The sequence below is a fragment of the Malania oleifera genome, chromosome 7 (assembly GCF_029873635.1).
Source record: "Malania oleifera isolate guangnan ecotype guangnan chromosome 7, ASM2987363v1, whole genome shotgun sequence".
In the NCBI taxonomy this organism is placed as follows: Eukaryota; Viridiplantae; Streptophyta; class Magnoliopsida; order Santalales; family Ximeniaceae; genus Malania; species Malania oleifera.
The window spans coordinates 110,657,792-110,729,880 of NC_080423.1; the positions used below are offsets into that span (position 1 = coordinate 110,657,792).

The window sequence follows — 72,089 nt, forward strand, 5'->3', positions numbered from 1 at the left end:
TCGTTTGCCTCTAATCTCCCCTATCACGGCCTCCTCTCCATGGCCTCTGATTGAACCTTGCCTGAAAACTCTGAGGCGTGGGCCTCTTTCTCCGACTATGAGGCGCAATACCTCTCTCTATGCCACTCTCACTAATCGCAGCCCTATCTACAACCTCCGCAAATGTTTGAGCCCAAAAACCAATCACCTGCTCAAACAAGTTCTGCCTCAAACCTTCTTTAAACTTCCTTGCCTTTTTCTTTTCGTCTGGTGCCAAATGCGGGGCAAATCATGACAACTCAATAAATTGAGCTGCGTACTGAGATACTGTCATCTGCCCCTGAACGAGGTGCATAAACTTTGCTGCCTTTGTGCTCCGAACGATAGCAGGGAAGAATCGTTCGAAGAACATCTCCTTAAATCAATCTCACGTCACTGGCACTAGATTCAGCCTCTACTCTTCAATCAGTTGCGTTGATCTCTACCAGCATTTTGCCTCTCCTGTCAGTTCAAACTCCGTAAATACCACCTTCTCTTCGTACGTACATGGAATCACTGCCAGCGTCTCCTCAATCTCCTGGACCCAATTTTCAGCCATAATCGGATCAGCTCCTCCAGCAAAAGATGGAGGCTTCATTCGCGTAAATTGCTCGATCGTGCAGCTACGCTCCCTTGAGCTCTTGACCATCTCAGTCATCACCTGTTGGGTAACGCTGCGCAATACATCATCAGTATCTCCACCACCCATACTGGAGGGTCTTGGTCTGTAGTGACCCGAAGAATAATAGCATTTTAATAATAAAGAGGGAGAGAAAAATAGATATAGAAACAGAAGGAGGCCGTAGACTTGCGTTCGTCGACGACATTGCATTTTGGGAATAATGGAAATTCTAGAAAACTGCCAAGCTTTGTCGACGAAGGTCTTCAAAATTTCGTCGATGAATACAGGGCTTCGTCGACGAGAAAATACCGAGAGACGGTTCGAGCTTCTCTGAATTTCGTCGATGAATTTACTAAAGGATTCGTCGACGAAGTGACGTGTCTCGTCGACAAACCTAGCCCTATAAATGGTGTAAACCCGGGATTTTTATCATTTTCACCGCGTCTCTCTCTCTCTCTCTACATAACTCTCTCCCTTCTCTCTTCGATTCCGGCCCCGCTAGATGCCAGATTGACGATCCAAAGCCACCATGACATTCCTGGCGAAGTTCTCTTCAAGTTTGCTAGGACAGATCATCGGTGGGATCGAGTTGGATTTCATCCCAAATTCAAGGTAAGGCCTTTTAGCCTATTTTTGGCCTTATGATAGTTATAGAAAATGATGTAGGCGGAGAAATACTGATATTATGTTCTGGCATATATTGTTTTTAGGGTGTTTTGTAGGAGGCCCTACGGGTGTTAGACTAGTATTCCCTAGGTGCTTTCCAGTAGTTAGGTAAGGGAAATATGCTATGCTAGGTATTTCTTAAAATATGATACAATTTATTTAATTATGAAAATTATGTATTTAGTATGGTGTGACTTGTGAATATATATATGGTACGGGGATATGTTTTATGAATTTAGTTTCATGATTTTACGAATTTCAGTATTATGATTATGTGAATTTTAGTACCATGATTATACAAATCTCAGTACCATGATTACACGAATATCAGTATTTTGATTATGCAGATTCAGTGTTATGATTATTCGGTTCTCAGTATTACGACATATGAATTACAGTACAGTTATGCAGCATCCTGGTTATTACGATTACTTTAGAATCATGGTAAATAAGATAGATATGTATAGAAATATATTATATGATATCAGAACCTTTTGGACTTGCAACTATAGAGCACGGTGCCGTTGCTACAGATATTATGTTACTTTATGAGTGCAACCACCTATTCAGATAATACGTGGTAAGGTCGATCACCTAGGCCCTTGAAGAGGTTAGGCTCCCCATCTAGATATGGGTTGAGGTGGGCAGATCGATTGACGGAGTACAATGATTTATTCCTGGTTGGCCAGCTAGGGTAAATCCAGCCTATGGGCCGTACAATCCTGTCATGAGGGGGCAAGTCATGACACACAGATAGCCATAGGGAACAGTTTCAGTTACTATTATATACGTACGAAATTACAAAAACAGGGTTCATACTTATGTACACTAGAAGTACTTTGAATTATAACCTATAATATTGCTATGTTAAGCAACATGGAAAGGGGTGGTGTATTTTATTATTTGTACTGTACTTTTGCATTCAGTTATTCATGTTTATATGAAAACAGATTTCATGATATATAGTAGCTAATCTGCCACACACTAGTAATAGCATATTTCTTCTTACTAAGCGTTGGCTCATCCCAGTGTTGAAACATTTTTCAGGTGATCCAAGTAGGTGAGCAGACCAGGCTCGAAAATAGAGGGGCTTCTGTACTGCCCTGCCAGTGGATAGTGAGTTCATTTTGGGAGTATTTTTGTATACCTTAGCTAGTTAAGGGTATTTTGGGGAACAAACGTATGTATATATTTTGGAAAACATGTAGTACTCTGGTATTGTGTGGTGTGGTATTGTATGTATTTACATATGGATATGTTTATTCAGTTCTGCTTCTTATTGCTTAGGTTTATGGTTGGGTTATCCCAGTATGATATCAGAGCATGTAGAATGTTATAGTATAAAAAAAAATTAATTTATTTAGTAGGTCGTTACAGTTTGGTATCAGAGCCTAGGTTTGCTAGGTTTTGTAGACTTTAGAGTGCAGCAGAAGCAATAGCAGAGTATAGGAAAAGGATTGGAGTTTGTTCTGTGTTTGGGTACAGGATTTCCGTAGTCGTTTCTGTACTTTTCCTAGGGTGACGATTTCAGGAAAACCATAGTGAACTATTGTTGGGTCGTGTGTCTAGATGACAGGACTGGATATTAGGTAGAGACAGGGAAGGTAGTTAATTATGAGTTGGTACAAGATAGGTTCGTATAGGAGATAAGTTATTTAAGTTTGTTTTCTGTTTCAGGATGGACCTAGGAAGCACTGGCACGAATGCTGGGGAGGATAGGCCAGGGCCTTTCAGCATAGGTGGAGGAGATACAGATGTTGTACTGTGTAGTGTCACTCACCAGGTGATAGCTGAGATGGCCAGGAGTTCTGGGGAGCGTGGCTGTTCGATTGAGTAGTTTACGCGCATGAAGCCCCCATCCTTTGCTGGAGGAGATGACCCGGTTGTAGCTGAGAATTGGGTCCAAGACATTGAAGAGACATTGGTAGTGCTTCTGTGTACAGATGACCAGAAGGTAGCATTTGCCACATTTAAGCTAATAGGGGAGGCGAAGCGCTGGTGGAGAGCAGCGCGACTGATAGAGGAGCAGAGGCCGGTTCCAGTTCCAGTGACATGGGACCGATTCAAGGATATGTTCTTCCAGCGGTACTTTCCTGCTATCGTTCGGAGTGCAAAGGCAGCAGAGTTCCTGTATTTGGTATAAGGGCAGATGATTGTATCTCAGTACGTAGCTCGGTTTGTCGAGTTGTCGTGTTTTCCTCCACATCTAGCACCTGATGAAGAGAAGAAGACAAGGAAGTTTGAAGAGGGACTAAGGCAAAATCTGTTTGAGCAGGTGATTGGTTTTAGGGCTCAGACATTCACAGAGGTTGTAGATAGAGCTACGATTATCGAGAGTGGTATTCAGAGGGGTGTGGCAGCTCAGAGTCAGAGGAAGAGGCCTGCGCCTCAGGGTTTTCAGGCTGGTTCCAGTAGGGGTCCATGGAGAGGAGGTTGTGATAGGGGTGACCAGAGGCAGATGGTAGGACCTTGCGGGAACCAGGGTGCGCAAACTTACCTGGTATGTCAGACGTGCAAGAGACATCATTTAGGGGAATGTCGGGTAGGCAAGGGCGTATGTTATTGTTGTGGGAGACCCGATCACGTGATACGTGAGTGCCCAGGTCAGTAGGACCAGGTCCCAGGCCCTATCAAGGAGGACAACAGGCAGCTTAGGGAGGATACCGGGTGCCTCAAGGTGGCCAACATAGGAATGTGGCTCCAGCACGAGTTTATGCTCTGATGCCAGGAGATGCAGAGGTTGCTACGGATGTGGTGACAGATACATTTACTATTTCATCATATCCAGTTATTGTTCTTTTTGACTCGGGTGCTACTCATTCATTCATTTCTACATCTTATGTTAAACTATCTAAGAGTGAGACCCAGTCATTAGATATAGCACTATTGGTAGCTACACCATCAGGGTCAGTAATCAGATGTCAGAGGGTACTTAGAGGCTATCCGATAAAAATTCAGGGAAAATTATTACCAGAAGATCTTATTGTGTTTGATATGTGCGGGTTCGATATAATACTGGGTATGGACTGGTTGACTGCCAATCATGCTAGCATTGATTGTTTCCAGAAAGAAGTAATTTTCAAACCTCCTAGAGAGCAGGAATTCAGATTCGTTGGTTCACAGGTACGTGCTCTAATACAGCTAGTATCCGCCGTGCAGGCAGGCAAATTACTCTTGGATGGAGGTAAGGGGTTTATAGCATTTGTAAAAGAACCATATGAAAATGAGTTGAAGATTGACAGCACCCCAGTAGTACGAGAATTTCTAGATGTATTTCCAGAAAAGCTACCAGGGTTGCCTCCTGTGCGCGAGGTAGATTTTCCTATAGATTTACCTATAACGACTGCGCCGATCTCTAAGGTCCCGTATCGTATGACTCCAGTTAAATTGGGAGAATTAAAGGAGCAGTTGCAGGATTTGATGAACAAGGGGTTTATACGACCCAATGTATCGCCATGGGGAGCTCCAGTGTTGTTTGTAAAGAAGAAAGACGGGTCCATGAGGATGTGCATTGATTATAGCGAAATTAACAAAGTTACTATCAAGAATAAATATCCTCTACCCCGTATAGACGATTGTTTTTTATCAGCTCCAGGGTACACGGGTATATTCCAAGATTGACCTCAGATCTGGGTATCATCAACTGAGAGTAAAGGCGGATGACGTTGCGAAGATAGCCTTTAGGACCAGGTACGGGCACTATGAATTTCTCGTTATGCCATTTGGTTTGACGAATGCCCCAACTGTGTTTATAGACTTGATGAACAGAGTTTTTCACCAGTGTCTAGATCAGTTTGTAGTAGTTTTCATCGATGATATACTGGTATACTCAAGGAGTTTTGAGGAGCATGAGGTACATTTAAGACAGGTGTTGCAGACTCCCAAGGAGGAGCAGCTTTATGCTAAGCTTAGCAAGTGTGAGTTCTAGCTCGAGAAGGTGGCATTTTTAGGCCACGTGATCTCAGGGGATGGCATTTCAGTGGATCCCAGCAAGATTGATGTAGTGGTAAATTGGGCTATGCCGAGGAATGTGCAGGATGTCAGGAGTTTCTTAGGACTAGAAGGTTATTACCGTCATTTTGTTGAGGGGTTTTCAGCCTTGTCAGGACCTCTCACGTGGTTGACTAGGAAAAATGCCAGATTTGTGTGGGATGAAGAGTGCGAGAAGAGCTTCTAGGAATTAAAGCAACGACTCGTCATTGCCCCGATTCTGACGATTCCATCAGGAGGCAATGGTTATGTTATTTATAGTGACGCGTCCTTAAAAGGGCTCGGTTGTGTGCTGATGTAGTATGGTAGGGTGGTGGCGTATGCATCTAGACAGTTGAAAGAGTATGAAAAGAGCTACCCTACTCATGATCTGGAATTTGCTGCGGTTGTACATGCATTGAAGATCTGGAGGCATTATCTTTATGCTGAGAGGTGTGAGATATTTTTAGATCATAAGAGCCTAAAATACATATTTGCGCAGAAAGAATTGAATATGCGGCAGAGGAGGTGGTTGGAACTCATTAAGGATTACGACTGCACCATCAGTTACCACCCAGATAAAGCAAATGTAGTAGCTGATGCGCTGAGCCGTAAGTCAGGAGATGCACAGTTAGCAGCAGTAATTTAGCATCTGATTCAGTTGGACTTAGAAAGATTCGGTGTGGAGTTAGTGGATGATGATTCTTAGGTGCTTATTGCCAGTTTAGTTATACAACCCACATTATATGAGAAGATTAAAGTTGCTCAAAAAGATGATCCAGAGTTAGTGGAGGTGATAGCCAGAGTATAGGATGGTCAGGGGGAGGAGTTCAGTATTTCTGATGATGGGACTTTGAGATTTCACACCAGATTGTGTGTGCCTGCAAATGACAACATCAGGAGAACGATTCTGGAGGAGGCACACAGATCTTTATACACTGTTCATCCTAGAAGTACAAAAATGTATAGGGATCTGCGAGATTCTTTCTAGTGGAGTGGCATGAAGAGGGAGATAGCAGAATTTGTGCGACAGTGTTTGACGTGCCAGTAGGTTAAAGCTGAGCACCAGAGGCCGGCTGGTCAGTTGTAGCCACTTTTCATTCCTGAGTGGAAGTGGGACCATGTATCCATGGATTTTGTTATTGGACTGCCGCCAGCGTTGCATGGTCAGAATGTCATCTGGGTAATAGTTGATAGATTGACAAAGACAACACATTTTCTACCTATTAAGATCAGCTACCCTATGAACCGATCAGCAGAGATATACATACAGGAGATTGTTCGATCCCATGGAGTGGTAGTATCCTTAGTCTCGGACCGTGATCCACATTTTACATCACGGTTCTGGAGGAGTTTACAGGAGGTACTAGGGACTCAGTTAGCATTCAGCACAACTTTCCACCCTCAGACCGATGGTCATACTGAGAGAACCATCCAGGTATTAGAAGATATGCTTCGTGCCTATGTGCTAGACTTTGGAGGTAGCTGGATTCAGTTTTTTCCGCTAGTTGAATTTGCTTGTAATAACAGTTATCAGTCTAGCATCGGCATGGCACCCTATGAGGCATTGTATGGTAGGAGATGTAGATCTCCTCTTTTTTGGGATGAAGTAGGCGAAAGGCGAGTTTTGGGTCCAGAGATTATTCAGAAGGCGTGTGATAAAGTCCGACTTATTCGAGATAGGATCAGTGTAGCGTAGAGTTGGCAGAAAAGCTACGCCGATACTCGCTACTGAGAACTGGAATTTGAAGTGGGTGACCATGTGTTTCTGAGAATAAATCCACTGAAGGGGATCTTGAGATTTGGGAAGAAGGGTAAGTTGAGCCCTAGGTTTATTGGCCCTTTTAAGATACTTGAGAAGATTGGGTCAGTAGCCTATCGGCTAGCTCTACCACCATCTTTATTTCGAGTTCATGACGTATTTTATGTTTCTATGTTGAGGAAATACGTCCCAGATCCTTCCCATATCATTAGCCATGTAGAATTAGAAGTTAGTGAGACTTTAGCATATGAAGAAGCTCCAGTACAGATCCTAGATAGGAAGGAACAAGAATTACACAGCAAAAGGATACCACTAGTGAAAGTCTTATGGAGAAATCACGCTATAGAAGAAGCTTCGTGGGAGCTTGAAAGTGAGATTAGACAGAAATACCCATAGTTATTCCAAAAGGTATAGAAGTACTCAAGTAAAGTATAATAGTTAGATAAGTTTTTCTTGCAGGTACATGTATTGATTATAATTAGTAGATAGTTTTAGTTTATATATGTAATCTCCCAGGATGTAAATGTAACCACGGTATTCCTCCGCCATAAGTGAGGGCAGGTAATAAAATAAGTAGACCCTTTTCTTTATGGGATGATGGAGAGTGTTGATAGATATATATATAGTAAATTTCAAGGACGAAATTTAATAAGGAGGGGAGAATGTAGTGACCCGAAGAATAATAACATTTTAATAATAAAGAGGGAGAGAAAAATAGATATAGAAACAGAAGGAGGTCGTAGACTTCGCGTTCGTCGACGACATTGCATTTTGGGAATAATGGAAATTTTAGAAAACTACCAAGCTTCGTCGACGAACACAGGGTTTTGTCGATGAAGCTCTTCAGAATTTCATCGACGAATACAGGACTTTGTTGACGAGAAAATACTGAGAGACGGTTCGGACTTCTCTGAATTTCGTCGACAAACCTGACCCTATAAATGGTGGAAACCCGGGGTTTTTATCATTTTCACCGCGCCTCTCTATTTTTCTCTCTACGTCACTCTCTCCCTTCTCTCTTCGATTTCGGCCTTGCCAGACGCCGGATTGACGATCCGAAGCCACCACGACGTTCCTGGCGAAGTTCTCTTCAAGTTTGCTAAGACGGATCGTCGGTGGGATCGAGTTGGATTTCATCCCAAATTCAGGGTAAAGCCTTTTAGCCTATTTTTGGCCTTATGATAGTTATAGAAAATGATGTAGGTGAAGAAATACTGATGTTATGTTCTGGCATATATTGTTTTCAGGGTGTTTTGTAGGAGGTCCTGCGGGTGTTAGGCTAGTATTCCCTAGGGGCTTTCCAGTAGTCAAGTAAGGGAAATATGCTATGCTAGGTATTTCTTAAAATATGATACAATTTATTTAATTATGAAAATTATGTATTTAGTATAGTGTGGCTTGTGAATATGTATATGGTACGGGGATAAGTTTTATGAATTTAGTTTCATGATTTTACGAATTTCAGTATTATGATTATGTGAATTTTAGTACCATGATTTTATGGATTTTAGTACCATGATTATACAGATCTCAGTTCCATGATTACACGAATATCAGTATTTTGATTATGCAGATTCAGTGTTATGATTATTCAGTTCTCAGTATTACGACATATGAATTACAATATAGTTATGCAGCATCCTGGTTATTACGATTACTTCAGAATCATGGTAAATCAGATAGATATGTATAGAAATATATTATATGATATTAGACCCTTTTGGACTTGTAGCTACAGAGCACGGTACCGTTGCTACAATTATTATGTTACTTTATGAGTGCAACCACTTGGGAGGAGATAGTGAGTAAGGATTTAATATCTTTGAATCTATCAAAAGAAATGGTCCATGATCGCATAAATTGGCGGAAAAGGATTCATATAGCCAACCCCACTTAGTGGGACTAAGGCTTGGTTTTGTTGTTGTTTGTTGTGTTATAAGTGCAACCACCTATTCAGATAATACGTGGTAAGGTCGATCACCTAGGCCTTTGAAGAGGTTAGGCTCCCCATCTAGATATGGGTTGAGGTTGGCAGATCGACTAACGGAGTACAGTGATTTATTCTTGGTTGGCCAGCTAGGGTAAATCCAGCCTACGGGCCGCACAACCCTGTCATGAGGGGGCAAGTCATGACACACAGATAGCCACAAGGAACAGTTTCAATTACTATTACATACGTACGAAATAACAGAAACATGGTTCATACTTATGTACACTAGAAGTACTTTGAATTATAACCTATAATACTGCTATGTTAAGCAACATGGAAAGGGGTGGTGTATTTTATTATTTGTACTGTACTTTTGTATTCATTTATTCATGTTTATATAAAAATAGATTTCATGATATATAGTAGCTAATCTGCCACACACTAATAATAACATATTTCTTCTTACTGAGCGTTGGCTCATCCCAGTGTTGAAACATTTTTCAGGTGATCCAGGTAGGTGAGCATACCAGGCTCGCAGATAGAGGGGCTTCTGTACTACCCTGCCAGTGGAGAGTGAGTTCATTTTGGGAGTATTTTTGTATACCTTAGCTAGTTAAGGGTATTTTGGGGAACAGACGTATGTATATATTTTGGAAAACATGTAGTACTCTGGTATTGTGTGGTGTGGTATTGTATATACTTACATATGGATATGTTTATTCAGTTCTTTTTCTTGCTGCTTAGGTTTATAGTTAGGTTATCCCAGTATAGTATCAGAGCATGTAGAATGTTATAGTATATATAAAAAAAAATTAGTTTATTTAGCAGGTTGTTACATGGTCTGTCTTCCCCAGTGTTCGTACCACTGCTTCTTGGGTTCATCCTAAAAAAACAAAGAACACACTTTAAAGACCTCATCCCCTGTGCAAAACTATTCTATCTCATTCAACTAAAGTTCCATATTCACACTTAACTCTCTCCCCTTGTTCTAAATTCAAAATCAGATCCTGTAACCCAGACACACAACTCAAAAATAGTTTATTATGGCTTTCCTGAAATTGTCACCCCAGGAAAGACACAGAAATTATTACGAAAATCTTGTTCCCAAATCACATAACAAAACCTCAATCCTTTCCTATACTCTGGTATTGCTTTTGTAGCGCTCTAAAGTCTACAGAACCTAGCAACCTAGGCTCTGATACCAAACTGTAACGACCTGATTTAATATACAATAAACATGTGTCTTGGTTTTCTGATATAAAATACAATATATATGAAATTGTTTAGTCAATTATAATCAGTGATTGGACATTGTCTGGCAGTATAAATCTTGTGTGAGATGGACTAGGAAAGAAAATGTGATATTCATTTGAGCTAAAGAGTTGCTAATGGTAGGAGGAAGAATTCCATTACAGAGTTGGAGTTAGATTCTGAAGATGGCTTTAAAAGCCACAATCAATTGCAGACAACAACAGAAGATTTCACATTAAGCTATATATAAATCAAATCCCAACCAAGCCAATGCCTAAGCGGTTAAATTGGTGTCCCATTGCCAAGCAAGATTTGCACAGGTTAGAGCGAAAAGATAAAGCTCTAGGTTCTAGCATGTATGGTTTTCCTTTTGGATAGCAAATTGCTAAAGGTCCGAGTATCATTATGATTTTTCTTCTAGGTAAGTTGCTAAAGATGATTCAGTTAGGTGTTATTTGGTTCACATGATCCTTCTGGATACTTGGCCATGTGATGCTCATGACATCCTATTCTCATGTTTGTTTTCAGGTTATGATGATAACATCACTTCCCAAGGAATAAAGAATTTTCACAAAACATAGGAGTCCAATTGTTGTCCACTTAGTATCTTATATTCTTCTGGGCATATTGGTTTTGGGATTAAACTATCCCCACTATTTTGGCTGACTTATGGAAATATGAAAAAATTGAATATTTCCCTTAAGCACTAGAAACACGAGAGAGAATAACATACATCAAAGTACTATAACTTTTCATAAAGCCTTAGGATAACCAATATCCGCAAGGACTTCACCATTTAAGAATCCCTAAAATTTCTAAACATCTAAATCCAAAAGCAACCACTAACATTCTTCCAATTGCTCTCAGATCCACGCACACTAAACCATAAATGAACCATAAAGAGCTAGGAGTATATTCTAATGTGCAAAGGGGCGCATATTCCAAAAGTGCACAAAAATTTATTTCAAATATTCCAGTATTGCAAATGGTAGCTCATTCCTTACAGTGACTATTTGCACAAAACAAGATCATAGTGCAACATTCCGGGAGAAAAACGTTAATGGTTTGTCGTGACTTTTTCGGAGTTGCCAGCTGTTCTAGAAAAATCATCGAAAACCCTCGATAGATTTCTATTTTTGGCTGCGAGACAAACTCCAAAATTCCAATTTTCTTATTGTACTTTACTCCGCTATGCATCCTATATCCGATTGCTCCTACAACACCCAGCCTACCCATTCCTATCCTCATCCTACTTTGTACCTATACTCTAATAATAATCAATCCTAAAGTCTACAGAATCTATATCCTAATCTCTGATACCAATTGTAACACCTTAGTATTTTTTTTTTTCAATCAAATACCTTTGATACCATAATAAATATAAGGTCAACCAAATCAACCTGGACCCAAGGTGGGGTACCAAGGGTACACTTGTCCACATTCATATATTGTCTACACAACGGAAAACATAACACATCCAAGTTTTAGGTACAATACTAGAGTACTATATTCTCCCAAAAATATACAGACCAACTCCCTAAAGTCATCAGACCCCCAAAGTTTATACAAACATATATCCAGTCCCAAAATAAAAACATACCCTGACTAATGGAAATCTACTCCTCCTCTATCATGGAGTTCGGTCCGCCTAACGCCCTAAATTTCTTAAAATGTTTAAGATCTATGGGGTGAGACACCTCTCAGTAAGTGGGAATAAATTATTATCAGTGTGTGACAATGAGTTTCAGTGTATCATATCATGTTTATAAAAATATTAATTTAACTAAGGTATCATAGGAATCTGTACTCATATCCACAAACATATATGTATATTTGTAATCATATACTTTTCTCAAAAATATAATCATGCTCAATAAATATTTCTATATACAAAGTATCATATTTGTTAAAGTACAATCATATGAGTGTATCACGTCTGTAATGAGGAAACCCATTCATATTATCGTCATGTAATAACCCCACATGACTGGGTTGTGAAACCCAAAGGCGGGACTTCATCCTGGTTGGTCTACCAGGCTAAGTCAAAATACCTCGTCTGTAGTACGATTGGCCCACCGCAGCCTGGTCCGGACCCAGGGGCAGTCAACATCTCTCCAAAGGTCCAATCAACTTCCAATACCTAGACGCTCCCCGAGCTGTGTGGTTGCACTAATTCAATCTCTAGCAAAGGTACCATGCTCTCATATTATTAATCAATCAGGTTCTCATTTCCATCACTCATTTTACATAAAAATCTATTTTCCCAAAAGCTTTCATTTCTTATAAACATGCCCAAGCACATGAGTATCCATGTGTAACACATCTCGTTTGTAACTCATGGCGCTTAAGCTTATTAGTATCCATGTACACGCAACACATCTCGTCTGTAACTCGTGGCTGTTCATCATATTTATCAGTATAAAACTATCTTGATTCTGTATATCACATATTATCATATCATGTCTGATAAAAACATGTTTGTATAAATCCCATTTCAACATATATATCTGTCTCAAACATATCAGTATATTACTCATATCATCATATCTGTTTATATCCCCACATAAACCCCATTCCCTCATATAAAATATTCATAGATTTATTTTTCAATAATCAAAATTATTTCTCACGCCACACATATTTCCAATAATATTTAACCATTTAATAATTATCCAGTAACACATTGGATATTTCCAAAACTACCATTTCACATATATATACCCGATAAGTTAGAAAATTCACATATATATTTTTTTCATATCATACTTTAATTTAATCCTTTAATTTTGAGAAACTTCTCACATAATTTAGTTCTCCTTACCTAAGTTACTGAGAGACCTGCTAAAATTCCTAATTCCACGCCCACAGCATTCAAAGTTCAAAACCCTGAAATCATTTTTCCCTAGTTCAATCAATTCAATCTCAGAATAATAATTATTTTAATATTTCCTAAGCATACACACTCCCAATAGCTAATTAAATTTTAAGAATAATTAAAGGATATAAATTCATTATCCTCATCCTAACCTTGGAGTGATGCATAGGAAACTCAAATTAAAAATCTGCTTCGATTAAAATGACGAGGATTGGCGCTAGGACCTCGTGGTGTTGTCTGATCGTCGATTTGGCTAAAGATTTGAGAAAAATTAAGGAGAGAGAGAGAGAGAGAGAGAGAGAGAGAGAGAGAGAGAGAGAGAGAGAGAGAGAGAGAGAGAGTTTATTTTATCCTATGAGTAGTGCCTATGACGCCCTAATCATGAATCCACTCCGATTAAAATGTTGGTAGCTGAGAATGAAACCCAGTGATATTTTCCATTATTCAATCGACGCACGTTTGACCGAGGAAATTGAGGAGAGAGAGAAAGAGAGAGAGAGAGAGAGAGAGAGAGGCTGAGGGGAGAGAGAGAGAGAGAGAGAGTGACAGCTTGAGGGGGGGTTCTCTCTGTTTAATTTCTAATTGAAATCATCTTGAAGAATTAGGATGATTCTTTCTCTTTATATATCTATATATATATATATATATATAAAATATTATATTATATTATAAAATTTAATAATTATCTAATTATATAATTTTTAATTAATTTATTATTATTATTATTATTTTTTTTTTTACACTTCCATACATATTATTTTCTGGGATGTTACATAATGTTTCATTTTCATACACATTTTTTTTTTTTCCAATTAGAAAATTCAGAGTTAGAGATAATTTTTTTTTTCCTTTTTTCAGAAATGACAACCCCCTATTTACCAAAATGATTAGCTACGAGTGGATTCAAAATGCAAAATTAAACCATTCCATTCCTTGGGAAAGCAAAAAGGCTTTGGCTTGGTGGTAGGATGGGAATTTTGCAAATACTCCTCATGATACTGTCACATTTTTCTCATAAACATAAAAATGAGGGAATTTTTTTTCCCCTCGGGTGACATTGTAACACTGGTCATTTTCACACATTTTCCGGGACAAGAAAAAAAAAGGTCTATGTAAAGCATCTTTTTATGGAACATATATTAAATTCAAAAAGCATACTAGGTATAATTGATGGTTGATTTTTATCTTCTGATAAATCTGCAAAGGAGGAGTTGGCAAAGACGAACTCATTCTAGTCATTGAGTCTCTCACATATCTTTCAACACCATTTTCAGGCCTGCGAGCAAAAAGCAAAGATTGTAATGATAATAAAAATCCAAGACCAGAGCCATTTATTAGTGCCCCACTCCCCAACTTCCAATGCCCTCCATTGAGCTCCCCCAAGCACTTCTTTCTCTCTGGGTGCTTTGTCCTAACCACATCTGCTTCTTCATTGCTGCAAATCATGTATTCTCAGAAATGGGAAGCCATGGCAATGGCAGCAATAGTGCTTCACTTAAATTTCTTCATGGAGGTTAAGTCCTCCTCACTTTCTCAGTGTGATAAGATTACTGAGTTGCCTGGGCAACCCCATGTGGGATTTCAACAGTTCTCAGGTTATGTCACTGTGGGTGCTAAGAATGAAAGAGCTCTTTTCTACTACTTTGTTGAAGCAGAAGAGGACTCAGCTTCAAAGCCCCTGGTCCTCTGGCTGAATGGAGGTTTGCATCTTTTCACTTCGATTGCTTTGAAAGTTCATTGGGAAGAGAAAAGTGTACAATGCAGGAATGGCTGCTTTTCCAATGTGGGTTGGTCATTACTTGAAACAAACTGTTTGAAAACATTTTAAAGATGTTTTGCCATTTTGGCATGTTTCTTGTAGGACCTGGTTGTTCATCGGTGGGAGTCGGCGCATTCTCAGAGAATGGACCTTTCAGGCCAAAGGGGGAGGTTCTTATCACAAATGAGTATAGCTGGAACAGAGGTATGAACATCATAATTTTTCTCTGTTTTATGGATAGCATGGAAGCATTCTAAATATTCGTGTTTTTGCATTCACCGGATATTGCAGAGGCGAATATGTTGTATTTAGAGACACCAATAGGTGTGGGATTTTCTTATTCAACTAAAATTTCTTCATATGAAGCAGTGAATGATAAGGTGACAGGTGTGTTCCAGTATCACTAACTTCTGCACTTCTTGTAATAAAAGATAGTAATCCAAGTTCTGCATCCGGTTACAGTCTTTCGATGTCTGCATAATAAGCGTAAATGGATATTTTCACATGAAGATCAAGCCAGGGAACAATTCACCGAGTCTAGGCTTCTTTTTACTCATTCACTGCATACATAAGCTTTCTCTTTTAACATTTATGTCCTTAAAAATTTGTCGTTGAAGGGTTTATTTGACTATCTCATGGATATTTTAACATAGAAAAAATTTGTCTGCTGAAGTTTTTTCCTTTAGAACACAGAAAATTAAGTTTATGGACAGCCTAATTTACTTTTAGATCAGTTTCTCTCTAAAGCTGTCTTCACATTTATTTTCTTTAGCCAGGGACAATCTAGCTTTCTTGCAACAATGGCTCCTCAAGTTCCCCCAGTACAGGCACAGGGATCTGTTTATTACAGGAGAAAGTTATGCTGGTAATTTGATTGTATAAACTCTACTTAAATATGGTGTAACTCAGCTTTATATGAGTGGTGATATGATTTTATTTTATGGTTATTCATACTAGGCCATTATGTTCCTCAACTTGCAAAGCTCATGATTCAACTCAACAAGAAGGAGAAGCTGTTTAACTTGAAAGGAATTGCTGTGAGTACTGCTAATGAAAAACCATACTTTGTGGCAATAAGGTTCCATGGTACTCGAAATTTGAAAGAATTTCTTCTGTTGCAGCTAGGTAATCCAGTTCTAGAATTTGCAACTGATTTCAACTCGAGGGCAGAGTTCTTCTGGTCCCATGGGTTAATATCGGATTCTACATATAAAATGTTCACTTCTGCATGTAACTACTCTCAGTATGTTGGCGAATACTACAGAGGCTCAGTATCATCTGTTTGTTCAAGAGTGATGAACCAAGTGAGTAGAGAAACTAGCAGATTTGTGGACAACTATGATGTTACTTTGGATGTATGTATTTCGTCAGTGGACTCACAATCCTTAGTCCTTAGCCCTAAGGTAACTCCCCCTCACGCCAAAAAAAAAAAAAAAATGTTTTTCCATTTGGGTTATTGCCTTTTTTAGATATGTAATTACCTAGTTTTCCTGGCAGAAAGTTACTGAGAAAATAGATGTATGTGTGGAGGATGAAACCGTGAATTATCTAAACCGGAAAGATGTGCAGAAGGCTCTTCATGCCCGTCTTGTCAGAGTCCATAGATGGGTTGTCTGCAGCAAGTAATTCTCTACACTTGTATGAAGAAGAAACACAAAATGAGGGGGAAAAAAAAAAGAAATTATGATCTGAGTCAAGAATTAAATAACTAAAACATGATTTCCAATATATGAGAAAGATTCTTAAGGTATGAACAATTTTCTATTGAGCAGCACGTTAATACTATGTTTCTGCTTCGTGAATCACAGTATTCTTGACTATGAGCTACTTAACATGGAGATACCAACTATCTCTATCTTGGGATCACTTACCAGGGCTGGAATTCCTGTCTTAGTTTATAGGTAAAAGAGAATTCAAAGCCTATAGCTGAAAATCTTAGTGAAATTCCCATAACCAGTTGAAATGAAAATACCCATCAATTCCTTTTTGCAGTGGAGATCAAGATTCTGTTATTCCATTGACAGGGAGCCGAACCTTGATCCATAGATTGGCAAGGAAGTTGGGACTAAACACAACTGTGCCTTATAGAGTTTGGTTTGCAGGGAAGCAGGTAAAGTAGAATTTCATATGTTTACTGAAAAAAATTACCTACAAAGGATAATTGCAGAACAAGAAAACGCTTTTCAACTTTAAAGTAGTTTTATTATGGGGGTCATCGTTTTGTTTTGTTTTGTTCCAGGTTGGTGGTTGGACTCAAGTTTACGGTAATACACTGTCTTTTGCCACCATCAGAGGTGCTTCTCATGAAGCTCCATTCTCACAACCAGAGAGATCACTTGTGCTTTTCAAGTCATTTCTGGAAGGCAAGCCTCTACCTGAAGAATTCCGGTAGACTAGTTGTGTCTGTTGTTGTAGTTCATTAAGGCTATCTTTCATTCTTCTGGAAGGGAAAATGAAAAGAAGAAAGTTTTGAGTGCATTTGTTTTCTTAGATATGCCAGAGTTTTGGGATCACTTGTGCTTTTCAAGTCATTTCTGGAAGGCAAGCCTCTACCCAAAGAATTCCGGCAGACCAATTGGCTCTGTTGTTGTAGTCCATTAAGGCTATCTTTGATTCTTCTAGAAAGGAAAGTGAAAAGAAGAAAGTTTTGAGTGCATTTGTTTTCTTAGATATGCCAGTGTTTTGGCATACTGAGGTGAGAAATATGGGGAAAGGTTAGCAATGTTCATGGCTTGGGATGTAAGAAAATGCTGCATAGAAGAAGTCTGTGATGAACATTTTCTTAACCTATTGAGAGGAGAAAACTGCCAACAGTAGTAGAGCAATCCAAGACAAGATTTTACCTATGGACAATAAATAAATAACCAATATGATCATAGGTCATGAACTCTTAAAATTGTTGGACAATAATAATAAAGAGATGCAAAGAATAGAGGGAATTGGAAGATAGATTTCATCCCTTATCACAATACAAAAGGCATGCAGAGAACATTCTTGAGACAACCCTTCACATTTCATGTTACTAATGCATTTGCTAATGAGGAAGCTGGTTGACGCACTTCCAAATTGTGGGTTGCCTTGAAATGAATAGGCCGTGCCTCGCCTCATGCGCAGGTAGGAGACTATTAATGCTTGTTAAGCCACTAGGCCAAGTAGTGTTTGTTGGAGAAACTAATTTGGTTGTATTGGGCACAATGACTGTAGGACAAAGGGAAATTACAACTAAGTAAATAAATGTACACGAAAGAAAATTACCGAAGAAGATCAGCAGTTTGAAGCACAGAGCGATATGTCATCCTAAAATCAAATTCACCACCACTACACTGCAGAAGATGCTCGGTATTTGGTCTCTAAGACTCGACAGCCTTAGGCAGTTAGCTGCACACTTAACTAGTGTCTTATGAACAGAACCCAACCTTAGCTTTAAGAGAAAATGTAACAGAAGTTTTTGACAGTAGAAGGAAAAGCACACGTTGCGTTGCTTGTGTCTCAAATGGTACAAAAGGAACCCCTACAATGGTCGAAAAAAATGCAGCAACTGCTTTAGAATTAAAATGATTTCTAAGTCTGAAAATAATTTCTTGTAAACTGCCAATTAAATTCAAACTGATGTTGCAGCATAGCTGGCAAATTAAAAGGTTATTTAAGTTCAAAAACCAATATTGCAAACACAAAGATAATTCAAATCTGTATAATTGGAACTTAACATGTTTGAATGTGCAAAACTGAAGAGCAAATGTTGCTGCAACAACTTTGGCATACTTAAATAAGCTTAATAGTATTTGACTGTAGTCTCTGTTAAAAATTCTGAGTGTTACTAGAGTAGACGTTCAAAATAGGAAAAAGAGACCTAAAGTTTGGAATAAATTTGGGCTCAAGATCCATGTGAGTGGAGCGGTGCCGGGTCGGGTGGTGCGCACAAAATGGGTCAACCCAAAGCCCACTCTATAGCCCAGCTTTCAAAAATAACAAATTAGAACTTTGATAAATTATGAGTAATACATTCAAATTCCAACAAAAATTTAGTTTGAAAAGATATGAGCAAGTACATTCATATTTATGAAGACACGTTTGTTTACATGAATAGTTTTCTATTTTTGTTGTTCTGTTTTTAGTTATTTTTTAAAAGATTAACCAAATTTTATGGTTGTCAGTTTTGGAAACATGTCACTAAAATAATTTAATACCCATAATTGGATTTTGCATATTCAATCATTCAATTTACACATAACTATTAATAAAATCAAAATAAAGCCATGCGAATTAAAAATAAATTAAAATAAAAAATCCAAAAAATTTCTAAATTTAAGAAAAAAAACAGTGAAATCCATTTAAATGTATTTTTATTGTTTCTACCTTCTCCATTGTCATGTCCAATAATATTGTTCTTGTAAAGTAAATTTTAAAATATAACAATTAAGTAAATTAGCTATAGTAATTTCTATTGTTGCCTTTCAATTTTATTTTCATAATTTTTTATAATAATACCAAACATTCCCTTATGAATGCAATTTGATTTGAAGATGCACTAAGACTTTCTACTATTGGATGTCACCAGAATCTATTTAATTTTATGTTAAAATGATTCATAAATATAATAAATCAATATTTTTTATTTCTTAGATTATTTAAAATCATGAAATAAAGCCAAATATGATTTTTGTTTAATAAAAAAAAGAGATGTGATATCTTAAATTTTTATTAAAAATGACCAATTTAATTTTTGTGTTTATTTTGATTGTTTAAATGTCAATAAATTTTTGCATTCTTTAGTCAAAATTTTTCAATCAAATTTGGGATTTAAATTTTCAAAATACGAATCTAGTTATTTTATATTAAAATTACTCTAAAAATTTAAAATAAGTTTATTTAAATTTTTTAAAATTAAAAAAAAATGAAAGGTGATATATTTTTTTTTTCAAAAAAGAAAGTGTGAAAATTTTTTATTTTCTTTAAATTTATATATTTTTTATACTTATTTTCAAATTTTAAAAACCACTGAATATGTTATATTAGAAATTATATCTAATTTTTTAAAACTTTAAATGAAAACTTTTTCATTAAGTGCTCTCATATTATGTGTGACTCTAATTAAATAGATCAATTAATTTTTAACTTATGATATTCTATGTTATATTGACCCTTAGTTTAAAAATGACTTTATTTCTTGACCTTTTTTCTTTATTTGATGTACAAAGGTTCACAAAAAACTTATGTAAATTGCATGATTTTATGCAAGTTGAAGATATGCTATTCTCTTTCAATTTCATTTTATACTGATAAATTTAAAATATTAAGTTGATATATTCTATTTTAACTATCATTAAAGTAATTTAAAATAATCAATGAATTTATAAATACTTGAAATGCCGATTGTTGAAGGTAAAAACTATTTTTTATTATATAAATTAAAACTAAATATTTTAATACTACTTAAAAAATAAAATATCAAAAGAATAGAATTCCTATTTTCTTAAATTTAATCTTTCAATAAGATATTTAAAATTTTTTATTTGGCATAATTTTTATGCTTATTATTAAGTGTAAAAGATAAATTTCTTAATTAAATGAGGGGGTTTGTGTATTCAAAATTGTGCTCAATTCAAACAAAATTTAAATTTTTACAATTTGTTATCAGAAAAAGACGAAAAATCCATGGAGTTATTACTTGTTAGCCAAGAACTTTTGCAAAATACAATATTATAATAATGTATTCAATATATATTTTTTTAAAAGGTACTTTTAATGTATATAAGAAATGAGTTTTAAAAAATTTACTAAGCTATACAAAAATTATTACTAAAAGGTTAGTCTCTAATGACTAAATAACTTTCAAATCATCTTTTTGAAGACGTCCTCAATTTACAAAAACAGTTATTTGTATCTAATCTATAATTATAAAAAATAAGTATTAATAATTAATATTGTTGATGTCGAACGATAGCTTGCTACTCTGACGACTCTTCTTATGTGCGAATGGTAGAACTTTGTGGTAATTTATGATACTTGTAAAATAAGGATAAATTCTTGAAAGCTCTTGATGGCAACCTAGAGGTTTCTCCCATACTTATTTAGAAGATTTCTTAAATGAGAGAGAGAGAGAGAGAGAGAGAGAGAGAGATTGTAATTTCTGATGGCATGCTTATCTTTTTTAGGGAATGAACCCCTCTTATATACTTACCTCCATGTGTGAGTGACTATATGCTAGCTTTTGTTAGGGGCACTTGAACCTACAACTATAGACAATTCCCATCTCTTATATGGATAGCTAACTTAAACAAACGATTTCTAGTTGTGTCATGCGAGTGGGGTGATTTTATTAGCCTTTTTAGTGTAGTCATAAATTTTGCATGTAACAAACTTGACTTGGCCCTCACAAGGGGGGCTACTCCCATGATAAAATTGACTTGTTCTCCACGTGGGGAGGCCTTTGTAGTCACACGGGCCAAATGTGGTCAACCTAACCAAACCCCACCTAGGAAGGTTTTTGTAGACCTTGTGGTTTGCACGTGACTAACCTAACTTACTCCTAGTTACCTAGAAAGGTCTTAATCTAACCTCCACTTAGGGAGGTCCTTACGGGTTATGTGGTTTGCATGTGGTAGACTTGTCTCTTAGATGAGAAATCCCTTATGATCATGTGAGGTTGTAAACTTGACTAGCCCCCGCCTTGGAGAAATCTTCATGATCATGTGAGCTGCACATGATCCCACTTAGGGAGATATTCACTGTAATACAATTCCCCACCCCCCTTCTATTTGGGGAAACTCATATTATGATGTGGTTTTGTGCGTCACAGAGTTGGCTTAAGGAGACTCTCGTTATCACATGCATTACGATCCCCTTATCTTGCCACACACACTTGAGAGGTTTAGTTTTATGATCAACACATAGCATGTGTCTTGAACTTTGAAAAATTCATTAGTCATGTGACTTAGAAATTTAGTCCTAACAAATATGACAATAAAAGTGGACCGGTAATCAAATAAATCAATTAGACACATTTAAACATATAACAAAAGTTTTATTAAATTAAATTAATTTAGTATATTTTGATAATCTTAACCTTGTGAAATTATTTGGCATAGTAATAATATAAAGAAGTTTTAAAATTAATGTAGTTTTTTTTTTTTTTTTTTTGGGTCATAATTTCGTGAACATGATCCTTTCCCTAAATAGCTGCAAAAAAAAAAAAAAAAACCGCCAGAGCCTGCTCATGTGCTGCATTGCTTCGCGGTATGAAAGCTGAAGGGTGTCTTCCATCTCGTTCAATTTACTTCTGCTTCTTCCTCCATCACCGGCCCCCCACAACTTCCACCACCGGCGGCGGCTATTGTCTCCCCGAGTAACGAGGAAGAGATCAGCATTCTCTTTCCCCATTCTATTTTTTTTCCTTTCTTTTTTGGCAATCTGAATCAGCGGGTGTTTCAAATTTCAAATTTCAGTTTTCAACATCATTCAACTGTAAATACAAAGAAAATTAGAAAAAGGAACAAAGCAAAGGGGGTTTATGGCCAAACTACAAAAGCAAGAGGAGCCTGCAAATGCAATCATCCACCCCCTCCAAGCCCAGGTCCACCAGGTGGCCATGCCCAGCTTCTCTCTCATTTTCTTTAATTTCCACCTCGAAAACGCATACCAAATCATTACATCGCTCTCTCTCTCTCTCTCTCTCTCTCTCTCTCTCTCTCTCTCTCTCTCTCTCTCTCTCTCTCTCATTTGGGTGTTCTGTAAAGTTCTGTGAACTGGGTTTTTATAGTTTGAGACATTGATTCATATGGTCTGCTCCCTAATTGCCTGTATTCGGAAGTTGCAGGAAAAGGTGGAAGAAGATCACAAAGAGTCTGACCTTGGATCTGAGGAACCAGACGCCCCTTTGCCTCTTACCGTCACTTCTCGGGTCAGTGTCTTTCTTAATCAGATACACATATCATTTTCTTAATGTCATAGTTAATGGGCTGGGTTGGTTCTTTTTGACGTTGCACATGTTTTTTTTGATCATTTTGATGAGTATGGATTTGGATTGGGATTTTCAGGTGTTGTGCATGTTTCATTTTCTCAGTTTGATCAATTATGGGTTTGGGTTGGATGGATTGGATTGTTTTTTTGCAGTTTTTTTTTATAAAATGTTTCATTTTCTTAATTTGATGAATTATGAGTTTGGGTTAGATTTTTTTTTGGCAGGCGTTGTACGCGGTTCATTTTCTTAATTTGATGAATTATAGGGTTGGATTTTTTTTTTTCTGCTGCTCATTTTCTTAACTTGATGAGTAATGAGTTTGGGTTGGGTTCTTGCTGGTATTGTACATATTTCATTTTCCTAATTTGATGAATTATAGGTTTGGCTTGGATTGGTTTTTTGCTGGTGTTGTGCTTTCTGCATTTTCTTAATCTGGTGAATTGTGGGATTGGGTTGTTTTTACTTTTATTTTATTTTATTTTAATTTTTTTTTGCAGGTGTTGTGCATGTTGGGGGACATCACAGCGGGTCCTGCATATCGGTTCACTCAATGGTTGGAATTGGTTCGTAGACGCAATGGGAGACACCGCTCCTTTTGCTTCCCAAACCGCCCCCCAATGAAATTGTCCAATAACACTATGCCTCTGAGGTTCTTAATTTTTCCCTTCCCTTTCCTAGCTTGTTTATGATCTCACATCTCCAAAGCTGCTCTAACTAATTCAGCTCCGGTGTAAGATCACCATTATCTTCTTTAAGTGATGTTTTTGTCATTGTGATTAGTTAATAATTATTCTTCTTTTTAGAGATATGGGTGGTGTAGAGAATGACATGATTCCTTGTTCTTTATGTAACTGGCTAATATGCTGTTCCATATATATTATTTGAGTTGATGAAAGTCACACATGTTATGAATTATAGCAGTTGGCATGCTGGAAACTCATTTTATTTTATTTTTGGTTCTAGGGTTGATCAAATTCTGTTGTTTAAAAATTAATATTTTTAAGTTTGGAAGTTATGTTATTACCCATTGACTTGTGCATATATTTTTGTACAGAAAAGGCAAGGAACTGTAGTGCGATTTCTCAAGTTAAAAAATATTGGGTCTTGATAGTTTTGTAATTCGGTTTTATGGTGCCGTAGGATTTCATTGAAGTAGGACTTCTTTGATGGTGATTTGATTTATGACACAGTACATCGCCATTATTAAACACGAAGCATGTGGGGCTATCTTTATTTTTCAGGCCACCAGTTTTATCCTAACTGTTTCAAGATCGTTTCCAAGTTATGGTGAATGGGCTGAAAGTATTTGCGTTCCTTATCCCCTTTTATTTTGCATTATGTTCCTTCAGTTGGCATCTGTTGAGAGATTCTGAATCCAGATTGCATGCTCATAGATGATGAAATGATTTATTCTAGGCACGATGAATGCTAGGAGCAAAAGTTCCATGCTAGGAGCAAAAGCTCCATGCAGTGTCCTCATACACTAGCTGTATGATTGGGCCACTTGGCCATTGTTTTTGAAACATAATATGCAGTAACCACTTGGGACAGTTTTGGATTTTCAATGGTACCTTTGCTTTTGGATATATTTCATAATGTTGAGATTGTAGGTGTGGAGTCGTTGACAGCCGCACCAGCCTAGTCGCTAACTTGGACATTGAAGACCGGCGGCCACCTACTCTGCAGATTTTGCTGAAACTGCAGCCACCGTCTTTGAATTTGTCCCCTCCCTGTGTATATATATATATATGTGAGTGGTGTGTAGTGTGAGTGCTGTGAGTGTAGAGAGGTTGTACGCAGAGAGAATTGCAGTAAGAGAGAGAGAAAGAGAGAGACTGAGAGAGTTGAGCAGTGTGGCTCCTCCTCCTTATAATATTTCTCCCAGTATAGTGCAGTGGTGTGTGCTCCGTGGACATAGGTCGATTCCACTGAACCACGTTATATCTGGTGTTCCATTGTGTTTGTTTGTTTCTTCGTGTGTGATTGTTACTCCAGGATCCATTCTGCCCAACAATTGGTATCAGAGCTTGGTTGGAGTAGAATGTCAGATCGGAGAAAAATTCCCAGATTTTGAGCCTCTGTCCAATAGCTCAAAATTTAATTTTGAGGCCACCATCGAACTTCTCTCGTCGAGACGAAGCAAACGGTGTTAATTGGAGCTCCAAACAACTTTAGACAACCTCGCACACGCCTACACGCGCCGCCAACGTCCAAGGACGTCTCCATGCGCTCCTACGCGCCATCACACGCCGGCAGGTAGTTGGCGGCACCATCCACGTGCGTCCACGCGCAGGCGATTGACCGGCGAGTCAGCAGGAGGAAGAAGGCGGTCCACGTCAGTGGGACCTGCGCCCAATCAGCGCCACGTGGCGCCAAGTAAGCACCTAGTTAGCTGGCATGCCACCGCCACATCAGCCCGGGCCCATGCCACGTCAGCGCCACGTATGTAGGTGGACCCCATTGCCACGTCAGTCTGACACGTCATCATTGCCACGTCAGCATATTTGACCATTTTGACCGAGTGTTTGATCGGGCTTTTCGAAGCCATTTCGGGTCCGGTTTTTGAGCGACTTAAGTCATTTCTACAGTTTTCGACTGTTTCGGATCCAATCGTGCTATTCGTTTGAACTTATTCCATCTCTAGATCAACAAATCGAGATGTCGAACGAAAAGAGCTCTCAGATCGAGATGTTTGACGGCACAAACTTCGGTTTCTGGAAAATGCACATAGAGGATTATTTATTTGGTAAAGAGTTACACTTACCACTGATAGAGAAGTCAGAATCCATGAAGGAGAGCGAGTGGGAGTTGCTTGACCGAAAAGCCCTCGGAGCCATTAGAATGACGTTGTCGAAATATGTGGCGTTCAATATCAAGCTTATATCATCCACCAAGTCTCTGAGTTGTGGAGTTTGAGTTTGACACCACTTACACACACTCATGCACACCTTAGTCTTTACACACACTCATGTACACATTTTCACTCACAGCCATACACACGTTCACATACCTACATGCATATATACATACATCCATGCATGCACACATACATCATCATCCATTACATTATTCATTCATGCATGCCCATTCATGTACCATACATGCATGTTCATTCGTATCCATGCATACATATATTCATGCATGACATCATCTCATTATATGCATGCATGCCCATTCACGTACCATACATGCATGTTCATTCTTATCCATGTATACATATATTCATGCATTACATCATTATCTATATCGTTATTCATTCATGCATGCATGCATGCATATGCATGCCCATTCACGTGCCATACATGCATGTTCATTCTTATCTATGCATATATATATTCATGCATTTCATCATTTCATTATTCATTCATGCATGCATGCATGCATATGCATGCCCATTCACGCACCATACATACATGTTCATTCTTATCCATGCGTACACATAGTCATGCATTCATGCTTATACATGCCACACGCACCATGACACCACACACAACCCACGCGGAAGGCAATGTGTGTTGACTTGATGGTCTTGATTAGACCTTAAACAGGTTGACCCTTCCCCTTTGATCAGTTTTCTCCCCGAACCGATTGGGTCTGAACCGCAACTGAATCGGTTTAGTTTGTATTATTATTATTTTAATAATTCCAAAATTCGCGAAAAATCCACAAAAATCATAAAAAATGTCAAAAAAATCACAAAAAATCAGGAGAAAAGTCTAAAAATATTTTTGACTTGATTTTTATTGTTTTTGCTTAATTGTCTTTGTGTTATTTCAATTAAAAATAAAAAAATCACAAATCAAATCTTTGAAATCAAAATTGTTTTTATACTTGGAAAAATCACATAAAAATTTAGAAAAATAATGGAAAAATTCATAAATCCTTTGAGGTCAGAAAAATGTTTTTACTCACTTTTTCCCAAATGAATCCCAAAAACCTCCCGGAATATTATTTTTCATTCTTAGAAAATTCTTTAGAGATTTCAAAAATCCGGGAGAGTATTTTGTACTCTATTTTCTCGATTTTCCCTTTCCGATGATTTAAAAGGGAGGTATGAGCTCTTCGGAGTACAATATGCCCCAATTCTGTGGGAATATTTATATAGTATTTTATTTTGTGCATTTTCTTTGATTTTTTTGAAAGGGAGTAAAATAAGAAGGCCTATTAAATTTATTTTGGGATAATTTTCGATTAGTTAGGTACCGTTCATAAGAATGGGCGCGTAGGCGGTGCTAATACCTTCCCCTCGCGTAACCAAACTCTTGAGCCCGACTCTGGTAGCGTAGACCGATTCTATTCTTAACCAGGTAGTAAGTGTTCTAACCACACTTCAAAAGGTTAGTGGGGACTCTATACACTTTTTTTTTCCACAAAAATCACATTTTTAAAACCACACACTTCATTATCATTTTTGGGTCGTCCTAAGTTCGCGTCCGGGAATGTTGTGACATACTTCACACAGTGAGTCGTACAAAAGAAAGAGTCAAGAGCATACATCTTTACCAAAGAATGAGGACAGAATGTAGAAATTGACTGAGCCTACCCAAAGAAAGCTTTCAAGTGGATGACGAAATGAGAAAATCAAGGGAGAAGACCGTTGCACTTCAACATGGATGACTTGGTGCTTGTTAAGCGTAGGCGTGAACAAATCAGGTCACTACGAGGTCGAAATAGGAGACTACCTCGCAAATATAAAGGACCAGTCCCCATCTTGGCAAAATTCGGGAAGGCTTCTTACATGGTTGATCCTCTGACTTGGATAAAAGTGTATTCAATGTTTCAACTTTCAAGTAAGCTGCCTTAAGCCATTTGACGTTGATATTGAAGATCCAAGCAGAAATTAGTCAATTAAAGCACCAATGAAGACAATGCAACTAGACAAAAGAGAAGTTGAAGTTATCCTTGCTGACACATAGTTCACTTCATCAAGGTAGAAGCGGCACAAGTTCTTAGTGAAGTGGAAAGGCCTTGGAGACGAAAAAATTAACTGGATTTCAGCAAAGAGAAGCAACTGTTTGTAGACCAAGTTAAATAATATCTATCTTCAAAGTCTATGAGGACCTTGACTACATAAGTGGGGGAGTGTCACGAGTCAAGTTTGTTCAAGGCATTATGCTTGCCTGTGACCACTTACCTTGTGTGCATGGGATGGTTTACCATTATGTAAATACTATTATAGGTTTTTTGCTTTGATTGTGTTTATGTCCTAGTGTAAAATGGGAGTATGACTCTTTCGATAGTTTGATGTTTCCTAGTGATAAAGCTAAAATAGCATATAAAGCTCTTTAAAGGGAGGGTGTGTGTTCATCAATCTTGTAAAAAAAAGGGTAGCCCAGTGCACAAAGCTCCCGCGTATGCGGAGTCTGGGAAAGGGGCGGTCTTGCTACCCTCTCTAAACATACGTTGCTTACGGAGGTGTTTGTTAATGAATTGTGTTGCTTCAATGTTTACCGCTTGCTTTTCATTTGCTTTCATGAATTTCTTTCTGTTTATGGTTACTTTACATTCAAATGCAGCGAATGTGTGATCCCAGTAAACCGCACTCTTTGGCTGACTAGTTAAACAAGAGCGCTTTAGCTCATGCTGCATGTCCCTTCACAAGGTGTGAAGTACTCGGTCTGTGGCACCTAGGGCTATTATTGAGGTTTGTAGATTTCATGGCCTAGCTAATTTTTATGGGTGATTCATGCATTTTGGCACCATCATGGCTCTTTTCACTTAGTGTTTTAAGGAAGGGGAGTTGTTAGACCCCTTTAGCTGCTAGAGCTTTTAGAGAGGTCAAGAAGAATATGAGTGAAGCACATTTACTTAGGCATCCACACTTCAATAAAGTCTTTGAGGTGGCTTTTGATGCCTCTGGGATAGGCATAGGTGGGGTTTTGAGTCAAGATGAACACCCTATAGCATTTTTCAATGGAAAAAATCTTATATGCTTAATAGAGCACATGTGATAATGAGTTTTTTTCTATGGTGAGATCCCTTCAACATTGGAGGTATTACTTGTTACCCAAGAGTTTGTACTCTTTCTTGACCACCTTGCTTTGCGATATTTGAGCTCATAGAAGAAATTGAGTGCGTGCGAAACATGCTGGTAAGGTAGAGTTCATTAACGAGTGCACTTTTGTTTTTTAGTATTGTTCCAATGTTGAGAATAAGGTGGCTTAGACATCTTTAGAGAGCTCTTATTTCAGAAATTGTATGTTGGGGTGGGGGGTTAGTTGGTCATTTAGGAAGGGAAAAAACCATTGCCTTGGTCAAGGATAGGTTTTATTGGCCTTCTTCTGAAGATGGATGTTGCTAGGATAGTGTCTTAGTGTCATACTAGTTACTTAGCCAAATATAGGAGACACAATGTTGGTCTTTATGCTCCTCCTCTATTGCCATATATACTTGGGAGACACCTAAGTATGGTGTTCTTAGACTCCCCAAAATAGCCTGGGGACATTATTCCATATTTTTTTGTTGTTGATAGATTTTCCAAGATGGTACATGTTATCCCGTGTGATAAGACTTCTCATGCATTTAATAATGTGGCTAAATTATTCTTTAAAAAGGTCATCAAATTCCATCGTTTTCCAACTTTCATAGTGTTTGATAGGGATATCAAGTTTTCTAGTTATAGAAAATACTTTGGAAAATGTCCTGGACTTGCTTAATGTTTTCTTCTACTTGCCACTGCCAAACTGGTGTAAGAGGTTGTGAATCATAATCTTGGCAACCTACTTAGATGAGTAGTAGGAGAACAACAGGGCAACCTATTGCTAAGTTTGGTTATAATAATTCCGTGAATAATTGTGTGGGTATGTATCCTTTGAATGTGTATTCCGTTTCAAACCACATGCTCCCATTGAATTTGTTCCTTTGCCACTAGATGTCCGTATTTTAGAGTGTGCTAAGTCTTTTGTTCAGCACATTCATAAGTTGCATGTTGAGGTTAGGCAAAAACCTGCCATAAGTATATGGATTACAAACTTGTTGTAGAAGTGCATTGTAGAGCTAGAGACTTTAATGCAGGTGATAGTGTCATGATTCACTTTAGACATAAATGCTACGCTATAAATTCATTTTAAAAGATCCATACCCATGCCATTGGCCCCTTCTCCATCCTTAAGAAACTTGGACCTAAGGCATATTTATTTGATTTGCTTACTCATATGACCATTAATCCAGTTTTATGTGGAGGATTTGACACCCTATTGAGGCACCTTCGAGCCTTTTGATTTGCCATCTAGTGCTCCTGCAGGGTCATCCACTCCCCACTCCCTAGCATCCTTCTATTTCTAAGCTGTAGGGGATGGTGAAGTCTATCTTCGATGATGAGTTTGTGATGTCTCCTCTGGGTAGTGTTCGACAATACTTGGTGCGGTGGGGAGATCGTCTCGGTCAGATGCTACGTGGCTTACTGAGGATGCTGTTCATGAGAGTGCTCTTGAGTTGTTAAGACTCATATTTACAGTCACACTCTCTGGAGCAGAGATGTTTTCAGTCGAGGAGTATGCTAGAGGACTACCTACATCTTTTAGGCTGCCCACCCATCACACTTATTTTAGGCGGGATTTAGGAAATTCTATTTGTATCAGATGTTCCTATGAATTGTGTAATTTCTTGTTTTATTGAGAGGTTTTAGATAAATATTTGTTTTTAGTAGTGAGTATAAACACTAGTTTGTAAGTTACTTGGGCAATTGTTGTTTTAAATAAGATAGCAACTGCAGTTTCCCTCTCTCTCGTGCAGCCTCCATTTCTTATCGTTCTCTGTTCTGTTGATAATTCTCTCTCTCTCTCTCTCTGTTCTTCATTCTCTTGCTGTCCTCTATTCTGTCCCTGCCTCCTGCCTGCCGCATTTTATTTCCCTATCCTTTCATAATTCTTCTTCTTTTCTTCTTTCTACTCTCCCATAATTCTCTCAAGTCTCCCTCTATTTCTGATTTCAGTTGCTGTTAGATATCAGGGAGGCTTTCGCTTTGTTTGGCAAACTAGTTATCTGGTGGCTTTTTGTTGTTTCTTGGAAGTTCGTGAGAGGGTTTTTCAAAGTTTTTGGGCTGTCTGTGTGACTTATTGGATGGAAATTTGTGTGATGAGGGTAGGGGAAGTTTTTGGAGTAAGGGTTTGACTGGAGAGGTAAGAGGTTTTTGTCTTTGTTCCTGGAGTTTCCAAAGGTGGTGGTTACCTTCGAATTGGGAAGAACTTAGCACAATGTGAAAGTTTTTCTTCTTGTTGATGGTCAAGGTAGCAATAGATTAGCAATGATCATTCTTGGAGTCAAGTAGTTCTAGGGAAAAACGAAGATGCAGGAGATTGTCTAATTAATGCTTTGGAGGATGTGTTTCTATATTCTAAGAAAATTTTTGGTCATTGTAGGGGGTAGATGTTGGGCTTTTGTGGAGCCTAGTTGTGTTTTAATTTGGATGACGACCCGATCTCTATTTAATTAGAGATTTCTATCCTAAGGCTTAGTCCATGGCAACGCCCCCGGGAAAATTTTGGAGCCCATTCGGAATGGAACCCTAGGCACAACATATAAAAAGGATTGCTTTTGGGTGATTAGGGTTCGCGTGGTTGTAGCTGCGAGAGAGCGAGAGGGAGAGCATTGTATCACCGCACTCTCTGTGTTTTCTTCCTGATAATATTGAAATCCCTGCAACTCCGTGGACGTAAGCAAAATTGCCGAACCACGTAAATATTGTCTTGTGCGTGTGATTGATTTTTCTTTGGCGTCATTTTTCTCTATTTTGTTTCTCACAGGTTTCGGGAATTTGTTCTTTATTCCCAATAGAAGATGCAAGGGAAAGTGCTTCGGCCTTTTTCACAAGGAGTGAACAACAACAAGATGAAGAGGCAAGGGTTTCGGATGGGGGGAAGATGGTTCCTGAAGCGTCTAGGATTTCCTTCATGGAAGATGATAAATTGAAGGCTTCTCCTAGGATGAATTCTAGATAAAGTTGACGACTTTGTTAAAATGCTGAGTATGTTGAGCAGGTCCATAAGCAGATTGGAGAAACTAGGCCTGTTTAAAGCCCAAGATTTCCCAGCTCATTCTCAGGGGTCATTTGATGGCCTCTAAATAGAGGTTGGGTACTTAATGTGCCAAAATTCAGTGAACTGGTGTTGTTTGGTCAGCCTCTTGTAGAGGGACAGATTGCTATTCCTGACTAGATAAAGGTGGTGCGGTGATTAAAAGCGGATTGCCTCTAGGAGAATCAGCAATCTCTCTGGTGCTGATTTGGCAAGAGCACAAATTAGAAGCTTTTTTGACTTTTTTACCCTTAAAAAATAACACAAATTACACAACCTTGGCTCTCCTCCCACGATCTCCCAAACAACTCATGCCCTGTCTCTCCAAGCTCTCACGTTTCCGGTCTCTCCATCACTGAACAAGCACCTTTGGTGTTGTCTCTCTTTTGTCGACATTCTCCTTGCTCCTCCGACATCGGCATATTCTTTCCTCTCTTCTAGTTCTCCTTCTTCCTTTCATTTATGTTCTAGTTTTTTTTTAATTTTTATTTTTCTAGTTATGCTTTTGTTTATCTACTACTGCAGAAGTTCTCAAAAAATGATTTGGGAAGGTCCCTCTTGCTTGAATTATCCTCGACCAGTGTGGCTTTCAGTTTTGGAAAGACTCAAATATTCTTTTGCATATTAAAATGAACTTTGCTCTTTGATGAATCCAAGTTCACAGTAGCAAGAGGCCATAAATGCAATAGATTTTTAACTCTCCCACTTCCTTTGTGGGGATTTACGAAGATTTTTCTATGTACATATAAAAGATCAAAATGTTAGATCTATTTATGGAAATTATAAAACTGAGATTTTTGCAGAAGAAAGGTGAAAAAAATGGAGAAAAAGCAAGTATTTAGTTGAAGTGTTAATTAGAAAAAAATATTTTCTTATTATGTTTCACAATAAATAATATTTTATGTTTTAAAGTATTTATATTAGCAAAGATTTCCAATTAATGTTTTATGTTTTATTTTTGAGACACATTATTTTATATATATATATATATATATAAATTGATCTAAAAAAATGTTTATTAATTTTAACAAACAGGTTTTCTCTTATAGTTTAAAGGATTAAAACTGGGAAAATACATATATCCAGAGGTTAATTACCATACAACTAAAATAATTCAGCATTCAGATTCAGAAATTGGTTCCAATTATATTCAAACCCGGTTCATAGATTCAGAATTGCATTCAGCATTCAGTGCTAATCGCTAAATTTTATCAAACATCCCCTCAGTCTACCCTTTTGAATGGAGCCCATATTCATCTTAATAACATACAAAATATGCCATTTTTAATTATGGAAAAAATTTCAACAGGTTTATTTAAGGAGAAGCATTTAGTTGATATCAACGACTTGTATTTTGGTTGAGCACTTCTACCTTTTTCTTTTTTCCATTATGCCTTCACACATTTCCTTGATGATGCAGAATGTGTACATAGTTTAAAGAGTTTTGAATTTGCAACTATTACATTTTTGTTTTTTTTAATGTTTGTTGAAATGTTTTATAGAATGCCAAATTTTTGCAGAATAACATAATCTATTTTACATAGTTCTCGTCATGATTGTCATTCAGTGCAGGAGAATCTAATGTTGATTCAAAAACTTCTCTGCCATCAGAGCAAGCAGTTGAAATCAGTTTGTGGGAAAGATTTGGCAAAGCTGCTATTCTGGACATCGAGTCTAATTCCTTTTCTTGGGACATGCTTTCTTCTCTTCACCGAACTGAACATAGCTGCAGCACTGATCATTCTGAAGATGAACTGAATAGAGCACTTGAGGTAGGTAAGCTATTTTCCCTAGTTTACATAGGTATATTGTCATATTCTGAAGTTATGCCATGAATTATATTTGGAAGAATGCAACAACTACAACAAGAAGAAGCAAGCCTTAACTTTCACTAGGTGGAGCACTACATGAATTCTCTTCTGACATTGAGAAATGTAGGGTTTATCAATTCCATACTATCTCAGCCAAGTTATCTAGGTCTACCCCTCCTCCTCCTACTGCCACTCATAGTTGTTAGAATCTTACGATTTTCGATTCGATTCATACAATTCATATCAGTTCCACACCAAATTGATTCAAATCTTACTACCGAATCTAAAAACATCTGAATCATTGCCGAATATATCGATTCACCTTGTGGATCTAACTAATTGATTTGAATCTATCGATTCACACAATTTTGGACCTATCATATCTTGACATTCTCAACTAGTTTAAACCGCAAAAAACAACATTTTTTTTTCTTTTATTTTACATGATTACCTCCATCCCTTGTCTATGCCAATTTTGTGCGAGAAAAGAGGAGAAAATAGAACTTTAGGTCTAATGTTGACTTCACAAAACTGTTTCTTCACTCATAGAGGGTTATGATGCTTTGCCATTGAGAAGGAGCCAAACACTCATTGGCTAAGGTATTACAGGTGGTACTCATGTTTCATTGTATTTCAAAGATTCAAAGTTGGTTTTTCACTTTGTTCAATTATTATTGTTTTTTTAGGTTAATTGTTTTTTTATTTTTTATTTGAGAAAGAATATGCATGAAATATTATCTTTTTAATTGTTAATAAACACTGGAAGTTCAGTTTTGTATTATTTTTTCTTGATTCCTTCTCTAAAACAGCACAAAAATTTATTTTTATTAATATTCTTGACTCATTCCCATACTTTTCATTTGTCTAGGGAAAGCATAGACATGAAATATGATTTTTTTTTTTATTGTCAAATTTCAAATATATTTTACTATTTTTCTTCTTGTTTGTATATCAATATATGCATGTCATTTACAGTTGATTTTGGAAATTTGTGCTGAATCTTACGATTCAATTTGATCCTTGATTCCCAAAATTGGAATTCTGATTCATGATTCAAATCTCGATTTGACAACTATGCTGCCACTAACATTAACTAGCTTGCGCATTACTCGTTATTGAGTATTTTGGCCTACATTGCAAGTACTGACCATCTTAATCACCCTTTCTTTATCTACTATATGTGCTATGACTAGGGGTGTAATCGGTTTATTATGGTTTGGTTATTGGCCAAACTGAAAAACTAACTGAATGTTGCGGTTTTTAGTATTCCCAAACTGAAACTGAAATTGAAATAGAACCGAATTTATTATCCTTTGGAGAACCATATTAAATGGACCAATCATGTATTAACATACTAATAAAGTAATTATATTAATTCTTATATATAATTAAATTTAAATCGGTTTTTTTTTTTTTCGATTTTTCGGTTTGGTCATATTTTGGAAACCAAAACCAAAACCAAAACCAAAAATTTACATTTGCTAAGATCGAAACCAAATACCGAAAAAGCGAACTGCTTGTGATTTCGGTCTAGTTTTGATCCGGTTTTTTGGTTTTTCGGTAATTTTTGTACACAGTCCGACTTTTTTCACACCGTTATGAAGGGCTGTGCGGCGCTAGCTAAAACACTCTTGTTTAACTAGCCAGCCTATCGTTTACTAACATTCATCCACGAAGCACTTTCATTAACATTCATTCAGATAGCAGCGGAAACAGTAATCAATTCATGAAAGCCGTGGCAAGCAAGCAGTATACATTGAAGTAAACGTAATTCATTAACAAATCCTCCGTTGACATGGTGTACTTAGCGAGGGAGGCAAGTAGGCTGAGCACATTGACAATTGCTAGTGAGTTTTACAATGACTGATGAACACTCACCCTCCCCTAAAGAGTTTTTTATGTAATTATCATCGTGGCACTAGGAAACATCAAAGTGACCGAGGAGTCATATTGCCTTATCTGGCTTACAAAGACTCTACTAGCATAAAATAACCCTACACTAGTATTTACATGATGGAAACCCATCCCAAGCACACGAGATAAGCGGTTACAGGCAAACATAATGCCCTGAACAAGCTTAGCTCGTGACATTCTCCCCCACTTATGCGGTCGACGTCCTCGTAGACTTTTGGCGGTAGGTACACTTCAAATTTGTCCACGAATGGTTGAATATTTTCTGCAGAAATCCAGCTGATTTCTTTGTCATCAAGGCATTTCCACTTCACTAGGAACTTTTGCTGCTTCTTCCTTGAGGATATGAACTTTCTGTCTGCAAGGATCTCTTCAACGTCATGTTTGTCAGGTTGCATTATCTTCAACTCTACTCTGTTGAACTGACTTCTGCTCAGGTCATTGATGTTGGCGTTGAACGTCTTGAGGCAGCTGATATGAAACTGCGGTCTTCTCCCTTTATCTGCCCACTTCTTCATCTGCTCAAGCTCTCTCCAGATAGGCTTGGGCAAACTTTTCATTCTGTCTCCCTTCACTGGTGAAGATGTACGCCCTGGGACTCTTTCGTCTGTACGGCTCGCCCACTATGTGAGGTAACAGAGGCAGCTGGCTTGTAACAAGCTCAAAGGGGCTCTTGTTGGTTGTTGAGTGCCTTTGGGTGTTGCCACAGAACGGAGCCACATCAAGTAGTTGCACGCCATTCTTCCGATTGTCATTAACAAAATGGCACAAGTACTCATCTAGCAGCTCTCTGAATCTCTTCATCTGTCCGTTTGTTTGTTGGCGAGAACTCGAAGAGATGTCAATTTGTGACCTGAATATCTTGAAAAATTCTATCAAGAAGTTGTCAGTGAACATTAAGTCTCAGTCACAAATAATAACTTGGGGAACACCCCAATGTTTCACAATAGTCACAAGGAACAATTGTGTCGTCTCCTCTGCCGAACAGTACTTTGGTGCGGCCATGAAAGTATCATACTTCTTCTGCTCCCCCTTGTCTTGTTGGCAAGTGAGACGAGTTTTGGTATAATCAACGACATCATCCCGCGTTTGCGGCCAATAATACCTCCCCAATAAACCTGTCATTGAAGTCATTCTTCGCAAATTTCCCTCAACGAACTTCCTGCAGTATTTAGTAAGGCCAAGAAAGGAACGCAACTCCTTCACTGTCGTGGGGATCTTCCGTTCTTGAATCATCCTTACCTTCTCCATACCCCTCCGGATACGACCTTGTTCAACCACTTGACTAAGGAATTTGTTGCTCCGCCGAGCGAAAGAAAATTCTCCTTCTTCACGTCCAGACTATTCCCCTCAGCCTGTTGAACACCTTCTATAGATGCTCTTCATGTTTCCTCTGAAACAACACCGATACTCCTAACGGTGTTTTGGAAGGGTGAACACATCCCGCTTCCAATTCATCAAGTTGTTTCCCCAACTCTACTATCTCAAGAGGTGCAATCCGACATGACCCTTTAGCAGGTGGTTTCACTCCTGATAACAACTCGATCTTATGCTCCACAGTCCGTCGTGAAGTCAAATTGTGAGGCAGCTTATCCGGTAACACCTCCTTATACTCATCCAACACCGCTTGGATGGTCGTAGGCTCCAGCTCTTGGCCTACTTCTTTTTCTACCACCACCGTGGCTAGACGTGTCTACTCACCTTGACCCAATCCCTCATTGAGTTGTATGGCTGAAAGGGACTTCCCGTCGTCTCCTTTCGTTACAACAACTTGCACCATGCACGAGTGATCTCCCATCAGACATAGGGAACCAGCCAAAGGCATCAGCACTGCCCTCGTGCCCCTGAGGAACTCCATTCCTAGAATGACTGGAAAGTCATCCAATGGCACCGTTGTGAAATTCGCATGACCTTCCCACTGTCCAAGCTTCACAGTAACTTGCTTGACTACTCCCAGAGTAGGTTAGGCTACAGAGTTAACTGCTTTCATGCGTCCTGTATCCTTCTCTAAGGATAAGTTGAGTCTCCATGCTTCCAACTGCGAAACAAAATTATGAGTAGCCCCCGTATCCACCATAGCGCGAGTACTCTTCCCATTTATCCTCAAGTCCACAAACATTAACCCTTTTGCTCATGTAACTTTTGGTGCTTTTTCCTACTTTTCCAATGCGCTCACTAGCCACACTGAACCCACCCTCAAGGAATGATCCTTTTCCTCCTCGCTTTCCACCCTTTTTCCCGAAGTAGAAGCTTGTAAGGCATTGAGTAATCTCTTGTGTTGACACTCACTCATTTTGTGAGATCCACCACACAAGTAGCATGAAATTTTACTCTTTCCCTTGGGTGTGTTGAACCCTTGAGACGACGAAGCTTCTTTTGAGGTTGATGATTTAGGGTCGACTTCCCCACTCTTGGGTTTGCCATTCTTGAAAGACTTTCTACTGTTTCCCTCTCCACCAAACCATTTGGACGAAGCCGTATCATCACCAGCGTAGTCAATCAAGCGTTCTGCAGCCGCTTGTGCAGTTGACAAGTCTTGAACCCTTTGCCTATGAAGTTCAGTTCTTGCCCACGGTTTCATCCCCTCAAGAAAATAGAACAACTTTTCCTTCTCCAACATATCCCAAATATCCAACATTAAAGTAGAAAATTGTTTCATATATTCCCTGATCGACACAGTATGCTTGAGGTCTCTCAGCTTTTTCCTTGTATTGTACTCAACATTTTCAGGAACGAATTGAGCCTTGAGCTATCTCTTCAAGTCTGCCCAACTATCGATTATGTAGCGTCCAGTTTCAATCTCTTGGTACTTGGTACGCCACCATAGTTTGGCATAACCAACCAAGTACATGGTCGCAGTATCAACCTTTGCCTGCTCAGAGACCATCCTCACAATGCGAAAGTACTGCTCCACATCAAACAAGAAGTTCTCTAACTCCTTGGCATCTCGGGCACCCCATACATCTTGGGTTCTGGTACCTTGGTCTTGCTAACTCCCGGAGTGTTGGGGTTCCCCATAGCAAGAACCATCAGATTCACCTTTGCATCCAGATCAGCCATCTGCAATTGCAAAGTTTCAACTGTGTGGCGAAAGTCCTCTGACATGTCGCCTATCAAACCTGCTTGATGTTTTTGTGATCCCATCACCTCATCAACAAGTTCTCTCATCTGGGCCACCTCCGCAACCATAGTGTTGGTTGTTGTCTCAACCTGTGCTTCCAGCACGCTGATCCTCTCAGCAGTGTTTGGTGCCATGGTCACTTACCAAAGTTTCCCAAATCCAACAACTAAGGCAATCGAATTCACGTCGCAACTCAACCTTGGGCTCTCACCAAGTGTCATCGACTTGGGCTCTGATACCAAATGTCACGGTCCGACTCTTTTCACACCGTTGTGAAGGGCCATGCGGTGCTAGCTAAAGCACTCTTGCTTAACTAGCCAGTCTATTGTTTACCAACGTTCATCCACGAAGCACTTTCATTAACATTCATTCCGATAGCAGCGGAAACAGTAATCAATTCATGAAAGCCATGACAAGCAAGCAGTAAACATTGAAGCAAACGTAATTCATTAACAAATCCTCCGTTGACATGGTGTACTTAGCGAGGGAGGCAAGTAGGCTAAGCACGTTGATAATTGCTAGTGAGTTTTACAATGACTGATGAACACTCACCCTCCCTTAAAGAGGTTTTTATGTAATCATCATCATGGCACTAGGAAACATCAAAGTGACCGAGGAGTCATACTGCCTTATTTGGCTTACAAAGACTCTACTAGTAGAAAATAACCCTACACTAGTATTTACATGATGGAAACCCATCCTAAGCACACGAGATAAGTGGTCACAGGCAAGCATAATGCCCTGAACAAGCTTAGCTCGTGACATTAGCTACGACTAACTTACCATAAATGTTTTTATTCTTTGATTTGTCATTTAGAGTTACACTACTCATCCTCCTTAATATTCTCATTTCAACAACTTTTACTTAGGTATGTTGTTTCTTAGTTGCCAAACATTTGAATCTATATGCCATAGCTAGTCTTATTGCCGCCCTACAGAACTTACCTTTTAATTTCAAGGGTATTCTACAACTAAAGCACTTCTCCATTTTGCCCAATCTTCTTTAAATCTACGTACTATGTCTTCTTCAATTTCTCTTTCAGACTCCTTAATAGATCCAAGTTGTTGGAATCTACTAGTGTCTATAATTTCATGACCATCAAATCTAATCTTTCCCCCAGTATTCCTTTCTAAAAGAAAATAAATTTACATTTCATGTTCTATCTTTTTTTTTTACTTAAGACCTGTAACTTTAGCTATCTCCACAATTCTACAATATATTCTTCTCCTTATATAGCTTCAGCAATCAAGATAACAATATCTACAAAAAAAAAAAAAAGGCATGAAATCTCATTTTGGATATCTACTATAGCTGACTCTTGACGTACACATTGTGCATATCCTTAAACACATTTATATGCCCATGGCGTACTCTTTTTTTCTAGAATTGTTAGCATAGAACTTCCCTAGATGCCTATACCTATCATAGGCTTTGTTTAGATCAATAAAAACCATACAAAAGAGCCTTTTCTTTCTCTAAACTTTTCCATTAATATTCTTTTTAGATATATAGCCTAGGTAGTTAATTTCCCTGGTTATAAGCTAAACCTATTTTCTAAAACTGTCATTTTTAATCATGGTGTTTTTCAATTATCCATCCCCAAATTTCCAGTCTATAGCCGTAAATTTAATTCCAGGATAATGATTACAATTTGTAATGTCTCTTTTATTTTTGTATGTAGGTATTAAATTCCTCTATTCACTTAGCATTTTGTTAGTTCTTATGATTGTGTTAAATGATTTAGTTAACCACATTATTCTGTTATCACCTAGGCATTTCCAAACTTCAATCGGGATGTCATCTCGGTCCTATAATTTTTCTATTTTTCATCTTCTTGAATGCAAAGTTAACTTCATTGACTCCAATTTTGCGGAAAATTTCAAAACTTCAGCTTTTTCCTCACTTGTCAATTCTAAGTTCAAGACTTCAACATGGTTTTGATTATATAGCTTATCAAAATAAGTTCACCATCTTTCATTTATATTTTCTTCCTTAACTAAAACACTATCAGTCTCATTTTTGTACAAATGATATTATTGAAGTATTTGCTTTTTCTTTCTCAAGCTTTGCTTTTTTTTTTTTTTTTAAATCTTTTCTAGTAGAAAAATTATTATATGTTCTATGTTTAGCTTCACTATAGACCTCTTTTGCATGTTTTCTTGCCTCTTTATACTTCTCAAAGTTTTCACATTTCTACATTTTTGCCATGTCTTTCGTTTTTTAATCTAGTCTAGTATACAAATTATTATGTTCTTTGTTTAGCTTCATTGTGACCTCTTTTACATTGTTTCTTGCCTCTCTATACTTTTCGAAGTTTTCACATTTCTACATTTTTGCCACGTCTTAAACCACATTTTTCCCTTTATGGACTTTTTGGATGTCTTGACTCTTGATCCCACCATCAACTTTCTTTACTACTCGAGCATCTTCCTCGAGATTCACCTAAAACCTCTTTTGCTATCTCTTGAATTAAACTTGCTATCCTACTCCAAACAGTGTTTGTGTCTACATCATCTCCTATTGTCTAGTCACCATTTTTATCATTTTATTGTTAAATTTATTATTTTTCTCCCTTTAACTTCCACCAATAACTTTTCTTCCATTGATCTATGTTACCCTTTCTCTTCTAATGCTAATATTCTATATTGTGTGGTTGAACTTTCACTTAGAAGATCTTTACAATCCTTAGATGATAAACAATCTACCCTCCTAGTTAAGAAAAATTCTATTTGACTTCTGTTTTGTCCATTCTTGAAGGTTGTTGAATGTTCTCTCTGCTCAAAGCACACATTCATCATCATATGATCACTTGACAAAGCGAAGTCTAGGATTGAATCATCATACTTATTTTATCTCCATAACCATGTGCTCTATGTATCCTCTTATAACCTTTATTGTCCTTTCTGATGTGACAATTCAAGTCAGCTCCTATGAATATTTTTCTTGGTCCTTTATATCCCTTGTATAAATATTATCTATATCTTTGTATTTTGAACAATGAATATGCAAGTTTCCACGATAAAATTATCTTGATATTTCACTAATTTACCCTCTCCTTACCTTGGAACACCAAAAAAGTTACATGAATGGATTGGTTCTTTGTTTTATTGCTCTTATTCTCCCAGTGAGGGGTTGGTAAACTAATGTTAGGAATGTCCACTTGTGAGCTTGTCTTACGTTAGAAGGAGGTGTGAAGGAAGAGTGACTTATTGGATGGGCCGAGGGTCTAATGGCTTAAGCTTGTGGGTGAAGTTGATAATTGTTTCGGCCAAGTGATCACATATGCATGTGTGACTTCCATCCTGCACGCTGTGTTGCAGTCTATATTCTCACGGCTGCTCTGCCATGCGAAGTAGCATTCAGCTGGGCTCTCATGGTTTCAGCTCCTTTCTCATCATTGAGTAAAGGCTCCTAGGTCACATGTGGCACATGGATGATTGGACTGATTTCTGTGGCTTTCAGTTAAGAAGGAATTTGTGGGCTCACACAAATGGGCGAGATTGATAGGGATATCTACTAGTAAAGTTGTCCAACACCAGAAGAGAAGGAAGAGTGACTTGCATAGATGAATGGGCCCAAGACCCAGTGGCTTGATCTTTTGGGTCAAGTTGGTGATCATTATTGTAGATCAAGTCTAAATGAGACAATTCCTCCGCCCTTGCAGTTAAGCAAATGAAATAGTCTTAAGGTTCATACTAAGGACTTTAGAGATTCATAATATATATATATATGTATCAGACTGTTGCAGCTTGTAGTTTCTAATTGTCTTTCACAATTTCTATACACTTGATATATTTTATTGGAATAGAATGACTAAGTGTGTTTAGTTATGATTTCAACCAGTTAAGATTGATTTGTATCCTAATCATATCTATACTTTTTCAGTATTTTTCTTTATTCTTTTTGTTTTTATTGTATTTTTCATTATGAATAAAGCAAAAAGAGCATGCCATTGTTATTTTTTATTTTTGACTGCCTTGACTTCTAGTTGAGGTTTTTGGGTATAGGTCACTGTGAATTCTGGTGGAGTTGTCTTTTTTGCCCTATTCAATCAACCTGAGAATCATGATTATTTTCCAAAGGAAGCAGTAGCTGTTATAAAAATATCATCTTCAAGGATGGCCACACAATCAGAGCGTCTTGGCTATGAATTCGCGAAGTGGCTTGGAGTTCGAACCCCACAGGTTGCTCCTTTTACTCTGGAAAGATTTCTTTACCATATTGGGCTTTGACTTATGAGTTTATATATTTATCAAATACATTTGTTGGAGATTGCAGGCCAGGGTCATTCACAATACTAGCCCAGAGTGGTTTCAGATTAAAGAAGCTGCAGAGAAGGCAAGGGATGCAGCAGTTGCAGAAGGAGACGAAATTGGTGAAATGACATGTTCAGAACTTTTGGAAGCGCTTGAACTTAGCCGATGCCTCTTTTTGATGAAGTGCAAAAAGAACCCTGGTTTTAATTGTGCATGTGGTGTTATAATGTGACTGCATGGATTATCAGTGCTTCCTTATCCTCTTGCTGTCTACATTCAGGACATCCTTAGGGGAGTGGAAATGGACCTTATTGTTTATCACCTGTTTTATGAATTGCCTACTAGAATACAGATTTGTTAAGATGGTTTGAATTATCTCATCACGCTAAATAATTTACCCAGAAATCTCTCTTCGCTGAATAATTAGCCACTTAGCCTGCTGCATTTGAGCTGATTTGAATGTGATTAAAAGCATGAAAAATAACTTTTTTCTGCATGTGTTTGACATGGATAAAAGTTGTTCAGTCCACGTCAAAGTTTGTTTTGACTGTGAGGTAATTTTTTCATGGAAGACTTCCCTAGATTGAATTTTCCATCTCCCAGTTACTGTATAGATAGTAATTAGATCAGGAAGCTTGAAATTCCATGGCGCAGATCATAATAAAGCTCCTAAAATATCTGATTTTGTGTTCTGAAGACATAAAATGTCTGTTTTTTGCAGTTATGTACATGGATCTCCTCTATTGGAAAGCTCAAGTGCATTTGATTCCTGGGAAGCTTCCAAAAAGACGAGTGCAGCGCTTGGAAGGATCTTAATGTTGGATCTTGTCATCCGAAATGAAGATAGGCTCCCATGCCGTCAGCTTAGATGGCGTGGCAATTCTGCAAATTTATTGTTAGCTAACAAAATAGCTTCAGCAAATATGGATGTACTGGAGGAAGCATTTGATTCTGCAATGAAGAGATACAGACCAAGAGTAATTAGGGCTCTTAAGAAGGAAAGAAGGGCAACTTCTGTTGATAGTAGATTGAGCCCTCATAATGCCAGTTTGACGTCACAGGGTTCTGACCTTTCAGATGTAATGGAAACACCAAAACCCAGCAACATGAGCCTAACAAGTCAGGCATTGAATGAGTCAATGTCATCTGATTTTGACATTGTGGCAATTGACTCTGGGGTTCCACGCAGACCACCTGCTGGAAAACGTGCAAATGACCAGGCAACTTATCCTAAGTTGGTTGAGCTTCTTCTCAACTGTTCTGAGTACTCCTCAAATCTGTTACATGACATAACAGGAGGGAAGATAGGATCTCCATCAGATGATTCTGACACCATGACTGGTAGACGCTTGACTGAAATGAGTTCTATTCATGAATTTCGTAACGGGTTTCGTGCTGCTTTAAGGGACCTGCAGGGATTCCATATATTCTTACTCACACTTCATCAAAAACTCGATATCCTGTTGCGCACATTTCTAAGCATTATAAATAGAACTTCCTTAGGAGATTTTGACAAGGAAGATTTGGTGGTTCCTGAATCACCATCGCAGACATATGGAGCCAGTGTTCACTGCCCCTCTTCTTCAAGCAGGGAAAGGGTCATGAATGACAACCATCCAGATTTCAGTGATCCAGAGCTGCAGAGAACAGCTCCTAGACAGTCGTCTTCAGTGTACAAAGAGGGCTCAGACTCTAGTTCTCCAATCTCACGAGAATGTTGGCATGGAAAGTTTAACAAAGGGACTGGGGAACCACTTCGCAGCCTGCGCTTGACAACAAAGCTCCGTGATTTCCAAAAATTTGCCAAGGTTTGGATCTGAATCCTTATTCAAGAAAGTGAATGCTATTTGATTTTTTTTTTTGGAAAATTAATAATTAATTATGGAGCAAACAATTGGTATGATAGAGAACTACCAATTGAAAACTTTAGATGCTTATGTTGTAGCTTGGATTTTTATTTCAGTTTGGGAAAAATTCTGGTTGTTTAGAAGTAATCAGTTATCATTTTGAAATCAAATTTCCAATTCTCTCTCTCTCTCTCTCTCTCTCTCTCCACAACTTCTTTAACCAAATCTAGTGAAACATTGTTCACCATCTAGAATATGGACTGAGTGCACGTTTGGTTGAGTTGCCGATTAGATTTGGATAATAAATTGATTCCTTGTTTGGAGGGATTGTTATTTTATCAGAGGACATTGCAGCCTTCTATGCTACTTGCAGTTGGAGGATCTTTAAGATACTATCCAATGGCGATTGACAATGCCATGCAAATCATATCTATTCTTGATTTGCCTACATGTTTGACTTAGTTCCTCGTCAGAGAGTTAAGGCTACTATGCAGTTTCAGAACAAGGTCGAATTTCTCTAACAAAGGGGGTTTGATGGATAACCACCATTGCAGTTAGATGTTAATATTGGCTAGGATTTTTATTTTAGTTTGGGAAAAATTCTGGTTGTTTTGAAGTTATCACTTCTCATTTTGAATTCAGATTTCCAGTTCAATTTCCCTCCCTCCCTCCCTCTCTCTCTCTCTCTCTCGTGCAGCCTCTACCTCGTCTATTCTCTCCCTCGTCTATCCTCTCCTTCCTTCTTTTCTCCTGTGCTGTTTCTGATCTTTCTATTTCTTGTTCTGCTGTCTCTAAATTCTGTTCTGTCTCTCTCTCTCTCTAGTTTCTGCTGCCACCTCTTTTTTCTTCCACCTTATTCTTTCTTCTTTCCCTTATCTTAATTCTCTCTCTCTCTCTCTCTCTCTCTCTCTCTGTTTCTATTACTTTACTGTCTCTGGCATGGTATCTTTGTGTTAATATGTTTAGTATTGTCAAAATTTGACTTTTTGAACAAACTTTTTGCTGCAGATCTGTTTTTAGTTAATATACTTAGTGTGACTATGCTGTCTTATTTCAGAAAATTATATTTGAGAGATGGCATTCCCTCCCAATAGATTACAACAACTGACAAATGATTGTTTCCTGCTCAATTTTCTTTTCCTTCTGGATGAATGATACATGATGGCTGTGATGTATTGCTCTTAATTTAATTTGCAAAAATATATTTTTTAAGTTGTAGGTAGATTGACATAAAGCATATCTTCTATGTTTTCTTTGTTATTATTGTTATTTTTTATAGCATTATGTTGTCCTTAGCTCTGCCTATGATGCACTCAATGTCCTAAACTTTTCACACACAGTCGGTCCCAAGCCTGGATAGAGGAAGGTCGAGTTACGTAGTTGATAGCTAGTGCAAAACTTGTCATGTCACTATGATATGAATCCTTACCGATTATTTGCTAGGATGGAATGAACATATTTTCGGTAAGTTGGGCATAGCTCCTATAAAACATAAGATAAGGGAGGGATGACTTAGATGGTTTGGGCACCTACAATGTAAGCCAAATAGTGTGCTAGGGAGGATTGAGCTAGTCACTATGAGGGATATTAGAAGGGGTAAGGGTACACCTAAAATAACTTTGAATGAGATAGTGAGTAAAGATTTAATAGTCTTGAATTTGTTGGAGGAAATTGCCCATGATCATGTAAATTGAGGGAAAAGGATTCAAGTAGGTAATCTCACCTAGTGGGGACTTAAGGCTTGGTTTGTTGATGTTGTACACCACTATGTTTTCCTTGTTAATAATGTGCATGCATCTATTGTCTTTTGTATGATCCAGTTCCACTTCAGTAATCGGAGTGGCCTAGTACTACTTGGGTTGCCATATCATCATTATGGGCCCACATGTGGACATGGCATCCCTTGAATGATACTGGAGGCTCTAGTTAGATGAGTGAATACAACAACAACAAAACCAAGCCTTAGCCGCACTAGGTGGGGTCGGCTATATGAATACCTTTTCGCCAGTTTATGTGATCATGGACCATTTCTTTTGATAGATTCAAGGATATTAAATCCTTACTCACTATTTCCTTCCAAGTTATTTTAGGTCTACCCCTACCCCTTCTATTGCCCCCTACATTAATTAAGTCATTCTTCCTCACAGGTGCACTATATGACCTACGTTACAAGTGTTCATACCATCTGAGTCGTCCCTCCATTATCTTATCTTCTATAGGAGTTACACCTAACTTACCACGAATATGTTCATTCCTTAATTTATCTTTCAATGTTATACCACTCATCCATCTAAGCATTTTCATCTCGGTAACTTTTACTTTTTGGATATTATGTTTATTCGTCGTCCAACATTTCGATCCATATAGCATAGCTGGTCTTATAGCTCTCCTATAAAACTTTCCTTTCAATTTTAGGGTATTTTATGATCACAGAGCACACTTGAAATATTTCTCCATTTTACCCAACTTGCTTTAAATCTATGCATTACATCATCTTCAATTTCTCCTTCAGCTTGCATAATAGATCCAAGGTATCAAAATCTACAAGTGCTATTTATTTTTTCATCATCAAGTTTAACTTTGTCTCCAATATTTCTCCTATCATTACTAAAATCACATTTCATATATTCTGTCTTATTTCTACTTATCCTTAAGCCTCTAGATTCCAAAGCTTCTCTCCATAATTCTAACTCAGCCTCTACTCCGCCCCTAGTTTCGTCAATTAATACAATATCATTTGCAAACAACATTCACTATGGAACCTCCTTTTGAATACTCTTAGTCAATTGGTCCATCACTAAAGCAAAAAGATAAGGACTCAAAGCAGATCCTTAATGTACACCTATGGTGATTGGAAATTCTCTAGTTTCTTCATCTATAGTCCTTACACTAGTCATTATTCCATCATACATATCCTTATGACATCGGTATACGTACTACATACACATTTTTTTTTCTAAAACCCACCATAGAACTTCCCTAGGTATCCTATCATATGTTTTCTCAAGGTCAATAAATATCATATGCAAGTTTATTGTTAAAGCACATAAGTTCTAACGAATGAACAAAATGCGACACCTATAATTTGATTTGAGGAAGTTATTTGGCATTTGGAATTCCATAGTATTAGATATTTTATATTTGCTTGAATGCAATTGGGATAATACCTTGTACCTATTCTATATTACATATGGGGAGTCTTTGTTCCTATAATTGTGTTTGTCAATGTTAGATTACGACCTTACCTTAAAGCTTAAGTTATTAGGTTGTGGGCCAACAATCTATATCAAGCTTTAACACTCCCCCATACATGCAGTCCAACAGCCCATGGAAGAATAAACAAACAATAGATACCCATTACAAGGAATGCAATTAATTTCTAAACACCACACGATAAACGTGGGCAACAAGACTAGAACTGAGGACCTGCTGGTAACCGGCTCTGATACCATATTTGATGACCACTTTACCTTAAAGCTTAAGCTATTTGGTTGTGGGCCAACAATGTATATCAAGCTTTAACAGTCTACATAAAATTATAATGTTTGTTATTGCTAATAAAATGCTCAGGTTGATGCAGAGTCAAATAAAGATTTGGAGCAATGGAATGAAATGCTAAGAACTGAGGCTGTCAAGCTATGCCAGGAGAACAACTTCAATACTGGGTTTTTTGAATGCGCTGACAGTAACAGTGTTGTTGATGCCTATGAGTTGAAGGTGCGTATTGGTACTGCAGTTGTACATATAAATTAATTTTTTTCCTTTATTATTATTATATTTTTTTTATGTGTGGAGATAGGGGGTTGGCTTTTGACAAAGACGTGGAATATTGTGTTCTCTTTTCTTATTGTTTTTCCCACTTTGTTTTGCGACTTACAGGTCAGACTTGAACACATTCTTGAGAGGATAGCCCTGATATCTGATGCTGCAAATACTGAGAAGCCATCTTCAGTTACAAGTAGCCTCTTCATTGGAGGGGCTCTGGCTGCAAGATCTGCATACACACTGCAACACCTGGGGATTACGCATATATTGTGCTTGTGCTTCAATGAAATTGGACAGTCAGAATCCCAGTATCCCGATCTATTTGAATATAAAAATTTTTCTGTAAGTGCAGTCTTTCTATTTGGTTATTGTAGTTTGTCTCTTTCCTCTGTGGCATCAGGCATGTCTGGCCTGTGTTGTATGCTGGAATCCTTATTAGTTATTGCTGGAATAAGGCCATCTATATAACAGTATAACACAACCAGGCTACAGGTCCATATATGTCAGTGGCTTTTTCGATGCATTTCAGTGCACTCCTTCGAATTCGAAATTGTCCCTCTGGCTTATAATAATCTTATCTGTTAGAAAATATGCTGTGATTTAATTTGGTGAAAATTTCTGTTAGGTGACATTTCCCCTCTGAAACTTTGACTTCAGGCTACCTAGTCCACTCTTCATAGGACTTGGAATGCTGGTAGAATAATTGATTTATGACCACTTTTGTTAATGGATAAGCTTCAATCATGTTAATCTAAAAACTGATTCAATTTGTGCACAAAGAGAGAAGGGCGTTCATATTGCAACATTGGCGGATGAAACTCAACCACTAATAGCTCTTGTTCTTAGTTATGCACTTATGCCTTTCCATGCTACTTTTTTTATAATTACTCACCATACAAAATTTGACTATTATTCATCTTTATCATAAATACATCTACAGTCTCTCTCTGTTTCTCTCTCTCTCAAACTTGCAATTACACCATGGTTGTCAAATTTGAGATTCGATTTGTGAATCGAAATCCCAATTTCATGAATCGAGAATCAAGATTCAAATCAAATTGTAAGGTTTGACACAAAATTTGAAAAATTGATTCCAAATAACCTGTATATATGTACAATAAACAAAATAATAAAATATATAGAAGTTTCAACAAATATGTTTGTTATGTTGCTAATTGAGCATCAAACTTCCACTATAAAATATAGTCGATGGATGTTAATAAGTTAATATACATATTGCATTTATACAAATAATATCTAAAATTTAAAATCTTAGAAGTCAAACTAAGAAGCACTAAGATTTTAAGTTACAATTATAAAATGAAAAAAATAAAAAAAATAGAGATTAATTTTTTTTTAATAAAAAACTGAACTTTATGTTTATGGTGTCAGAATTTAGCACGTTTAACAATGAAAATCCATGTGTATGCTTTCTTTAAACATAAAGCAACAATAATAATAGGGGTGAAATAAAAAAAAATTAATAAAAAATTGGACTTTATGGTGTTTAAAGGAAGGAACCAACAGAAAGTAATAAAAAAAAGCGTAGTTGGTGCACATATGCTTTCTCTAACTAAAACAGGAAGGAAAAAGTAAAAAACATAAATAAAGCTGTTAAAATATTTAAAAACTAATGAAAAACTAGCCTTTGATTCTTGAGAAGGCGACCACAACCTACACTAGCCAACCAGTTTTCTTCCCAATGACTGAAGAGTAGACTGCATGGACCCATACTCTGGTTTTTTTCTTCTCGGTGGCAGAACACAGAAGTGCATACTCTTTTCTTCCCTCATGCTGGAGTCTGGACAGAACTTAGTTAAACAAGGTATGGAATGCTCGTTGTGTAAAAAGACAAAAAGGAAAAAAATACACAACTGAAAAGTGGATTTTAAAGCAGTCGGATCCAGGATGTGACCTGATAGGATTGATTCTGCAATTTAATGAATTAATCATTTGATTCACCTTGGTTCAGAGCATACTGCAGTTTATCCATGAGTTTTGAATTGCTAGGCCTTACTCAATAGGAATCACGCTATTTAAAATTGCCTACCGCCCCTTTAAGAACAAGTGCGCTCCTCCTGTTCTGTTGTGAACTTGCTCCAGTTGTGCTCTATGGTTTTGATGCGGTATCTTTTGGTAGAATACTATTGTAGCATATTCTGGGTGCATTTGAGCCATTTCAATTCAGGTAGTCTTAAGAATTTGTCATCGGCTAGTTTAGTCTTAGAATGTGAAGACTTGGTTTACTTTCTGGAGATCAAGTTTGAGAATATGGTGTTATCATTGAGGGGAGTTAATTTGGAGGCAGGACAGTTGAATTATCGATAGTGATAAGAACATTGAAGAAACATTTTAAGGGCATTTCAAGAAATCAGAGTCAACTACAAATTCTGTTTTAAGTATCAACTCTTCCATCCTTTTTCTCTATTAAAAATTTAATATAAAAGAAGTGGAAATGAAAAAGAAGAAAAAAGAGGGCAGATCTAAAAGGGACAAAGGCTCCCATCCTCCCCACAAAAAAGTTTATAAAATCATTAGTATTTCAACTAAATTTTGTATATATTTATTAAAACTTTACTTAACCCTCCATGGTTCCCCGCCCCACCTACGCAAAAGAGGGAAAATGATGATATATATTTGGCCCCTACACAGATTATTCCCGAGTCCATCCCTGGAAGAATTTAAAGCATAGATTCCCTCTCTCCTTTGCTCAGTCTTCTAAAAGATAAGAATAATTGCATATACCCTGCTTGATCTGTGAAAATAAATCATTGTCCTAAAAATGACTATCTGACCAACCCAAATTAATCAAATTGAAGGTTTGGTTGTGCACATAATTGCCTATGCATTTGTTCACAATCTTAGAAATCTGTTTTTGTTAGTGCTCATTACTGATATAGTGCCTGACTCACTTGTACAGATATGTGACAACGAAGAGACCAACATCAGCAATATCTTTGAAGAAGCTTCAGATTTTATTGATCATGTTAAGAGAACAGCAGGGAGGGTTTTGGTTCATTGCTTTGAGGGGAGAAGTAGAAGTGCAACATTGGTTATAGCTTACTTGATGCTGAGGAAGTAAGTAATGCAACTGTAGAATAAATGCGGTTTCCAAATAATGTGGGAGGTCATATTGCATGCCAGCTAACATTGACATTTTAAATATTCAGGAAAAGTACTCTTAATGCTTTGTTTGGATCAAGCATTTTGTGAGAGAAAACATGCAAGAAAAGAAAATCATATGGAAATGAATTTTCTGAACTTTTTGTGTCCCAAGTACTATCAAGAATGAAAATTTATTCAAGTTTGCTGGAAAATTAAGAAAATCAAGGCTAATAATATGTAAAGCCAAATATAGGTCGTTAATTTTATATATATATATATATATATATATATATATATATATGTTCGTATGTATGTATATATGTCTTTTCATCCCCATTCTCTTGACAACCAAACGAAAAAAAGCAAAATTTTCTACTTTCTTTTAATATTTTTCTTCACATTTTCTTAGTTTCAAACTAAACCTAAATGGTTGTTGGTGAGTCCAAAAAAATAAAGAAAAAAAACTCCATTAAGTGTTCTTTTGATGCAGGAACTTCACTCTATTAGAAGCATGGAATGCCCTAAAACAAGTTCACCGAAGAGCACAGCCCAATGATGGGTTTGCGAGGATCCTTCAGGACCTAGATCAGAAGCTGCATGGGAAAGTTTCCATGGAGTGGCAGCAGAGGAAACCACTGATGAAAGTGTGCCCCATCTGTGGAAAGAATGCTGGGTTGAGCAGCAGCTCACTCAAGCTTCATTTGCAGAAATCACATAAGAAGCTATCATCAGGTAGTGTGGACAGTGCTATGACAATGGAAATACAGAAGGTTTTGAGTGCACTCAAAATGAGCCGAAGTGGGAGCGTGAGCCCGAAACAGAGGCAGTCACCATAGATGTTGCTGGATTTTAGATAGAATGAAGCCTGCTCTAGGACTCTTTCTTTTAACAAAAAATTGTTTGATTTACAGAACAAACTTCCAATGGTACACGACAATTTTCTCCATATTCTGACTTGAAATCTAGCCCTCCCCCAATGCTGCTGCGCTCATTGGAAACAATTCTCTGTTCCATCTTTCTGTTTTCCACAGGTGAAAAAGAATTTTTTCTCCCATTTTTATGATCACTAAAACAAGCAGCAGATGGTACCTTATCAAAATCCTTGCTCTGAACAGCTTCATTAATCTCTTTTATGATCTACCTATGTTTTTTATTAACTTCTTTAGCTTCCCCAGGTAGCTGCAGTAAATGATTGTGACCCGGTCAATTGAAAGAGTGGAAAGGTAAAAGGGATGATGGTAGAACTGGAATAAAAGCTGATACCTGTGCATGACAAAACCAACCTGAGGGCCAGCTCTATCAATCAAGTCAATTGCATGCCTTACAAGAAAGCGGTCAGTGGTCTCAGTTGATGGTAGGCATCAAGTGACAAGGAAATGCAGGTGGAGCATATCTCAGTTGAGGCACCAACATATTCAACCAAGGCTATTTTTGATGCCCCTGCGTCCTTTATACACTCATTTGCTCACTCTAAAACAAAATCTAGTCAAGAATTGAAATCTAGTCCTAAAATAACTATACAGCATTCAGTTATGTGATCATTGGTGAAACAAAATTGGTTAGTTTGGCAAAGGGCAACACCTCATCCCCACAGTTTCTTTTCCCTGACATGAACCATGGGTAATCAGAGCTTTTAACACAGCATTGCCATAAAACTTAGGCTTGAAATGGTAAGCATACACTTCCTGATCCTATGATGAAGTTGTAACGTAATTGTTTCCTAATGATGAGTACTTGGTAGGGTTGTTCAGCTCAACTTTGCTCTTCATTCACTGTATAAATGAGTTCTCTATTTTACGTTGTGTTGCTATTTTACATCCTTTAGAAGTTGTTGTTAGGACACTTGCAGCTATCTCATGGATATATGAAGTTATGGAAGAAATAGTTGTGGCTGCAATTTTTTCCATCATGAAAGGCTCTTTTTTTTTTTTCGTTTAGAATGCATATTTCAGGATTATAGAAAAGAAAGTTCAAGGAAAAGCCTAATTTTCTTTTTAGCTCAGTTTCTCTCTAAAAGTTATCTTCACGTTTATTTTATTGACTCAGTACAATCTTGAGTTCTTGCAAGAGGAGAAAGTTATGTGGGGAAAATTTGATTGTAGAAAATATTATTCAATGTCTTGCAACCCTGCAAGTGACTTGAGAAACCAGCAGCTCTGTGGACAACTATGATGTTACTCTGGATGGGTGTTTCTTTGATGGTCTCACAATCCAAGCTCATCAGTCTGCAAGTAACCGTTCACCAAAAAACTAATTTCTTCAGTTGGGTTTATTGCCTCTCTTTACATATAAACAACAACAATAACAATAAAATCAAGTCTTAGTTCTACTAGGTGGGATCGATTATATGAATCATTTTTCATCAATTTATGCAATTATAGACCATTTCTTTTGATAGATTACAACAACCAAAAAAAAAAATCAAACTTTAGTCCCACTAGGTGGGGTTGGTTATATAAATCCTTTTTTACCAATTTATGCGATCATGGATCATTTTTTTTTATTTTATAGATTCAAAGATATTAAATTTTTACTATCTCTTTTCAAGTTATTTTAGATCTACTCTTACCCCTTCTACTATCCTTCACAGTAATTAAGCCACTCTTCTCTATAGGTGCATTATATGGCCTATATTGTAAGTGTCCATGCCATTTGAGTCGTCTCTTTCTTATCTTATCTTCTATAGGAGTTACATCTAACTTATCTAAGCATTCTCATCTCGACAATTTTTATTTTTTGGATATTATGTTTCTTCGTTACCCAACATTTCAATTCATATAACATAGCTGGTTTTATAATTGTCATATAAAACTTTGCTTTCAATTTTAAGGGTATTCTACTGTAACAGAGCACATTTGAAATACTTCTCAATTTTACCCAATTTTCTTTAGCTCTATGCATTATATGTAGAGACCCAAATAATAATAATAATAATAATAATAATAAAAATAAGTAAGAAAAAAGGAGAATTTGGTTTGGCACAGGCCAAATCGTCGACGATTTTGGTGGAATTTAGAAAACTGTTGACGATTTTGAGTTATCGTAGTCGGGTAAGCGTAAAATAGTAAAATTAAAGTTTGGTTAAAAACTTTCGACGATTTTGCTGTGGGTCAAAAATCTATAAATAGGTTTCAATTCTTTTTTTTAGGTTGAACTCATTCCTCTCTCTCTCTTTTTCTCTCTTTCATTTTCTCCCTCAAATCTTCCCCAAATTAACGATCAGACACCACTACAAGGTCCTAGATTCAATCCTCGTCACTAAAATCATGGCAGATTTGTGTTTTAAGGATCCTAGGTCACTCCAAAGTTAAGGTAAGGAAAATGATTTATGCCTGTTGTTTTTAAAGTTTAACTAGTTAACGAGAGTGTGTGAGCCTAAGAATGTTAAGATGGGAAATATTTTGGGATTTAGTTGATTGAACTGAAATATGTGGTTACAGGGTTTGTGCTTCGAACTCCGTAAGCATCATTTTAGAATCCTTATAGGTACAGTCTCAATAAACAGGAAAGGGGAATAAATTATATCAGAAATTTTCTTTGGAAATTAACTGATTAATTTAAAGCATGCGGTTATGAAAATATTATTATATGTAATTCTTTGATTTATCAGGCATATGAAAATAGTGATTTTGGATTATCATTTATTTTTCTAGGCAAATGTTATATTATAAAACATTACTGAAAATCTGTGTGGCATGAGAAATGGTTTTGATTATTGTAAAATAAACATGTGAGAATATTTTATAATGACATGAGATTTATACTGATTTATGGGAGAATATTGAAAATGTGACAGATGTTGTGAAATGATGAGATATGATATGATATTGAAATATGTGTATTGACAACCTTATACTGGGAAATGAAATGATAGAAATGAAATATTTTTTTTATATATATACTGAGTTGTGGAAATGAGAACCTGATGAACCAGTGATGTATATGAAAGCACGGTACTGTAGTTAGTGATTGAGTTAGTGCAACTACACTGCTCGGGGAGATTGTTGGTATTAGAAGTCGATTGGGTCTGCGGAGAGATGTTGATCGCCCCTGAGTCCAGACCAGGCTGCGATGGGCCAGTCGTACTATAGACGAGATATTTTGACTTAACCTGGTAGTTCAGCCATGGTGTCCCACCTTCGGGCCACACAACTCGGTCATGTGGGTGATTACATGACAGTGATATGAATGTCCATAGGATGGTTCCTCATTACAGACATGGTAGACTCAGATGATTATACATTTACAGACATGATGTGTTTTGTACGCTGGAAAATTTATTGAGCATAAGTATGTTTTTGGAAAATAAATATATGGTTGTGAAAGTATATATTTATATACATGATTATGAGTACAGTTTTCATGAATTCTCGATTAAAATAATTATTAAATGAATGTGTTACGACACACTAAAACTCATTTGTCACACATTGATAATAATTTATCCCCACTTACTCAGAGGTGTCTCACCCTAAGAATTTTAAACATTTCAGGAAGTTTAGGACGCCAGGCGGAGCGAGCTCCGAGATAGAGGAAACTTAGATTACCGTAGTTCAGGGTACGTTTTATTTTTGGGACTGGGGATATGTTTGTATAACCCTTGGGATAACTTATGGATTTTTTGAAAGTTTATAAGTATAATTATGGAGACTCTAATACTCTGGTATTGTATATAAGAATTAGGTATGTTATGTTTTTCGCTGCATAGATGGAATGTAAATATGGTTAGGTGTATTCTCGATACCCCACCTTGGGTCTGAGTTGATTTTATTATTATTATTATTATTATTATTATTATTATTATTATTATTATTATTATTATTATTATTATTATTATTATTATTGTGGTATCAGAGCTTAATATATGGAGAATATATATATATATAGTAGGATTTTTAAGTCGTGACAGTTTGGTATCAAAGCCTAGGTTACTAGGTTCTGCAGACTCCAGCGGATAATAATAACAGAGTATAGGAATGGATCTTGATGAGGGTAGGAAATGAGTAGCTTAGGAATCTAGCAAGTCATTATTGGAACCTAAATATAATCTTGAGCTTTGGTTTCGAAGTCTAGAAGCAGGAATCTGTTAACGGTCTTCTGTGATTTTCCTGCGACGACGATTTCATGAAAATTATGGCAAACCATTGACAATTTTTGTTTTTAAGCGGAGGAATTGAGACGTTAGTGGGTTGGATAGGTTGAAATTCTGGGGCCAAACCGTCGACGGTTTTGTGTCTAATTTGTATATTAAAGTTCATATAGAGTGTGGGAAATGTTAAATTGTTTTCTTAATTAGATAATAGTAGTGTTGCGTTAAGAAATTGGAATTCTAAAATTGTTTCTATCATATTTTTAGGATGGATCCCGCGAATAATAATGCGAACACGAGAGGTGGTAGCCATAAAGGCGCTTCCAGCTTGGGTGTCAGTGACTCAGATCAGGTCCTGCTTAGTGTTGCTTAGCAGGTTATTGCTGAGATAGCACGGAGTTCTAGGAAGTAGGGTTGCCCGCCAATGGACCAGGGCTGTACCATAGAGCAGTTCACCCGGTTGAATCCCTCGGTTTTTCCAGGAAGTCCCAATCCGATTATGGTAGAGAACTAAATGCAAAAGATTGAAAAGATCCTAGCAATACTGCACTACACTAATGAGCAGAGAGTTCTTTACGCCACATTCAAGCTAACAGGGGAGGCTGAGTGATGGTGGTCAGCGGTGAAACTCCTAGAGGAGCATAGGCCAGTACCAATAGCCTTGACTTGGGGATGGTTTGAAGAGATTTTCTTTGACCGCTACTTCCCTGCCTCCGTTAAAGATACTACGATGGAGGAATTTTTGAATCTAACTTAGGGTCATCTGACAGTGCCACAGTATGCTGCTAAGTTTATGAAACTGTTTCATTTCGCCCCATTTATGATCCTCGATGAGTTCAGGAAGGCACAGAGGTTTGAGAGAGGACTGAGATAGGAGGTGTATGAGCAGGTGGCGGTTCTGCAGATATGGGATTTTTCAGAGTTGGTGGATAAAGTCGTCGTAGTAAAGACCAGTTGGCAAAGGGGCACAAGAGTGCAGTGTTAGAGAAAGAGGCCAATGCCTCCTAGATTTCAGGCAAGCACTAATTAGGGGTAGTGGAGGAGATATGATGGGGGTCAGTGGCAGGTAGGGGGACACTGAGTTCCTCAAGGTAATCCAGCACCCCCTGCTTGTCCTCGATGCTATAGGAGGCATTTAGGAGAGTACCGAGTTAGGGTAGTCACTTGCTATCGATGCGGTCGGCCCAACCACATGGCGCAAGATTACTTGCCCCTAAACCGCATCGAGGAAACTACCCAGCACCGAGGCGACCAGCAGAGGAATACCGTCTCGGCATGGGTTTATGCACTAACCCCGGGAGACCTAGAGACGGTAGGTGATGTGGTGACAGGTATCATTTATGTTTTGTCATATAAAGTTGTTGTTTTGTTTGATTCAGGGGCGACACATTCATTCGTGGCTCGGGAGTTCGTTAAATTGTGTGGAATAGAGGCTCAGCCATTGGACGTTAATTTATCAGTGGCTGCACCAACGGGGACCGTAGCAGTGTGTAGGAGGGTATTTAGAAATTTTTTTATCAGTATTTAAGAAAAGATGTTGCCTGCTGTTGCCTGCTAATTTGGTGGTTCTTGACATACATGGATTTAAGGTGATACTAGGGATGCACTGGCTAGCATTCGGCTATGCCAATATTGAGTGCTATAAGAAAGAAGTAGTCTTCAAACCTCGAGGGGAGCAGGAGTACCGATTCTTTGGGATGTGCGTGCGCTTCTCACCACAAATGTTATCAGCTATTCAGGCGAGGAGATTACTTCTAGAGGGATGCTAGGGGTACCTAGCTTATATGAAAGAAATGTTGGTAGGGGAATTAAGGTTGAAAGATATCTCGATAGTAAGAGATTTTCCTGATGTGTTTCCGTAGGATTTGCCGGGATTGCCTCCTGATCATGAAATTGAGTTTGCGATTGATCTACTTCCAGGGACGGGGCCGATCTCTAAGGCTTCGTACAGAATGGCTCTAGCGGAATTGAAAGAATTGAAAGAACAGTTGCAAGAATTGTTGGATAAAAGATTTATCAGACCCAGTGTGTCACCCTGGAGAGCACCAGTACTCTTTGTGAAAAATAAAATGGGACAATGAGGATGTGTATCGACTATAGAGAGATAAATAAAGTAACAATTAAGAATAAGTATCCTCTTCCCCGTATTGACGATCTATTTGACCAACTCTAGGGAACACAGGTATTCTCTAAAATTGATTTACGATCCGAGTACCATCAAGTAAAGGTCAAGGAAGAGACTATTTCGAAAACAGTATTTTGGACCTGGTATGGCCATTATGAGTTCCTAGTTATGCTGTTTGGACTAACTAACGCTCATGTTGTATTCATGGATATGATGAATAGGGTTTTCCGCCTGTATCTGGATCAGCTTGTTGTGGTGTTTATTGACAACATTTTGTTATATTCAAGGTGCCCTGAGCAGTATGAGGATCATTTGAGAATAGTTCTTCAGGTGCTGAAAGAAAGGAGACTGTATGCCAAATTCAAGAAACATGAGTTCTGGTTGGAACAAGTCACATTCCTCGGGCACGTGATATCCAGGGGTAGTATTTCTATGGATCCAAGCAAGATAAAGGCAGCAGTGGACTGGATGCAATCAAAAAATGCCCACGAGATAAGGAGTTTCCTGAGATTGGCAGGATACTATCGTCGTTTTGTAAAGAGATTTTCTAAGTTGTCAAGCCCTTTGACCAGATTAACCAAGAAGAATGCAAGGTATGAATGGACAGATTAGTGCGAATAGAGTTTCCAGGAATTAAAGTAGCGGCTTATCATTGCACCAATATTGACAATTCTCTCGGGAGAAGGGAGCTTTGTAATCTACAGTGATGCATCTTAGAAGGAGCTCAGGTGTGTGCTAATGCAACAGGGGAAGGTTGTAGCTTATGCTTCTCAATAGCTCAAGGGGTACGAGAAGATCTACCTTACACATGATTTAGAATTGGCAACAGTGGTGTGTGCATTAAATATCTGGAGGCAATATCTGTATAGGGGTAGGTGTGAGATCTTCACAAACCACAAGAGTTTTAAGTACATTTTCACGCAAAAAAAGTTGAATAAGAGGCAGAGGAGGTGGTAATAGCTAATTAAGGATTATGACTGTACCTCAGTTACCACCTAGGGAAAGTTAATGTCGTGGCTGATGCATTGAGTCGTAAATGAGGAAGTGCATTAATATCAGCAATGGTAATTTAACATCATATTAGAATGGATTTGGAAAAATTTGATGTGGAATTAGTAGAGGGAGATCATTAGGCATGCATCGCCAATCTGGTAATTCAGCCCACGTTACAAGAAAGGATCAAGGCTGCTCAAAAGAAGGATGTGGAGTTGATGAAAATTATGGATAAGGTATTAAATGGATAGAAAACAAATTTTAATATTTCTGATGATGGAATGTTGAGATTCCGTACCAGACTATATGTATCTGCTGATGATGAAATTAAAAGAACTATTCTAGATAAGGCACATCGTTCCCTTTACACAGTGCACCCGGGAAGCGCTAAGATGTATAGGGATCTACGGGAATCTTTTTGGTGGGGTGGTGTAAACCTGGGATAGGTTGGGTTAAGTTGAATGTGGATGGAAGCTGTACAGGTAACCCAGGTAATTGTGGTGGTGGAGGTGTGATTAGAGATGAAAAAGGTTTATTTAAAGCAGCTTTTTTCTTATTACTGGGTTATGGAACCAATAATATGGCTGAATTGAAGGCAATTATTTTAGGGATTAATCTGTGTAAAGATCTCAGATTTGATCACGTGGAGATTGCATGTGACTCTGCTTTGTTGGTTCAGTGGATAAATTTTGGGAAGCGTTTGGTTTGAAACTTATGGAAATTGTGGGAAGAGTTTGTGCTAGCATTGAGAGGCATACAGTATAGAGTGGAACATGTTTACAGGGAGACGAATAAAAGTGCAGATTTCTTTGCCAAGCAGGGTAAATCTGGTATATCTCGATCACATAGTTTCCTGGATGATCTTCCACAGCAAGTCAAGGGTGTTGAGAATTCCACTTGTGAGCTTGTCCCACATTTGAAAATTAAAGTGGATAATGGGTGCTTATATACATGGATGGACCCAAGACCCAATTAGCTTGAGCTTTTGGGTCAAATTGGTGTTCACCCATGTGTATCATGCCCACCCCCCATGAGTTCCTCCGGTCTTAACAAGGGGAATGGTTCAATTGGATTTGTTGGGATTTCTTTCCTTGCGCTCGTGATGCTTTGTGTTATCTTCTGGAGTTTTGTTTGTTTTCCATTTATAGTTGTTTAGTTATTATTTATTTGTTTGGTTGCTGGTCATTGGTTTATTTGTAACGACCTGCTTAATAAACTGGAATTTTTTTTTTTTATACTATAATAATCTACATGCTCTGATACCATACTGAGGGTAAACCCAATTATTAACCTAAGAAGCGAAAAGCAGAAATCAAATAGACACAACCATATGTAAATATATATACAATACCATACAATACCAGAGTACTAACATGTTTCCCAAAATATACATATATATATATATATATATATATATATATATATGTTCCCCAAAATACCCTTAACTATGCTGGGATATACAAAAATCCTTCACAATACTCACTTCACTGACAGGGCACTACTGATGCCCCTCCATCTGCGAGCCTGGTCTGCTCGCCTACTTGGATCACCTGAAAAATGATTCAACACTGGGATGAGCCAACGCTCAGTAAGACGAAATATGCTATTACTAATGTGTGGCAAATGAGCTACAGTATTATGAAAATTTGTTTTCATATAATCATGTATAACTGGATACGTAAGTACAATACAAGTAATAAAATACACCACCCTTTTCATGTTACTTAACATAACAGTATTGTAGGTTACTATTCAAAGTACTTCTAGTGTACATAAGTATGTTCCCTATTTCTATAAATCTGTACATATGCAATAGTAACTGAAAACTTTCCCTGTGGATAACTGTGTGTCATGATTTAACCCCTCATGACAGGGTTGTGTGGCCCATACGCGGAATCTACACTGGCTGGCCAACCAGGGTAAATCACTATACTCCATCAGTCTGATCTGCCCACCTCAACCCATATCTGATGGGGATCCTGTCCATGTCAAGGGCCTAGGTGATCGACCTACTACCACGTATTATCTAAATAGGTGGTTGCCCTCATAACATAACATAATATCTGTAGCAACGGTATCGTACTCTGTAACTGCATAGTCCAACAGGGTCTAATACTATATAATATATCTCTATATACAACTATCTGATTTACCATGATTTTGAAATAACCGTAATAACCATGATACTGAATAAATTGTACTGTAATTCATACGTCATAATATTGAGAACTGTATAATCATAACACTAAAATTGCATAATCATAATACTGAAATTCGTATAATCATGATACTGAGATTCGTATAATCATGGTACTATAATTTGTATAATCATGGTACTGAAATTCATAAAATCATGGTACTGAAATTTATAAACATATCTTCGTACTATATTCATATTCTCAAGCCACACCATACTTTAATACATATTTTTCATAATTTAATAAACTGTATAATATTTTAAAAATATCTAGCATAGCATATTTCCCTTACCTGATTACTGAAAAGCCCCAATGGTATACTGGCCTAACACCCACAGGGCCTCCTACACAACACCCTGAAAACAATATTTTTCATAGCAAAATATTAGTATTTCTTCGCCTACATCATTTCTTATAACTGTCATAAGGCCAAAAATAGACTAAAAGGTCTTACCCTAAATTTGGGATGAAATCCAACTTCATTTCACCAACGATCTGCTCCGACAAACTTGCAGAGAACTTCACCAAAAGCGTTGTGGTGGCTTCGGATCGTCGATCTGGCAACTGGCGGGACCGAAATCGAAGAGAGAATGGAGAGGGACCGAAGGAGGGAGAGAGAGAGAGACACTGAAATTATGATAAAAATTCGAGTTTTCCCTATTTATAGGGCCAGATTCATCGACGAGACACGTCACCTCTTCGACGAGTCTTTCAGTAAATTCGTCAACGAACCTTACCCTTCGTTGACGAAATTCAGAGCAGCCCAAAACCTTCGCCCAGTATTTTCTCGTTGACGAGACAGGACCTCGTCAATGAAACCTTGTATTCGTTGACGAAACCTGGTAATTCTTGAAAAAATTATTATCTCCAAAAATATAATGTCGTCAACGAACGCCTACTGCCTCCTTCTGTTACTGATTCCATTTCTCTCCCTATTTATTATTTAAAATACTATTATTCTTCGGGTCACTACATTATTGGTTTTGAATAAGTTGGTTAAGTTAGTTTTAGAGTCTTAGAGTTTGATTTTGTTGTCTCCAAGTCTCAAGATTGGAACCATGGTATTCCTCCGCCATAAGTGAGGGGTTTTCTAATAAAGATAGGAGATGCCGCCCTCTTTTTCAAAAAAAAAAATTGTACACTGTTACACACACTCACCATCGGCCATTTATGAGATCAAGTTGCCCAAAAATCAATTGGTCAAGCTTCACCTTGCATGTGACTTTGGCAAGGTTTAAGTGGTGCTAAGAAAGAATCAATGCGAGACGAACAAAAACAGGCAACCAAAAAGCAAGATACCAAGTGTATGGTAATAAGGAATGTCACCCAAGACTTAAAAGACTTAAAAAAATAGGCTATAAATATCTACTATACTCTCTAATGTTCTTTGCTATAAATGAATTTCAAACCATTCTCCTTGAGACACCACATCTCATAACATCAAAACAATCTCAAGCAGGAAGCCATTGCAAGATGGGCAATATATGTATATATATTATGTTCCAAAACAGGATTAGGCTAGAATCATAGCAATTTAAAATCCCATCAATTTTATTTATCTTGCGAGCTTGTAAACAAAAATAGAAATTCCTCCGAAGAACTCATAGAAGAAGGAATTTTTAAGTGGGTTGATTTTAAGAGAAGGCTTTGTTTTGTGCAATCCAAGTATCCTTTTCAAGATTCTTAGTAATTTTAGAATCTTATTTGCAGTTTATCTTTGGAGTTTGCTAAATTAAACTTTAAACACCTACTATTATTAAATTTCTCAAAAGTATCCTATCTAAAAGCACCTTCTTTGTTGTTGTTATTAGTATTGGATAAGTGAGACAATGCTGGAGACATAACTCCATTAATTTACACAAATTACTTATTATCTCAAAAATTAGTATAATAGAATCCCTTAGGACAAATTATAATAGTTAGGACTTGAGAGTTATACATCTCAGTGAATAAGAGCAGAAGATGGGAGATAGGTTGCCTTCTATTACATTGTGACTCATAATCCAAACCTTTTGTGAGATTTGACCTAAATAAATAACAACATAACAAATAGACAAATTTACATCATAGACTAAGGACATATCGTGATGAGTTAGGCATGTTAACTATTGGATGGTAGTTTTTAAGAAGTATATTAGGCTTTTTTCATTTCTTAAGAGGCATTGCAATAGTAAATATTGAGACATGTTTATTAAATGTCTCGAATTCAAATTCAAGTAGGAAGAAATGACAAATATTGAGGTAACTTTGGTTTGACATGGTATAGGCGTCATTCATGGTGTCAATATGGTAGACCTCAAATGACTAACCGTGTTGTACTCTTTCTATGTGGTTTGTTGTTCATGGTATAATTTCTAGATGTTGAAAGATTCAATCGCTAGTCTTTAAATAAAAATTTATTTAACTCTTTTAAATCATTCACTAATGTTGTTTTGCATATTATTTTTTATATTCAAGAAACAACTTGAATATGCATCATCTTATGGCAACTTCATTTACCACACGACTAACATATTCAAACATCTAAAGCTGCTTTTATAATTATTTTTTCTATTTTTGAATCTTTCTTATGACTTTGGTGTTTCATTGAATACTATGTTGCATGTAATTTTATTTAACACTTCTTCTACTTGTAAGTTTGTTTTCCTTTTGGATAATTTGAGATGAGAGGAATGAGAGGACTTTGGAAGATATTCTAATATTATTAACCTTCTAATTCTAAGGTCCTTTGTGATTGAATGTCAATACAGGTGAAACCGCAAGATTATTTTGATATTTATCTTTGCAGATGTAGTTTAGTGTGTTAGCTTTTACTCTTCTCATTTTGCATTAGTTGTGTTGTTGGTTCTCTCCTTACAGTCAGATAGGATTTTTCTTTAGCTATCTTTGATTGATTAGGTAATCTTGGTTTGAATTCATAGTTGTTATAGTATTGTCATATGTGCAACAATGGGCGTAAGATGTGCCAAAAAAATCCATTGATTATTGTTAATGGTTATTAAGTGTGTTAGTATATTAATTAGTGAGCGATAGTAAGAGTATTATGGTCATTGAATGTATTTGATATGTGTTATAAATAAGGGAGAGACCTATCTTAGAGTTAGGTTATTCATTTAAACAAAATCTCAAGATGGTATCAGAGCATGATCCAACTTAAACCCTATCATACTCAATTGTCACCAGAAAACACCCTCTTATTTTTGTCCTTCTCAAAACCACCACAACCTTTCATTATTAACCAATCATATAGCCAAAAACATAACCCTATGAAACATAACCTTTCAAAATCCACTCGCAGGAAGCCTCCCCACGCTGGACCATGAGTCGGTAGTCTCCACCCCACGCGCTGGTGTGGAGAGATATTTCGGTCACCTTTTTCTAGTTTCTTCCTCCATCATGTTATGAATCCTTCCCTAAACCATATTATCAAGCTATTGGGCAAGTTTTTTGCTCAAAGATCCAACCTTTTTCGACCATGCACTTTCGGTAATCTTCTAGTTGTTTGGTGTCCGTAAAAGGTTTTTGTGAGTTTTTTTTTTTTTTGAAGCACTGGCAATGTTCATAAGTTGATTTGTGAGGTTGTGATAGTGTTATCAGTTTGTAGGTGGTTCACCTCGTCTATGGTTGTTTCGGTGCTTCACCTCATTTGTGGTTGCCCCTATTAGTTTTGGTTGTTCTTCTTATTTGACATTGGTGTACCGGTTTGTGAGTGTTTGGATGGAGTCTATGAATTCTAACATGTTTTTCCTCCATCATTGCCACAAATAACAATTGAAAAGTTGCATGGAAAGAATTATTTTATGTGGTCTATGGCGTGGTTTAAATAGCAGTGAGGACCGTTACTGTAACGTCCCTCATTAAAATACAACATAATAAATCAATAGTCAACCCGAACCCGTGGGTAATGGGGACTCCTGTCATACACAGTGGAAAACCTAGCAGCAGTAAGCATAAAAATCCATACATTCATCCATAAAACATAATACCAAAGCTTTCTATTAACATCAATATATTGTTCATATGTACAATCTCCAAAAAGGTCAAAATAACACTAGGATTATGCAACGAAAATCTTTGAGTCCTAACTCAGGGCTTACCCTTCTAGTAGGGAAGCTCCACTCACTCAACGGCGGCCTTGACCCGCCGGTTTCTCTAGATTTCCTGAAAAATATATCAATGATGGGGGCGAGACACTTCTCAGTAAGGGAAAGTAAACTAAAAACAGCTGTGTGGCAACATGAATATTTAAAGTGCTTATACGTATACAGTACATTTCATAACTCTAGAAATAATCATAATATCATACTGGATAATCATGTATTTTCATATTCGTTAATAAATCATAACATACATACATAAACATCTGTAATAACTCATAATACTGAAAATCAACCTAGGATGAATAGCTAGCTAATGTCATGTATTACCCCCCATGACAGGTTGTGCAGCCCAAAGGCGGGACCCAACAATGGCTGGCCGACCACTGCAGAATCAAATATGTCTGTAAGTACGATGGGCCCGCCGCACCCTGGTCCGGACTACCAGGTGGATGTCTACACTCTACTGAAAGCCTCATCGACTATCCATCTCTCACCCCCTCGGGGGACGGTAGCACTAATAAAGCCTCGTGCCAAAATCAACCCATATCTACGGTACCGAGCTCCTGGTTTAAATTAAACTAACATCCTGGTTGTGATAACATATAATACATGATCATACATAACATCATTACGGCCTCGTGCCGGAAACATAGATACAACCTCGCGCTGAAATCATACAAATGGCCTCGTGCCAAAATCATAGTAAATATGGCCTCGTGCCAAAAACATAAATACGGCCTCGTACCGATAACATAAAATATGGCCTCGCGCCAAAATTGTTTCAGGTATATACATTCTGAAAATACATCGTTCATCATACGATCGTCAAAACCATCACAATATAACTCATCATTCCATAATACCTAAAAATGTATTTTACTTGTAAAAGCATTCCTATCTTATCTCATTTCACGTAAAATAATATTCATGTCACACATGCTCTATTAAAAGTCATACTTCATATTTTAAAATCGTGATTTCCTGACATCTCATACATACATATATACACTTTAAGCATCATAGCAGTATTTTCCAAATCGTACATTACATTCATAATAAACAAATATATCATATGCTTTTTCTGAAAATAAATCTTCTCATAATCAATAATAGTTTGCATAGAAAAGAACTGCTTTAGTTTACTCCCTTATCTGGCTACTAAGAAAGCCCCTCAAATTTCCTAGCCTGACCCCCGTAGGATTTCCTACTCTATACCCTAAAACTCAAAAATCCCAGTATTAATCATTAGTATTTTCATGTGTACATCAATTTCTATAACTACCTCAAAGTCTAATTTGGCTTAAAAAGTCTTACCTCAACTTTGGGATGATTTCCAACTTCGTTTTCCCGACGATCCGCTCTGGCAAACTTGCAGGGAACTTCGCCAGGAGCGTCGTGGTAGCCTCAGATCTTCGATCTAGCGTAAAACTAGCCCAAAATCGAAGAGAGAGAGTGAGAGAGCCGAAGAGGAGAGAGAGAGAGGAAACTTAAAAATGAATTTAAAATCGAATTTTTCATATTTATAGGTGGCGGAACTCGTCGACGAGCCCGATCTTCGTCGACGAGTTCTTCATAAATTTCGTCGACGAGACCCCGTATTCATCGATGAAATTCAGGCTGCCTCGGAACCCTTCTCGGTATTTTCTCATTGACGAAGCCTTGTGTTCGTCGACGAATTCTCTTAAGCCTTCGTCAACGAATCCCTGTGTTCGTCGACGAAGCTTGGCAGCTTCCTTCTTTATTTTATTTGTTTTCATTCCCTTTTCTTTTCCTTTCTTTATTATTTAAATTTCATTTAAAAAATTTGGCTTGTTACAGTTACGTAATGTCGTTACATAATGGTTTTTTGGGTTCCCGATACTGTTACACACTCCAAAATCAATAAGAAAAATCATGGTCATATCAGCCATTATGGATTGAAACCATGATGTAAAGGCTGTTACGACTGTTATGTAACCACTATAGGATTGTTATGTCAAAAAATAATTATTATTTTATTTTTTAATTTTCTTCTCACTACTGTCCCCCCCCCCCCTCCCCACCCCCTCCTTTTTCTCTCTTTTCATGAATCATAACTCATTCTCAACATACTATGTTGTGAGAGGGAGAAAATATTATAATGACGATGATAATGATATAAAATTTACTATTTTTAAAAAAATCTCTCAAGCGGTGCATTAATTAACAATTTGAAAATACTATATTCTTAGGAAAATATTTTAGTTTGATAAAATTAAAATTTTAATATTTATGTTTTATATTTTTTAACTTCAACCTTCTTTTCTCTTCTAATCATTATATATTTGTATTATTTGTATGTCTTATTTGTCTAATAGATTAATGGAATATATAATATAATTTTGTTTTATTAATTAATTTATCACACATAAGAATTTATCACGCATTGATATACTTAACATCTTGGATCTATTATGCGAGTTGAATGGGAAATTGTATAAAATATAGTACATAGATTTAAGACAGGTTGGTTAAAATAGAGGAGTGCGTCAAGTGTGTTGTGAGATTGTAGAATACCTTTAAAATTAAAAGGAAAGTTTTAGATGACTATAAAGCTAGCTATGCTTTATGGTTCACAATGTTGAGCAACTTAAAAACATATACAAAAAATGAAAGTTGCTTAGATGCGTATATTAAGGCGGATGAGTGGTTTAACATTAAAAGATAAAGTAAGAAATGAGCATATACACAGTAATTTAGGTATAGTACCGGTTGAAAAAAAAAAAAGATAAAGGAGCGGCGGCTTATATGGTTTGGGCATTTGAAATGCAAACCTAGTAGAGCACTTGCGACTTGTGAGGAGGTGTGAGTTATTGTTTTTGGCATGAAAAGGGATAGGAATAGGGATAGGCTTAAAATAATTTGGAATGAGGTAATGCGGAAGGATTTAATAGCCCTTAATCTACTAAAAGAAAACACTGTAGATTAGGTGAATTGGCGAGAAAGGATTCATGTAGTCAACCTCACCGAGTGGTAATTAAGGCTTGTTTTTGTTGTTGTTGTAAGAATTTATCATGCACAAGAACAAAGTAGAAATATAATTTTTCTATCAATGGTGATTTAAAAAAAATGTAAATTTCTTACTCTCACCAAACAACTTGGTTTGTTGAACTACTAAAGGATCCTAAATACGCTAAAACTCTTTCTAAGAAAGTTTAAAAGCTTAAAGCATGCAAATACACTAATATGCATAAGGTTGCGTGTGCTTGAAAAAAATTCACATCATTACACTCGATTTCCATTATGTAATATTTGCTACTCTCACTACACTCGTTATCGTTACATTACGCTACTCGCTACTGCGATATAAAATTGTGGTCTCTTCTGATCCTTTCGATGAGAAGAGAAAATAAGTGTGGATTCAAGAAAATGCCTTGATTGTTTCCCTCTTATGGAATTCAATAGAGGCATATATTTCACAAATGTGCATGCATCTAGATACATGCAAGGAGATTTGTGATTATTCCAAGCTTTTGTACTCTAGTAACATTACACGTATGCATAATTTATCCTAGTACTTTTAGTTAAAATAGAGGGATAGTGCATTGTAGAATATTTTGGAGAGATGAAAGGTATTCATGAGGAGCTTAACGTCATGCAACTTATAACTGCAAATGTTTGTGAGATGCAAAAGCAGACGGAGTAGATTAAAGTTTGTTGGGTTCTAGCGGGCTTGAAATCAAGTTTAAGGCAATTCGGTCCCAGATACTTAATAGTGCAGAGTTGCCATCATTTGTCCATGTTTATTCTCGTGTCCTTCATTCTTCTTTAGGTAGACACTCTATTGCATATGGCTCTGAGAAGACAGTTTTTGCCATACATGATGATTCAAGTTCTCTACCAATCAACCACAAAAGTTATCGAGGTGGTTCGAGTGGTCGTGTTGATAGAGATGCATGAGGTAGAGGCATTCCTCACAAGTGTGCTTATTATAGACGAGGTAATTGTATTATTGAGCAGTGTTAAGATCTTTATGGTAGACCTTCATGTGTTTCCAATGCAGCCACCATCGACTCCACACCTTTGGGGCTAAGTGGGTGGCAACGTACTATATCTATGTCAAAGGAAGAGTATTCCAAGTTCTAACAGTATCAAGCGTCACAATAAGTTTCTTTTCCCATTGCATCTCTTGCCTAAACAGGTAATCCTAAAACATGTCTGTCATCCAATACTTCTCATCATAGTCCTTGGATTATATACTCAGTTTTCACTGATTATAAAACATGTATACTTAGTAGTTTCTTCTCTACTCTTCAGTGTCATGAAAATTTACCTTGTCTTACTCTTGTTGATGGATCCACCACTATGGTTAAGGGAATTGGGACTATAAATCCCACTTATTCTATTTCTCTTCCTTCAATTTTGTACATTCTCAAGTTTCCTTTTAATTTTATGTTCGTTAGAAAGATTACCAAATCCAAGAATTGTTTAGTAACATTCTTCCATGGTTCTATGGTTATTCAAGATTTGAAAATGAGAAAGACGATTGGTAGAGGGTGTGAAACTGGTGGAATTTATCACTTTTGAGTCGCTATCTCCTTCTACCACCTACACTGCTACTACCACACCTTTCTAAATTCATTGTTGCCTTGGTCATCATTCGTTGAAAAAGTTGAAACATCTAGTTCGTGATTTGAGTTATGTGTCTAGTCTTGATTGTGAGTCTTGTTAGTTAGGAAAGCATCATCATGTCCCTTTGCTTCCAAAGTTAATAAACAAGTTGCAAGCCTTTTTAAGTCCATCATGATGTTTGGGGCCATTGTAGAGTTGTGTCCAAGTTGGGTTTCTAGTACTTTATAACCTTTGTAGATGATTATTCAACGATGACTTGATTGTATTTAATAAAATATCATTCTAAGTTATTTCATATATTTTGTACCTTTTATTTTGAAATAAAAACTCAATTTGGTTTGCCAATTCAAATATTTCTGGGTGATAATGCTAAAGAGTATTTCAGTACTCAATTTACTACTTGTATGACTCGGTTAGGTATTATTCATCAATTATCTTGTGCCCATGCTCCTCAATAAAATGGGCTAAAGAGAGGAGAAATATACATATCCTTGAAATCGGTCACACCTTACTTTATCAAATGCATATACCTTAAGTGTTTTGGAGTGATGTTGTACTTACTGCTTGCTATCTTATGAGTAGGATGTCATCCTCTATTCTTAGTGGTAAAATTTCCTACTCCATTCTCTTTCCTAATTCAGTACCCTTATTCTCTCTGTCTCCTTGTATATTCGGGTGTGTGCCCTTCTTTCATCAACTAACTCCTGGGGTGGATAAGTTGAATCCTCGTGCTGTAAAATGTGTCCTTTTGGGCTACTCATATACTCATAAGGGATATCATTGTTATAGTCCTATACGCATCGCTTCTTTGTTACTATAGATGTTACCTTCTTTGAGTCTGCACCTTACTACACTCAGTCCCTGAGTGCCTTATGATCTTAATGAGTATTTTCCTCTGCCTAATCTTCTAGATTCTAGTTTACTATCCTTACCCAATCAACATCTGTCTCCATGTAGTTTGATTCCTTCTCATCATCTTAATCATCCTAATTTTCAGGTGTATTTACAACAGCAGCTCCAAGGAAGAGAGTCCCCTTTAGCTTCTACTACGACGCCTTGGTTTCTCATCTAATGATCATATTCCCCATGATGTTAATCCACCCATTGTTGTGTAGAAAGGTAAAAGTACATGTACACAATTTTTTTGTTACTTCTCTATGATTTGTTGCCCTTCCTAAATCTATTTCGGAAGCCTTAGCCCACTTTAAGTGGAAGAATACCATGGTTGAAGAGATTAATGTTTTACAAGACAATGATACTTGAGACTTAGTATCTCTTCCTCTTCACAAGTTTATGGTTGGTTGTTATTAGCTATACATGTGAAAGTCAACCATGATGGTTTTATGGCTCA

The 72,089-nt window shown here is 37.3% G+C and overlaps 2 protein-coding genes across 9 annotated transcripts; both read left to right on the forward strand.

Annotated features, from left to right (window-relative positions):
- Positions 1 to 14,460: 14,460 nt before the first annotated feature.
- On the forward strand, positions 14,461 to 17,632 carry LOC131159919 (serine carboxypeptidase-like 45). 2 transcript variants are annotated; one of them, XM_058115150.1, is made up of 10 exons: positions 14,461 to 14,793; positions 14,955 to 15,056; positions 15,144 to 15,239; positions 15,625 to 15,717; positions 15,810 to 15,889; positions 15,974 to 16,255; positions 16,350 to 16,474; positions 16,661 to 16,753; positions 16,845 to 16,962; positions 17,092 to 17,632. In XM_058115150.1, exons 1-10 carry the CDS (start codon positions 14,538 to 14,540, stop codon positions 17,242 to 17,244), a joined length of 1,398 nt encoding a protein of 465 aa, XP_057971133.1. In that variant the 5' UTR covers positions 14,461 to 14,537; the 3' UTR covers positions 17,245 to 17,632. The 2 variants fall into 2 exon arrangements, with proteins under 2 accessions (XP_057971133.1, XP_057971134.1); XM_058115151.1 differs by lacking the exon at positions 15,144 to 15,239.
- Positions 17,633 to 22,054: 4,422 nt separating this feature from the next.
- LOC131160521 (dual specificity protein phosphatase PHS1-like) lies at positions 22,055 to 53,551 on the forward strand. Of its 7 annotated transcripts, none has more exons than XM_058116293.1 (13): positions 22,055 to 22,434; positions 22,669 to 22,752; positions 23,310 to 23,461; positions 33,394 to 33,598; positions 42,678 to 42,854; positions 42,949 to 43,109; positions 43,648 to 44,734; positions 48,344 to 48,490; positions 48,653 to 48,880; positions 51,459 to 51,616; positions 52,134 to 52,375; positions 52,555 to 52,728; positions 52,819 to 53,551. In XM_058116293.1, the coding sequence occupies exons 1-12, from the start codon at positions 22,363 to 22,365 to the stop codon at positions 52,704 to 52,706; spliced, it is 2,865 nt and encodes a 954-aa protein (XP_057972276.1). In that variant the 5' UTR covers positions 22,055 to 22,362; the 3' UTR covers positions 52,707 to 52,728; positions 52,819 to 53,551. The 7 variants fall into 7 exon arrangements, 6 of the variants coding, with proteins under 6 accessions (XP_057972276.1, XP_057972278.1, XP_057972277.1 ...); XM_058116294.1 differs by having other exon boundaries at positions 22,068 to 22,434; positions 52,555 to 52,674; XM_058116296.1 differs by having other exon boundaries at positions 22,068 to 22,434; positions 42,753 to 42,854.
- Positions 53,552 to 72,089: the final 18,538 nt, after the last annotated feature.

Bases quoted from the DNA above. Each gene is read 5' to 3' on its own strand.
- LOC131159919 (XM_058115150.1), top strand. From the start codon at position 14,538: ATGTATTCTCAGAAATGGGAAGCCATGGCAATGGCAGCAATAGTGCTT. The intron at 15,057-15,143 runs GTATGAACATCA...CGGATATTGCAG, and splicing joins TGAGTATAGCTGGAACAGAG to AGGCGAATATGTTGTATTTA. The intron at 16,256-16,349 runs GTAACTCCCCCT...TTTTCCTGGCAG, and splicing joins CCTTAGTCCTTAGCCCTAAG to AAAGTTACTGAGAAAATAGA.
- LOC131160521 (XM_058116293.1), top strand. From the start codon at position 22,363: ATGGCCAAACTACAAAAGCAAGAGGAGCCTGCAAATGCAATCATCCAC. The intron at 44,735-48,343 runs GTTTGGATCTGA...TAAAATGCTCAG, and splicing joins ATTTCCAAAAATTTGCCAAG to GTTGATGCAGAGTCAAATAA. The intron at 51,617-52,133 runs GTAAGTAATGCA...CTTTTGATGCAG, and splicing joins GCTTACTTGATGCTGAGGAA to GAACTTCACTCTATTAGAAG.